Consider the following 72,089-nt stretch of genomic DNA (forward strand, 5'->3'; position numbering starts at 1 on the left):
ACATACACACACAATACCTGGCTGGAGAAGGAAGATGACATCATTTCTCCATAATGAAATGACTCACTGTTCTCCATTTAGCCGTCAACTTCAAACACACACACACAGTAAAAAAAAAAAAAGCAAAACAAAAAATAAGAGAAGTCTTTGTCAGCAGAATGTGAAGATAATTTCAACCTGAAACATAAAGCAGAAGCCAGGAGCCTTCACTGTCAGCACTCAGACGGATATTCAGGCTCCTCACTATCAAAGGCCAGACGCAGCTCATGTAATTGAATCTATGTCTGTATTAGATAAATCAGCTATTTACACGATCAATAAAGTAGGCCTGGCTGGACTTTGCTGCGTGACCTAATAAGGACCCACTTTGATCCCGGCCATTAATTCAGTGTAAGATGTGAGGTTCTTTGTCTGTGAAAAGCAGCTTCTCAGCTCTGTGTTTAAAGACAATGACTGGATGTTCAGCACCACCTGCTGGCAGAAATAAGACACTGCACCTACTGAACTGTTAGTGTACTGAGTAAAGCTATGAGACGTCTGAGAGGTTGAGCATAAAATATGATCAAAGAGCAAAAAAATTACAACAGAAATGTGAAAAAATTCAGATTTTTATACATTAAGACATTTTTTGAAGGGTTGAATTCAATGCGTATAAAAACTTTTCAAATCCTGTTGATGTGCAACAGAGAAACATTTACATTGGAGAAGCTGGAACAAATTCAAGTGGTTTTGCTTGATACGTGACTTAAATGATTCATTGATTATAAAAACTGTCAGCAGTTCTTATTTAGTCGACTACCTCAGCACTGTTTCACACAAAACCGGGACACATTCTTTATGTAAAGGGAGGAGAGTCTCGCCCAAACAAGGAAATACCAATCTACTTATAGTGGACTAATTTAAAATGACTGGAACCATGACAACCAAGAACTACATGCTACAAACATGTTAAGTAAGTGGAATTAATGAATTCCTGAAATACAGCAACAACACCTCGAGGCACTAAGTTAAGCATACAGACAGCAAACATTCTGTCATGTGTCAGCAAACAAACACAGGTATGGATGTTATTGAGTTCACTTGTGTTTGTCCTACTGTCTGAACTCTTTAAGAGACAAAAAATAACTTTTTGAGACAAAAATAAGCACTTTTCTTTCATTTTGTCCCCAAACTGTAGTTATACACCTATACTTTCAGCTGTCTCCATGACAACTGAACAAACTATCTGCTGAGGAAGACAAGAAGGTGTGCTTGAAAGCTCAAGATTAAGTTCAAATTACTTCCTAAAAAGGCAAGTAAGTGGACTCTGAGTTAAGATAAGTTATATAAGTGAGTGAAGTTATTTAAAGTTATGCTGAAAAGTGCTTTTAAGAGTTTCACAACATAAACTTTGCTGAATGCCCACTTTCTAGGTGTTTCTGGATCTTTCAACTCGATCTGGTCGTCCTCATCTGCTAATGGAGATGGCTCAGTTGTCATCATGTGTCATACTGGAACTCATGAGAGCAGAGACAGTGCCCCCTCAAAAATGTTGTCTACTGCCAGATGTGTGTCCTCTATATTTGACTCCTGAGTCTGAACCGTTTTACTCATGTAGGGTTCCCCACAGCTGTCACAAGTGATGTCATGATGATGTCATATGCCACCCCAGTCTTCCTCTCTGGGGAGGTCCTGTCTTTAGGATTGAGTAACTCATGTTACAGCTGAATCAGCTCTGTGACAAGTGATGACTCAATCCACTGATGAAGACCGTGAGATGTGGTTGAAAGCTCTACCACAATGACTCTTATCCAGGGACTTTGTTGTAATAAAGCAGCTTTACAATAAACAAGGGGTGGCTGTGGCTCAGCAGTGGAACGGTTGTCCACTAATCGGAAGATCGGCTGTTTAATTCCCGTCTCCTCCAGTCCGCATGTCCATATGTCCTTGGGCAATATACTTAAGCCCAAATTGCTCCTGATCGCTGTGCCAATGGTGTTTGAATGTGTGTGAATGGTTAGTTTCCTCCTGATGAGCAGGTTGGTACTATGTGTGGTAGCTTCTGCCATCAGTGTATGATTGTGTGTGAATGGATGAATGTGACATGTAGTGTAAAAGCTCTTTGAGTGGTCGAAATCACTAGAAAACATTATATAAGTACGGTCCATTTACAAGACATAACAATACAAATAATTGTATGTCTCTCACAACTTCACTAACTTCACAGGTAAATGATTAATAGACAGCAGACAGTCACACCCTCAGTGTGTGTGACTCATGCTGGTTTTATGTTGCAGTAACAATGTGCACTGGCAGGTCTATCAGGACTCCAGGGACAAATTAAGTTTAATGAATTTTTGACAAACATTGAAAAGAACCGTTTAAATCATCAAAACATGACAGTCAGAAAAGCAATAACGCCATTCCTGAGTAATACAGCATGTACTGACAGTGATGTTCATATTTCTAGAGATTACTGATTTAATTGGTTGGAAATGTGTTTTAGTTGCAGCACAAATGAAGCTGTACTAATAAAACTGAGTGTTTGGTTAGGCAGAAATAAATAATAACACAAAATACTGTCCATGCATCCAATAGAAACACTCACTGCATCTTTTCACTATTCAGTTTATTCATAATGCCTCGCTCACTGCCTTCAACTGTACTTCATTTCCCAACAGCATAGGAAACACTCCAACAGTGTGGTGAGTTTGGTAAATGAATTCTTAGTGAACAGAGAACTCAGGAGAGGAACCGGCTGAACCTTCCCCTCCTGTACAGTAACACGTTTTAAAAGTTGGACTTGTCATGTCTCTCACTTTAAAAAACAAAAAAACAAAAAAACAAACAAAAAAGAATTGCTTAAATGAGAGAGAAAATTTGTACATGACCAGACAAAAACAAAGTGATTGTGCAAAAATACTTGAGGGATATGAGATCAAAAAGAAAACAAAACAAACTAAAAAATAACACCCATCACATCCAATCCTTCTTTTTTTTTGTCGTCATTATTTTGGATGTAAAAGCTTGAGGAGGGGGAAACATTTACATGATCAGCTTACTGACAAACATCCTTCTCACTCCCGACAGGAAAAGAAGAATCTAAATTCATTCAATGTCCGTTACATTAAAAATATCTCTCTTTTTCTTTTTTTTGTCTTTTTTTTGGAAGCTTTTAACCCGGCTAAAATGTCACATAAAACAAAGTCAAGCACTTAAAATGCAGGCAACTTCTAAGGCAACATGTGAACTAAAAACAAACTAGATACTGTATAGAGAGGTATAGGCTCCTCTATTTTATCTGTTACCAGAAAAATTTGTCCTAATGCAAAAATGACACAACAGCTATCATACAGAGTGAACTACTGAATAGAAAAGACAAAAAAAACAAAACAAAAACATCTACACGCAAAAACAATACTGAAGTCGAAATAAAAAGTTTTTTTTCTTTTTAGGGAATCCTCTGCTCCTGCTATTTGCTGTGGAAGCTAGTTGTGTGTATGTGTGTGTATGTGTGTGTATGTGTGTGTGAGGAGCAGATTATTAACCCGCCCCCCCCCGCTAAGCCATTCCTCTGACTGTGATCTGGGGTTCATCCTGCTCTCCACTCAATACATCAAAACACCTTGAGGAAGTAAACAGGTGTGCTCTCACGCCTAGAAAAAAAAGGGAGGGAGTGAGTGTTTGTGTGTGTGGTGGGGGGGTTGGAGATAAATACATGATTTTATAGGTGTGTGCGTGTTTGTGTGTGTGTGTGTGTGTGTTTGTGTGTGTTTTGCATAACAGGGATTCCACACACACTCACTGTAGATCCAAACGTCCTCATCTGCATATGATTCACACTTTTTGCTCAAAAGCCGTCTTTTTTTGTTTCGTTTTTCACATTCTGGAGGCCACTGAGAGGGTGAATCGGTCCGTCAGAGGGGTGTGGGCGGTGTTGCGTGCTGACCGGACAGCCCAGAGGTCCTGAGAGCAACGTGTACAAACACACATAAGCACGACCCACCCTCACCGGCCTGCCGTCATGGCGCTCCGCCCACGCGCACGCCGCTGCTGGAGGTCTGCAGGAGGAGAGGTGTGTCCTGTGAGCACAGCGGCGGGGTCTTTGGGAGGGGGTGGTGGTGGGGGTGTGGGGGCAGTGATTGTTTGGTCTGCGGTCACAGAAAACTCTGTGAAGATGTGCAAATATATGTACAGAGGACGTCATGGAGGAGGGGGGGGGGGGGGGGGGGGGGGGGGGGGGGGTCTACAATGCAACATGCAGGACACAGTAGAATGCAGGTCTCTTTACAAAGCTGGACTCCTTGTGTGTGTGTGTGTGTGTGTGTGTGTGTGTGTGTGTGTGTGTGTGTGGATGGAGCAGAGCATGAGAGTGGGTAGTGTTATGTTATAGTGCAGGTGTGGGGTGGTGGTGGTGGTGGGGGGAGTGGTAGCAGTTCATGTGTCTGTATTGGGGGTGGGGGGACTCTGATCAGGACGTGCCCTGTCTCTTCTGTTGCTGGACCCGGATCAGCTCCAGCTGTTTTTTGCACTTCTGGTAGTACGTGGACAGACTCTTGTTCTCCTCCAGGAGCTTCTTGTGCTCCTGCACCAGACGGGACGTGTTCTGCTGGTCCTTCTCGTCTTGGTCCAGTTCGGCGATGAGCTCCTTCCTGCAGAGCCAGCACATGAAGACCAGGTAAACCCTTTGAGCTCTGGCGATTTTGCTCTTATAAGAGACTGATGTGATGCTGTAGTTCGTGCATGTTAGTTGGTTCTAGACAGTTTCCATTAAAAAAAAATCTATTAAGTTTTGTTTGTTTTGAAATGATTTGGATAGATTTGCTGGTTTTCAGTAGAGCCTGACCCATATATCGGACAGCCGATATTGGCCTATCTCAGATATATTGGTGTTGGTGAATATGTTGTCCGATATATGCTGATGTTTTTATATATATATAGAATTTGATGTATATTATTCTTTCTTAATTCAAGTTTAATATATGCTTGCTTTTTTTTCTGTGTGTTTTTGTATTCATAGCTGATTATAATGATTAAAATCCCAGCAGTGTTTTTATGGTTTCAGAGGACTGATATCATTTTATACAATACATTTTATTGTTAAACTGTATTATATCATAATCCATTACATATCTTTGGATAACTACATTTCAGGGACCATTACAAAAAATGTGTTTATGTATAAATTCTGTATAAGATTATCGGCCAATATATCAATATGGGAATTTTTGGGCTTCCTAATATCTGTATGGGCACAGCAGACGTGTGATTGTGAATGGATTTTGAGGATGGATTTTGAACTTTTGTTTCTCTTCTTTCTCTTTGGGATTTTTTCCTCCACACTTCAGCTGAACTTTAGAATGCAGGTCGACACAGAATGAGGAGATTGGCTTCCTTCACTTCCACTGAAAATGCTTTTTGAGCAGATATTTTAGCAGGAGGAACACTGACACTGTGTCTGCACTGAACAGTACACTTCAGTACAAATCAATACATCTGTCTGCACAGTCTGAGTATTTTTAGGCTTTGAGTCTATTTTTCTCTGTTTCAAAGCACGGGTGACCGACGCTTTAACACTGCACCTGAACGCCTCCTGTGTAGACATGCTGCTCTTTCTGTGTGGACTCTGTGTTACAGCCACCAACAACCCTTCCAGTGTACAGGTGAGCATGTGTGTAGTGTATTACATAACTCACACACCACACCTTTTGACATCCTGTCTTGTATCATTTCCTGTTAGTACAAAATGAAAATGTGTTGATTTTATTTATTTGTATACTAATTGAAAAAGCAATAAACTATATGAGTATTTCTGATGCCAATATTGATATTACAGTTAAAAAAATATATGGTCTATATATTTTCTTCACATATTGCATAGCTGCATAATGTGCTGAGCAGAATGTGTTTAAGTGGTCACTACTCTATTAAGTGTGTAGTTTACACTGTGTAAAATTGCATTAAAAGCCTCAAGTTAAACAGTGTTATATTATGAATATACAGGTAAACAATTAAACTGGATTACTTCAGATACTGATGAAACATGATGATCAGGAACTCCCTCAAGTTCTGAGCAGCATCTGTTCCATTTCAAAGCACATTTGGAACATTTATTCTTCAATCAATTCACTACTTGATTTGTTCTACCTGCGTCTGAGTCTTCAGAGGGATGATGAGACACACAGAAATACATGAGTTCACTGAATTACCTCCACACACAACCAAACCCTCTCTACACATAACATGTCCTCAGCTTGAAGTCAACAGGTGAAACAGTGGTGAGAGGTGCAGCTGGACTTACTTCCTCTGGATCAGCAGGGCGATCTCTGTTTGCACTTTCAGGTATTCTTGGGCCATTTTGCAGTGCTGCTCAAACACGGCCATGGACTCTTTGGAGTTGGGACAAGGAGTGAGAGGCTGGAAATAAACATGCACATAGCTGTTAATCGACTTTAAAAGATGTGACTCACTGATACTGAACTGAATCATGCAGTACTTCTTGTGCTGGCAGCTGATTGGATGGCGTACCTGCAGCTGGTGATCCAGGGTCAGATAAGCCATGGGAATGGAGTTGTCTGAGCCATTGGTGTCTGATGGAAGAGAGAAAGAGCGGGAGATGTTTTATTTTTTCATCATGACTGCACAGGAACTCTGTCAGTTATGTCTTCAGGTTTCAGTGTGAGTTACCACAGGTCCTTTCTTCCATGAACACACCCCTGACCCCCCTCCTCAGCGCCGTAAATCGTCTACAGTGCAGCCGGACAGATTTACAACATGTGGCCACAATGACACTGATGCTTTTACAGCCAGCGTGTTTAAGCTGTGACTGATAGCAGTGGCCCCATTTCAATCAATCATTGCAGCTGTGAAATACTACCTTCACTTCTTTTTCTTAACTACACCAACTATGAGCCTCAGTAACATTAACCTGACTATCATATATGTTCATGCTGGTGCAAACACACTGTGGGTGGCTGCTGCAAGACCTGTCAATCAAGCTCTGCTGCTAACTAAGAGGAGGTCAGTCTGCTTCCATTGTGACCTGTGAGCTTGTTTGTGGTGGATTAAGTACAGAATGTGATACTTTTACAGTAGATGTGAGATTTTAGCAGCTATTTAAATGTGATAGAAGATTAGCTGTTGATTTACTGATCGTTACCTGTCGATGCTGTCAGTAACTGATATAAACTATGCAGTCTTTCTCTGTGGGTCCACGTAGTGCTGATGATACAGGATGACATCACCAAAACTGTCTAATGAATGAGTTAGCTGTCAGTCCATATGACTTTAAGTTTAGAGGGATAAAAGCTAACTAAAGCCAGACCGATATATTCAGTCAATTGATATTATCGGCCGATATTGTCCTATCAGTTATATTGGTATCGGTGTTAATTCCATCCCATGTGTGCCGATATTATAAAAAAAGATATATATACAAGCTGTATTTAATATATATTTAATCCTTTTTCCTAATTCAATTTATATATATATATAAAATTCCTAGTGAAGTTTACTGTTTCAGTGCACTGATGCTGTTTATTCTTAAACTGTTAACTATCATGGCCTCCATTAGTATCTTTTTCACAAGTTTTTGATAAACACATTTAAAAAAGTGGGTTTATGTATATATCCTGTATATATAAAATCATTGGCTAATATATTGATACTGGAATTCTTTTACTCCCTAATATCAGTATCAGCATTGGCCCCAAAAATCCAGCAGCATGGGTCAGGCTCTAGAGCAGTGGTCTCCAACCCTGCTCCTGGAGAGCTACTGCCCTGCATGTTTTAGGTATCTCCTCACCCTAACTCGTTATCAAGCAGCTGAGGCTCGTCAAAGGGCTTGATAACGAGTTGATTATTAGAATCAGGTGTGTTAGAGTGAGGAGATACCTAAAACATGCAGGGCAGTAGCTCTCCAGGAGCAGGGTTGGAGACCACTGCTCTAGAGCTAACTGAACTACAGGAGTGACAGTAATTTCATTCTATTCACACAGCTGTCTACATTCAAACACCTATATGATTTGCATCCTGTCAAAAATGTTAGTGAACTGTAAGTATTCATTCATTACAAATTCATGTAAAGTTACATGACATTTTCTGTTTTACTACTACCACTTCAGTGCTAATGTACTGAGTACCTGAGGGGTCATCAGGGGAGTAGTAGCCTCTGCTGCTCGTCTTATCAGGCATCATCCTCACACTAGGACTGGAGGACCGGCTGCTGTTCCTGCTCCCCTGTGAGAGAAAACAAACACTGTCAATCATGTAGAACTGTATGACTTGGAGAACAGGATTGAAAATGAAAAGTCTGCTTTTACATGTGCCATTCTGCTCCTGAGCCAGTTTAGTACCATGCACAATATCTTCACTTTTTAATCATTTCAGAGGCTACAGTACCACTTTTGTAAAGTAGTATCAACACTCATTAAAAAGGTATCCATTAGAAGACACTATCAATGATTGAAAGTCTGTATTTCTTGTTTCTTTAACATTTATTTCAGAGTGACTGCCTTAATGACGCCATTTATTGGATTAATTACACCACAGCCACTGAGAATGTTCAACTGGCTGAAAGCTTTAACTTCTACTTCTTCTCTCTGCAGGATGATGTACAGTAGCAGTCACATGTTCTTCACTGCTAATGTATGAGCACAGTTCGTTTTCACATTCATCTGCTGAGTTCTCCTTAAATCTCAGTACAGAAGTGTATCTGCAAGTGTGACTAGCCTGGGAACCAATCACGGTCCAGTGCACATACACTGAGAGTGGACTTTTCACTGTGTCCACTGGTTTAAATTATGAGTGTGAAATGAGTTCAACCACTATTTTCATCACAAGCATAGATTCTTGATTTTTTTTTAAACGTTTAAAGGCGTCTTTTTAAGGATTTTAATGAGGTTATTTAACTTGTTTTGTGGAACATATTAGGCACAAATAATCATTTAAAATCTGGTTATAAAAATGTGTTTGTACAAACTAGCAGGATTCATACGTGAAGCTGAGAGTGTGCAGGTTTGATAGACAGCTGTAGAGCAAAGGTAAAGACCAAAATGTGGCAAACCACATCTGTGTCATCTATTACAATATTGGAACATACAGCTAAATTTCAGTGCAGCCAAATATAATACAATGAAACTAAAAGATGCAAGTTAAACGAATGAGAAACCAAATCATGAACAATAGAAATACAACAGGATTATTCAGTATGCAGTTGTATAACAGCACGTGCTCATCAATATGCAGTGTTTCACTGTGTCTGTAGTTTCTGGTATGTGAAGCAAAACTGTGTAAAAAAAAAAAAAAAAAAGACACAAACTGACAGAAAGTAAAAACTCAATGATCAGTCAGCTGTCACACTGCTGAGAATGTAGAGGGCAGCACAGCACAAAGTCTCTTTTAGCAACAGTATTTTTGTACAAAGTCTTTCTGCTGAACTCTGTGTGAACTTTTGACAGCAGAGAGATGAGATGTGGGTTTCCTACTAAACAAATGGAGACAAATGTTTGGGAAGGCGGCAGAAACGCTCTGAGCCAAAGAAGCTTATTTGAAGCTGTGTGTGTGTGTGTGTGTTAGAGGAGGGGGCGGTTTCGCAATTGATGTCTTCATCTTTCCGGAGCTGACACATCAAACACATGTCAATCCATGACATTTTCTCCCCGAGGATTTCTCTCTCTTGACAAAGACTATATCTAATCCTTTTGAAAGATGACATCAGTAAAAACATCCATCATCCTCCGCATGAAAAAAAAGGAATGATGAAAGCGGCAACCAAAAAACATCAAGTAGATTAGGAGAGCAGAAATAAACCCGCCTGGTAGAGTTCAACTTTTTATCTACAGTTATTAAAACATAAAGTGATCTGTAATTGATTAGGTGACGCTAATCTAGATTACAGTTAGCATTTCAGGTAAACAACAGGTAGCTTTAGATCAAAGCTATTTATTAACTTCCATGTTAACTGGAATCAAAAGTCCAACTGACATCATCAGTCAAATACTTCTGCAGTCAAAAATAACTGACAACTGTCATTTTCTCATTTATTTACTTTTTTATTTAAACAATTGAAAGGAAGAATAATGTCTTTGGCTCTGAGGCTCTGAGTGGGCGGGCTGTTTGTGATTGACAGCTGAGCGGGCTGGGTTGAAATTTGCAGTTTCTAGCTAGTTAAAGGACAGGTTCACAGTTTTTCCAATCTTAAATCAACAGTCAGGTGCCCACATGAACATTCAGACAGGTTTTCCTCTCTGTAATCATTCCTCCTGTTCATACTGACTATTAAAATATCTCCTTCAATGGAAGTAATGGTCTGTGCTGCTCCGTGATTTAAATACATTTTTTGCATAGGAGGACGACTGTGGATTTAGTCCCTTACACACCCATCACTTACATTGTAAGTGCATTATGAAGGTTTTTTTAATGGTCAGTATGAACAGGAGGAATTATTACAGCAAGAAAAAACAGGTTTCAGTGTTCATTTGGGCTCTAGACTGCTGTTTTAAGATCCAAAGACCTAAAAAATTGTGACCATATCCTTAAAATTGCTTTGTAACCTGCAACATTATGCTGGCAATGCACCTTTCTCCACACAAGACATGGTTATGCTTGCAGATGATGTACAGACATTAGCTACTATGCAAATATGTGTTGTGAATCAAAGTGTTAAGCTGGATTTATACTTGGCACAAGGGGATAGCAGCAGTCCCACTGTGATACCAACAGTGCAGGTGTTCATTTTAAGTTCAGCGCTGCTTGTTAATAATAAAACAAACACACACAAAAAGCACTTCTATGTGCTCTACTTGAAAAACAGACAACAAAACCAAAAAAGCTCCACACAATGAAATTTCAATTATACTTTAGGATATAAGAGCGGTCCCTGTCCTAACACATTCATATCTTGTCTATGACTGTTTCTTACCTGGCTGGACTCTGTGCCGACGCCTGGCAGATCCTGCACGGACCGACGTCTCTGAGACTCGCATGTGGCTGCGGACAGGATGGAGGGACAAGGAGCAGACAGAAGAAAGAATGAGCCAAAAGAGTTTGCAGTTAGTGATGGTGGTAGTGGTGGTAGAGGTGGTAGAGGTGGTAGAGGGGGTAGTGGTGGTCGAGGGGGTAGAGGGGGTAGGATCAGAGCCCGTGTTCACTTGGCTGGCTTCGGAGGGGGTGATATCCAGACCCAACAGAGCCACGCGGCGACAGCTGCACTGATTGGACCTGTCAGACATTTGCTGTGTAACTTGACCGCTTACAGTGCACAACACAAACATACACACACACACATCACAGCAGACCCAACCTATCCGCATCGACAGCTGAGCCTGCCATGTGACGGGTTGGCGTTGACTGGCCGGTTTGGGTGATAGGCGGGTGAGGGCGCCGGGAAGTGTTTGGGGGGGGGGTCATGGGAGCTGGCAGGTGCTGTACTTCCTAAGTCACTCATTCATCTGCTGCTCAGGTACACAGCAGGTTCAAAATACTGTCTCCTGATCTATCTGCTTTGAGAAGAACTTGAGGAGAGTCACATCAAGTCTTTATTTCCTCCAGTTTTTGCTTTTGACCATTTCCACTAAAGCATATGAATGAGTACCTGTAAGGACTAATACTATCATAATAGGGGAAGTAAAGCAGAATCAATACTGTGTTTCCTGTCTATTAAAATGTTTCAAATGTCATGTGAGCATTTACTAATATGTCCTCACAGGATTTGAAGGATATATTAGTGTTTAACATGAAGAACTCTGATTGTGGTTCATTAATATGACTGCTGACAGCACTGTGTCACTCTCACACACACAACATATCATTGCTGTTGAGTGAAAACCTGGTGATTTGCTGTATTTTCAGTCTGCTGGATAGTTGAACATACAGCCTGTAATTCCCAGGGTTTCACATATCAGCAATATACTAAACTAGTTAATATGTATTGGGACTGAATGAGGTTTATTCCAGTGTTTACACCTACAAAACTCTACACTCTCTTGCTCACACTTCAAATCTAACACACGTCTGGGTTTTACTGTTCTAGATGGACTATAAACTCTGTCTATGGCACACCAGAGACACAACACTCTAACACACACACACACTCCAAAGAGAACACACCTTCACTTTCTGTATGTTATTGTTATACTGAGTAGAATATACTGCTGCAACCATGAACTGAACTTTGAGTTTGCATGTTTAGATGCCAATTCTTTTCTGGCCGCCACCGTTTTTCAGCTGTTTCAATGATGGCATGGATGTAATGATACCTGGATTCATTGTGAACTGTTTAGCACAAGGTGTTTTAAAATTGTTTTTAAAAATACAGCTTTCTTCAGTTTGGTGCACTGAATCTGCATGTTGAACTGCTTTAAGTGCATTCTACTTCACTCTATGTCTAGCATGTGCGAAACCTAAATACTTAAGTGCAAAACCAACCAGGAAAGCTTTGGCAGTGGGACATTGTTTGTCTCTTAGTCTGATAAGCTCATGGATGTAACAGTATACACTCACTATATTCATTTACAGTCAGCGCTGTCTGTATTGAGAGCATCACAGTTTCCAAATAAGTCAAAGTGACACAGGATCAGAAGAAGAAGTAGTGGAACAGACTAAAACTGTGTGCTGGCACTGTTAAATCAAATGTAGCTCTGTCTCTGGTTCATTATGTAGAAGCTGCAGTTCAGGAATTATCCAGTGTCCCTGCAGCTCTCATCACCTGTGGACAGACATGCAGGACTACAGAGAGCTAAGTGACTGTAACCTGAGAGACTAAAATGATATTTGGTTTCAGTTACATACTTAAATTGATATCAGTCATTCATGGAGGTGTAAAGGTGTGAGTTTTGACTGAGAATGAGCACCAACTGTTGAACTGAATGTGAAAAGCTTGAACTGCTGGCTCTAAAGCTCAATTTAAGTTCATTACAGACATGCTGCACTTCTCTTAATGGACTAAATTATTTTATATGTGAGGAAATGCAAATATAAAGACACACTATATGAGTCTTTTCTAATAACGATGGTGCATTAGTGACATATGATATGACCTTTGTTTTTATGGCCAACATTAGAGTGCTGTAATTTTTCCATTTAGGATTCAGGTCAGATGAGCCGAGATGAGATTAATGATATTTATATTTTTCAAAACAAAAGTCAGAAAATGTCACCTTCAGCATTTCTTTCGTTTCACCAGATGTACTGAAGACATATTGTACCAGATGTTTCTATATACTGTTACACCCTGACTCATTGGCCACCAGGGATTTGTGTGCTTGTGGGAAACTATTGATGTGCAGGTGTGCACATGCGATGACGAGCGCCCTACCTTTAATAACATGCAGCAGCTAACTCCCTGAGTCACCGGATTAAATTAGCCACTCGTTCAGCGTGTCTCACAAGGCTCCAAAATAGAAGACCCTTTTAATTCTTTTTTTTCTCCCTTTTTTTTTACTGACATCCAGAGCTGTCCCCATTCCTTTCATCCGTATCTCTGCTTGTAATAATAGCTCTGACCCTCAATGTGAAAGAAATTAATCAAAATGACTTTTTCCAAAGTTAATGGATGTAAAGAGAGCAAGAGAGAGAGGGAGTAAAAAAAAAAAAAAAAAAAAAAAAAAAAAATTAGCCATGCTTTTCCGTCCGTGTCCTCTACGGCGTGAAAGACAAGGACGAGCTGTAATGCAAGAGCGCTGTTGCACTGATTTACTCCTGCTACCCATGATCTGCTGCAGCCAAGCCAGAGAGATGACAGAGACGACAGGCCCATGAGTTAGGAATCTTAGCTCATCTGCATCCACTTGATTGGGTTTCCTCGAGTCAGCAAATATACAAAAAGGTGTTGATGGAAAGACTTCATCAACCTTTGGGATAGATTGATTTATTAGAGCTATTTTTTGGGGGGGTGTAAAATGTGACTGCAGATGAGAAAGAGAAGACGTTAACTCATGTTCTGTTTCTGTCAACTAAACAAAAATCACAGAAGACAAAGGGGGACATGAGGCCACTCTGATGTGTGTCACTCCAAGACCGAATCAATTATTCGATTTTTCTGCCTTTTCAAAAAACTTAACATGTCGTGAATTCTATGTTTGGTATCATACCGGAGTGACACACATGAGAAGGCCAATGTCAGAGCAGAGCAGAGCGGAGCAACCCCACTGCCTCAGCCAAGCCAGCTCTACCCGGTCACCAGGGAAGCCCAGTGGTCCAGTGATACCTGTGACGACGATCTTGGGGACATCCAGAATGGTGCCGAATGATGCGGTTTTACGGTGGCCTCGTTTATACTGCGGGCGTGCTGCGAAAACACACACACACATACAGCTGCGGACACAACAAGCATGCAGACTCAAGACTTGGGGAGGGAAGGGGGGGGCCCACAGCTGGAACTGGATATGTAGGCCACACAACGTGCATACAGAGCATACAGTGGGCTACATGCAAGGGCGACATGCACCCCCCCCTGTCCATTCCAGACGCTGCAGAGTGGTAACCGTAGCTACCGCATGACATTTCTCAGCACAAACAAACAGCAGGCGTTCAACAACAAAGCAATCTAATGACAGAGGGTGCTGATGCAACTCTATATTCATTCACTCTTATATTCATTAACATGAAAATATAAAAAAGTGCAACAAAACATACACCTGACATACAGTCTGTGCTCAAATTTAATTTAATCATACTGAAATTGAAATCTAAACTACATGTGAGAGCTCCTCAGGGTTTAATTTTTGGTGAGTGTGCTCCTTTGTGTCAATCCTTTTGAAGGAGGGGAGATGGTGTGTACATGGTTACGCTCATATATGAAGAATCAATCCACCTAAAAGTGATGAAAGTACATGAAAGAAATCCTGACTCTGGTGGCAGGAGAGCAGCTTCTTGTTGATTCAGAAAAAGGCTTCATTCCACTCCAAAGACTCACCTCAGTAACTGATAATAACGCTGCATGCCTTTTTTCTTGTGTGCAATTATTTTCTCCAAAAATTGAACAAAACAAAAAAAAACCATTAAATTATAAAAATCATGCCAATGTGCTTTATATGCTCTTCTTCCTGCTTTTCCGTGATTGGCTCGATGCTGTGCAGTGTTCTGACATTACCTGAAGGTGCAAACGGCATCTTGGGCTCCAGCTCTGACAGGTCAGCGCTCATTCTTTTGCTGTCTGAGGACGCCAGACACTGTGTCCGTGTCAGACTCTCCACGCTGCCGCCTCTGGACAGAGGCAGAGTTCTTAACGGGTCTCCCTGAAACAACACCAGCAAAAGACTTTCACTACAAACTCTTCTCTAACTTCATTTATATTTATTGTGAGAGGCAACGTTTCAACTGGTCATCAGAACGTTTAAAGTGGGTTTGCCTTTGGCTTGAAGTGAGGTGCAAACTGAGGCGTAATCTTGATAGTGTCATTGCTCCCTTGAGAATCGCTGTGTTCCATGTTTGCGTCGCTTTTGTTGCTTGTGCTGGTGCCAGTGTAGTCCATGTATGAACCTGTTATTCCCCAACACAAAGAACAGGAGACATGTTACATAGTTATACTACTGTAGTCAACTGTAGTGCACGATTTTGCCTTTATTCAAAATCAGATTGTTAAAAAAAAACATTTTATTAAGACACAAATGCTATGGAAAAAAGTGTGTGTCAGCTCTGGACGTTTACTGTTACTGAGAAGTCTGATATTTTTTTTCTGTTCATGAACAGCAGCAGGATTTTCAGTCACTTGGGCAATAAATGAGTTGTAACTAAGGAGTGAACCTTATAAAATATGTCACCTACAGTACGATAAAAAAGATAAAACTCTCCTGAAGTGATTCCTTATCACTGTTAAGTGTTTCTACTCACTGTATGAACAGGTGCATGTGTTTGGTTGAATAATCAGGGCTGATAAGACATTTTACAAACTATTGGCATTGGTGGAATATGGCTCTGATAGTGGCTGATGGCTGTGCAGCAGTCATGTGGGGTCAGTCATCAGCTTTTTGCATTCAGGCTCCATATATGAAGTCAAGGTAATCAGTTTTTTTTCTGTGTCTAAGCTGAATAAAAAGAATAAAAGACTATACTGAGAGTCTCTACCACTGTTTGCTGTCATTATGTTCATGCTGCTTCTCTTTCCTCTGCTCTGTGTTTCACTGGGAGTGGGGCTCCACTTCAACATGACTCGAGTTAAGATAACTTGAAGACTGATGGGTAAAGAGCCAATAAGTACTTTATCAAACCACATGTTCAACAAGCATGAACAGTGATAATCCCACCTGCTCTGTCCACAGTCTATCAGTATTTTTTACAGTGTGCTTGTTAAACTAAAAGTGAATTGTTGCAAGCTGTACGTTCGTAGTCTGTGACTCACTGTTTATTTTAGTTTGTCATCAATCTTAAGAGTTGGCAAATTCTTGTTAACTTAGTTATAGGCTGAGACAGCAGCACCCATAGGCAGTGAATCACAGCATGATGACTGATAGTAACTGATGTCTGTGTTCTTCATTATTCTAAACTTCACTCAGCATTTTAATGTGTGGAATAAATGTGTTCTACTGACATTTTAGATTTGTTTCCAGTGAGACATTACTGAGTTTATATGTGACTTTGCTGTTGTGAACATTACTGTTGCTGCAATAGAAATAATATTTATCTGTACTTAAAATATCTCTTGCAATCTTGTTCTGAACTGGTAAGAGTACTGATAAATAACCAGGCTGATAAGAGCCTGATTGAGATAAAGACATGTACTGTGATTTGTTCATGAGACAGCCTTGTTTAAGTAGTGTTATTCAGTGATTATTATTATTTATGGCACACAGTGAGATCACTCACAAGAACATGAAGGATTACTTCATTTTCCCCCCTCTATTAAAGTGCAACATGAATCATTCATGTAGATTTTTAGGTATTTATGACTTTGAGTTTCGTGTTCAGAGATCCAGATGTGTTCATTTAGGTATTTATTGCTTTGGCTTATGTTCAGTTCAACAGTTATCCAGGGTTATGTGCCCTATTTTTCAGCGGTGGAGGGTTGAGGAGGGTGATCCGTATTAAAGTGGCTTTAAAAAAATGTGTACTATCAGTCGACCTGTAATTGTAACTGAGAATAAAGTGACATGAGGATATCAGTGAAAATAGGATAATATTCACTAACGCTTCATGCTTTCCATCATCTATACCTACACATATAGATGAATACATAAACTAATGAAACATCCTACATCATTCTGTGATGAGCTACAGTCACTATACTGGGACTACTGCTGGTGACCCTTGTACCTGTACTTGTTGCAGAGTTGCTCTGTCCATCATCTGAATACTGGTATGGATATTGTAGCGGTTCATCAGATCCTGGAAAGTACTGGAAACACAAATCAGAAGGAAGGATTAAGCAAGGCTTCATTAGTTTGGTTAATTCCATATGATTACTAAACATATCTTCAATTCAGCATCAGTCATATATCAGTCGTACTAACATATCCTGAACTAAAATACATAAAAGAAAAACATGTGAAACACGCAAGTAGCCTGAAAGAGCAGTCATGACGTCAATCTTCTAAAAGGTCTGTAGATGTTGATAACTGTGTGTAATAGCCTGAGATCATTCAGTTTTTAGAGTGTGTTATTTGGAGTGTTGTAAGTGATGATTTACCCCTGCAGTAATATTACACTACAAAAGATTAGTTTTTTGTACTTCTTCTAGCTGTTCATTATTATTTGAGTCAAATGAGGTCTACTTCTAGTCTGGACAAATAATACTCCATGTAGTGTTGATGATGGAGGATGACAGACAGTCTAATCAATGAGTAAGCTGTCAGTCAGACTCTGTTCCTTCCTCTGTTCACTTCTAATGAAACAATGTGAACAGAAACAAACCAGAAGTGAAAGGCAACAATGAATCTTTTTTTTGAACATGAACAAAGTGTTCTCTGTGTTTCAGCCTGCCATGTCTCAGTCCTTGTTGTAAAGCAAAGTGATGTGGAGTCAGGCTGCTAGTACATCTGTAACATGCGTGTGTGCTGATGCAAGTCGTGTAAGACAAACATTCCTGCGGAGCTGCTCCATCCACGTTACATTGTGCTCTCCATGAGTGAGCTACTTTGTCAGGTTTACTGATTCACTCACTCCGGTTTAATAAAAGCTCTGTAGAGATGGTGAGGCGGCGTGTGAGGATGGATTACCCTCATTAGATGAGTCATGATCTTCACTATCTCCTCCATGGAAGGCCGCTGAGAGGGGTCTTTAGACCAGCAGCGAGTCATCAGGCTCTCAATGGGCTTGGGTAAATTCTTGATTAAAGGCGGCCTTGTGCCTGAACATTAAAAAAAAACAAATAAAAGCGATTGTTCGCATGCAGTCAAAGCAACAAAACTTCTGGCATCGCACCAGACGAGTGAAGAGATACTGCAAATTTATGCTAAACCCCACTTCAGCCAGTAATGACTCAGGCAGGCAGATTCAGGGTTTGAAAAATATGAAATGTGTCTCTGGGTGTTATTAGTAGCACATTGATATTCTCCTCCACCTGCCTCTGAATTAGAATTAACTGCAGGGGGAGTGCTGCACAGGTGGACGCTCCCTTCTTAATTTTCTGGATGTGCAGGAATGTTTTAAAAAAGGACTTGTGTAGTCTGACAGCCAGACATGTTGCATCCCTGAACCCCAACCTCCCCTTTCTGTGACTCACCATTGTGCACGGCCCACATAATGCGGAAAGCTGGTCCTCCAATTTCATCAAAGGGCTTCCTGCGCGTGATCACCTCCCAGAGAATGATCCCCCAGCTGAACACGTCGCACTTCTCGCTGTAATTGCTGCCTGCAAAGTACAGAAGGAAAAACCAGCAGCAACACTTAGGTCCTCTTTCAAACATAAGAAAAAAAAAAAGGCTCCGTTTGACATTGCCGGCTGACTGATAAAAGTAACTCCCTGTGGCACATTTGAGATGAGAGCGAGGAAGTGCATGGGAAAGCACGAGAGCTTTTTTATCTCTTCTCTGCTTGCAGAAGGGAGGCGGATGGAAATAAAAGAGGAGTGATTTTAACTGAGCAACAGCTCCTCTGTTGCTTAATTACCGGACCTATTATCATGGAGTGAAAGTGCACATCACCTATTTTAAAAAGTTGCTGCGCTGAGGCGTTCTGATCGCGTTTCACACTTGATTCTAACGAGTTGCAGAGAGTTCAGTGAGAGGGTGAAAGTGACATAGTCGCCTCCAAAAACAAGATAATGACTAAAGCTTAATCCATCTCTCCTCCTGCCCCCCCCCCGCTAAGAACATGGCTCATCATGTAGAAATATATTAGACTACTGGCTGAATGTGACCACTGGTTCTACAGCAGCATCTCCCGGGGGAAATAAAGCCACCACTTCTCACTAGTGTCATCAATAAAAGCGGGAAAGTGAGGCGGCCCATGATGAATCAGGAATTAAAGCCTCGATGCTCGGGGCGCTGAGCGGATGTAGAAACGGGAGAGAAGTTTTCACTGTGAGAATGTGAAGAAATTGGTTTTAAAAAAGCAGCAACTGGATATATATCACAAAAAAAGTGAGGGGCAAGGTATCCACAGCATTTCAAATAGGAATGCCACAACTCATACTTGCCTTCAAATACCTCTGGGGCCATCCATGCTGCACTTCCTTTGTTGTTGGTCATGTGGGTCTGAATGTCACATGCTGTTCCAAAGTCACATATCTTGAGCACGGTGCCTCCCGCCACTAGAAGAAGACTGAAAGAGAGAAAGCACAAAAACACACGTTAGAAGCCCCACACACACTTTTAACATTAAAGGAAAAAAATTGTTTGTGGAGTAAAAGATGATATTGTTAACAGTTACAGGTGCACCGTGGCTCCTCATGTGATCATTTACTGTGAACAATTCAGCCAAAAAGTGATCATTCTCTTTCAGATTATTTCATAAATTCTGAAGTCAAGAAAAGGTGAAAATATTGAGCATGTCATAAAAAGAAAAGCTATAAAAAAATACCACTACTACTAACAGAGACGTGTAATAAATGTAAGTTGATGATGTATTTATAGCATCACATGATCATCTACGACAGCTTATGTGCTTTAAACTGAACAATATATCAAAAGAAACTCTAGGAAGGAACACTAAATGGAGTTTATAAATACAGTCAAGCTCAATAAACCAGAGTTCACTATATGTCAATATGCATGACCTATTTATTCCTAGAAACTCCACAACGGTTATCTAGGAAACAGACCAGCTGATCATTCCCAGAGAGTCCTGCCAGCAGCTTTCTTTCCATCACAGTCTGGCAAACAACCTCTGGGGTCCAAACATCCAGCAGTGCTACTGTGGAGCTTCACATTGAAATAACAGTAAAAACAAATATGGAACATGTTGCTTTCAGATACTGCTGCAACTGTTAAATAGTATCCAGGAGGGCCAATTTTAGCACCAGATCCATGAGTTTATAATACTGTGTTTATACATTTAGGATATTACATCTAAGGTAAAGTGATGGCAGGAATAACTGCAGTGTAGAAGTACTGCATTCAAGTTGAAAAGTAATCTAACTGAACTTTGGGCTTTTGTGTATTTTACTCTACTTTTTTTAAAAACCAGATAACCCTGTGTTGAAACACTGACTGAATGAAAGGCTTTTCTCTGGTCTGAAACCAGCTTAAAAGCTCATTTGTCAAAATAAACATCAGAAAAATGGGGTATAAAACGGTTTGCGGAACAGGATGGAATCTGCTGATGAATTCTGTGTCTGATCTGCTGAACTTTCACGTAACCTACTTTCCCCAGTCCTTAATGGTTTTGCATGTTCTTTAAGCATGCTACTTATAAATGTATAAATATGATAGTAATTTAAGTAATAGTTTGAATGAAGAAAAAAGCACTACTGGGAGTGGAGGTGCAGAAACACAGTGCTGTGAAATTACATAAAAACAAAACACATAAAAACACAACCCTACAACAAAGGAAAAGTGGTAGCTCCCAGTCTTGAACACATTTGATATTTACATGTAAACATGCTTTTAACGTCAGAAGACACAATTTTAACCTGAGGCAATTACTTGCTGTTCATTTTAACAAACTACACTACATTTTGCAGTACTGTGTTGACTTATAGACCCAGTTTACACCTGACATTAACATGTGTCTCAGGTGATCAGATCACAAGTGGCTAAATACAAGTGTAAATGACCTCTGAGCCACCACCAAACCACTTGCTGAGGTGGTCTTGGTCACATCTGACCAAATATGTTTTGTAGTGTAAACACTAATGTGTCCTGATAAGATAAGATTTTATCCTTTATTAGTCCCACAGTGGGGAAATTTACGGTATTGCAACAGCAAGTGGATAGTAAAAATAGAGAGAATGTCAATAGAAAGAATAAAGAACAATAAATGATAAGTAAGTACGCAAACAATAAAACAAACAATAGTAGGAAAAAATGTAATAAAAAAATAGTAACATTATGTACAAAAGTAATATTGGTGTTGAATGATAATATACCAGAGTTGATGTGTTCCCCAGTCAGGACAAAACAGGAAAATACTTCATCAATGTTTTGGTAAACAGTTGAAGTATATAAGTTCCTGAAACATTTTTAAGCACTAACAGCAAATCTGGTGCTGACTGACGTAATAACTGTGAGTGGGGCCGTCTAACCTCCTCATGGAAGTGATGTAATAATAATAATAATAATAATAATAATAATAATGGATTTTATTTAAAGGCGCCTTTCAAAGCACTCAAGGCACCTTACAAGGCACATAAAACACAACAACAGTACATCAAACAATATAAATCAGGTAACATGTAGACAGCAGCAGAATCTGGACACAAGCTGGAGACGCATCCTAGAGACAGGTGTAAACAGCTGTGTATCTGCTGTCCACACACATGTTAATGCCAGGTGTTAAACAGAGCCATAGCAAGCTGAACATTTCTGGCTCCAAACATCAGATAACCTGGACTAAATTAAGTGTGTTTTTTTATTAAATGATTGGACAAGAATTCAATGAAACAAACTTCTTAAAAAAAGGAAGGCACAAGGCACTTTGGCTCAGTGAGACAGGAGACGAGAGAGTGTGAGAGGTGAGGAGGAGCATACTTGGGTGGCTTGAGGTCCCTGTGAATGAGAGCCTTTGGTTTCATGCCATGGAGATAGGCCACGCCCTGGGAACACTGAAAACACCAGCTCATGGCATGGGAAGCAGTGTAATAGGGGAGGGGTTCAGCACCATGCAGCACTGTGGACAAGAGAACACAGTCACCACCACTGACACAGACAATAAAACCTCCAGAGGAAACACGAGCAGGCGGCTGGGCCCTGTAGTGTTTTAACACATCGTCAAACACACACACAATAACACCCACACACACACACACAGGTTTGATATAGCTCCAATAATAATTTAATTCCAGACGGGAAAGCTGAGAATACACTGCTCTCAACTCAACTGAATAACATCAAAGTTCTGGGAACACACTGGAGCTCCTGAGAGCAAACTTTGATAGAGATTCAGTCTGAAGCACAGCAGGAAGTCCCTCATTACAGGATTCACATCCCAGTAATAATCAAAGCTGTCAGTCATAAAAAAAAAAGTTGGGAATAGGACCTGCTTGAATCAGTGATATGTTGGGAAAACAAAGATTTATTATAACAAAGGGCTTATTAGAAGTTTGAAACATTAAATACCTGCATTGTTTCTTTTAAGAGTTAAAAAAAAGCCTCTAACTGCATGTGAATTTTGATATGAAGGCACAGTGTTGGCCATTATTTCTTTCAGTTTTAAGTTAATATTTTCTAACCATTCTTTCTAATGTGGAGACTAGCTGATCTAACAGTCTGTGTATCAAGACCATTTTATTTACTTACTGTTGCTTTTTTTTTAAGTATGTTTTTTGTTCATCTAATGTATTTATTTTTTAAGAGTTTCAGTCTATAGCATGTCTGATTCTACATGACTTGAAATGGAGCATTGGCTACTGTCCTTATACATCATCCCTTTCATCCTTATCTTCATGTGTTTGAACATGAGTTTGTAGTCAGTGTTTTTTATAGTAACCTCTGTGTTTTATATTCTATGAGCTGCTGCAGTCTTGGCCAGCAGACGTGTGTAAAAGAGATTCTTCATCTCACTGAGTCTCTTCTCCTGGTTAAATAAAGTTATATGTCGTGACTAAAGTAATTGTTGAGATCTGGCAACACGAGCAGTCAGATGATCAGACGGGTTGTAAACAAGCCGGTAGTTTATCCAGATTATCTAAACCACTTTATTTGAAGGTGTGAATCAAATTCAGCACTCCTCAAATGTCACTATGAATTTTTGATTCCAAGAGATGTTATTTCAACTATGTAGCAAGTTTGAGACTATTAGTATATTTCTCATATGGAACCGGCAGAAGAGTCTTCTCACATCAAGTAACTGTCTCTGGGTATCGGAATTCGATATCTTCAAGGTATCGACTGACATAAATTGATACCATGTAGTAATAAAATATCTCCCGTCAAACGATACCTGCAATCCATCCTTTTTGCACCCAGAGCTAGAAAATATGACTATTTGTGTGGACTTGTTAACAGCCAATCAATGCAAGCGTTCTATGATTAATAAATATTAATAATTTGAACACCTTCAAAATGCATTTGTGTAAAAATCATATCATTTAGATGTGGAGGAATAGTGGCATTTTATGCGATATAATGCTTCTATCCACATGATGGGTATCAATGAAGTACTCAGTTGGTATCAGAATCACTTTAAGGGTACTTGGATTGGTGCTGATATCGTAATTTTTTAAATAATACCCAGGCCTAGTTGTGAGGTGATGCTACACTAGCACACTAAATGCAGGTTTTCTGTCAAAACTGGCGCGCATGTTTAATAAGGCATAACAGAATTGCTGCATGTTGTTGTTTCTTACTCCTCAGTGTTTTTCGGGTATGTTTGGATATCAGATGCAGGGAAAAACAGGCTGCACTTCATGTCACTGTGCAGGGTCTTACAGCTCAAATACACCAGACAGGGACACGGAGCATCACATAGGCAGAGAGGAGCAGTTTTCTACCTGCTACACCAACTCTGACTCTATCACTGCATGCATGCTGAGTTTTTAACACGTGACAATGCAGTTGGTTATGCAAGGCTGTATTAACTGGTACTGAATTTATTAACTACATTATTTTAACTACAGTACTGTGCTGCAATGCATTGCCTCTTCTACTATGAGGTATTTATTTAATGTTCTTCTTCCTGTTGTATGGCTGCATATTTGTGAATAGAGAAAAAGAAAAGAAAAAACAAACCACCCGTGCAAAAATACACACGAGCTGCGCCGCGTGTGGTTTCCGTGGTCTGTCTCGCAGCTTTGCTTGATTATAATGGCTACGCTCTGCTGCGACCACGCTGCGACAGACGTGTCGCGCCACGTCGGTGCCTGGTGTATTTCGGCCCTCTGTGTGGGGGGGTTATAAAGGAACCGGACAAATGACTGAACATGCAAACAGTGGGAGGGTGGGGCAACTAAACGGGGCTGCTTCTCATGTCTGTGCAAGGCTGTGTCCTTTTCACAAGTAGCAAAAATGGAACAAATGCCTTATCTGGTCATACTAGTATTATTCTCTCTAGTTCAACATGTTATACTCACCATTGTACAACGATCCTCCTTCAGCATATTCCATCACAAGGCAGACCTGAGGTGGCAAAGAAAAACTTTCAGAAACTCACAGATTCAACCTACTAGTGCATCATCAATGGGGCTGTGAACTTAGTATAGCATATTAAGAGAATTGTTGCAGTGATAACATTATGATTAACTTACTGGATTATTGCAAGAGCCATACAACTTCACAATGTTGGGGTGATTCACACGTGAAAGCTGCCGGAGCTGCAGACAAAGGGGAAATATTACTCACTTCTCCACCCACTCCATTCATGCTGTTCAACACCTTAAAAGTATACACATTTATCATCTAGCCTCTCATTGTGTGTTGTGATATTTATGGCATGGAATACAGGTGAAATAAGTGAATCTGTTATATCAAATCAGGGTTACCACACATTTTTACCAATGAATCTTCAAAACTTTTCTATAACTATTCCATAGTATTTTACCCCATTTCCATGATTTAATTTAAGTAGTTTAACAAAGGTAAGCAGGAAGATTTTGCAGTTACATTTTCAAGTTTTTGGCCCCAGATCACATATTAGAAGATATTAAGAAGCTAAATATAGAAATTGATGATTAGTATATTCATATGAAATAAATCTACTGATTTTTCACATGATAAAAGTGAGGGGTCCATGTTCATCGTCTTATATCGTTATCTTTGATATCAGATCGGGTCATCCCTAATTAAAAACTTTTCCAAAACATTCACCCCATTCCAAACCTTTTCCAGGCCTGGAAAACAGTTTTTCTAATTTCATAACTTTCCGAGGAATTTCATGACCGTGGGAACCCTGTCAAATCTTATCTGAAAATATGTCAACAACAGCAGTAAGATAAACTAACACTCTGTTTATGAAGATGGCAACAATACCTCAACAATAAAGGCTTTCCTTTCTGATTCACTCTCAATGGTCTTGATTGCAACATCTTTGCCTTTCCACTTGGCTTTGCAGACCACCCCAAAAGCTCCTCTCCCCACCACCTGAAAAATGGGACAGTTGACAAGAGGTATCAGCTTCTCAACCTGTTTTGAACTGTGGTCGACAGCATTCAGTGAGACATGTCAGTGCCAGCAGGTATACAAAACAAATACACCTACCTCCTCAACTTCAATATCCTCATAGTTAATTTCTTCAAATGGATATCCAGGAGGTGTTTCAAGCATTTCGGCAGATGGTAACGTCAGAGACATTACTGGCCCAAGTCAGCTAGTAACTTACTGAAGGCATAACATGCAAATGAAAAAAAGAGAGTGTTAAATACTGCTTCACGACAGCTATCACACTCTATAACTAACATGTCGTTAACCGGTAACATCGCTAAGCAACGTAAGTAATACGTTGGCTGCTTAATAAATAGCAACACAAGCTGTCAAACACAGCAGAATGACATAACGTTAGCCTCCAGTCGGCTACCTGTGATGCGCTGGTAAACCGCGTAGCTTAACTAGCAGAGCTAACCGTAGCTGCTCATGAAACTGTCACAGAAAGTCAAGAGTATTTAAAGGTAGCTTGCGGCATACGAAAAGCAAGGTTACACACTTACAGTAACATAACCATATCACAGCCGCAAGTTAAAAAAACAAGCTATTCGTGGCCTACAGTAGGCTATATTAGCTGGCCTGGGTGCTAACGCTAGCTACCGGGGACTTATTAGCTTCAACAACTCAACCCCTTCGCAGTTGACTTGTCACCAGCGCCGGCTCTCTGGACATGGGGATACCTTCTGTTATTCATGTGCGAAGAAATCGAAGAATAAAGTCCATTATTCAAACTAGTCTTTCTCTATCCACCCGACAGACCAAACATAACTTTTTTCACAACTCGTCTAGCAGGCTTTGCTAGGAGTGTATTTTTATTCTTCGCAGGAGCAGCTCCATCAGGAAGTGTGTGCGCACTGCAATTGTGTCCGCTACACACCGAGCAGCAGCTTTCCTAATATTTTCAGGAGGAGAAAAAAAGGCTCATTAAAGTAACTGTGTTAGAGATGAACCGAGTAGTTGATTAATCAGTAGGTCGATCGACAGAATAATAATCTGCATATGTTTAGATCATTAATTAATGTTTTGTGATAATAAATATAATGTTACTTAATGAGTGAATTTGATTTTTTTTTTAAATGTGATTGAAGAATAATTGTCACATCCATCTATAATGAAAATAATTCTCAACTACCGAAGCCCATTTTCACTAATAATAATAATTTAAAAAAAGTCAATCAATATAATGAGAATTAAGTCATTACTTTAAGATACTAAGTCATTATTGAGTTATTAAGTCATTACTTTAAGATACTTAGTCATTATTTTGAGTTACTAAGTCATTACTTTAAGATACTTAGTCATTATTTTAAGATAGTTTCTCATCATAAAGACTTCCATCTTTTTTTTTTCATTGGCAGAAATAGGCTTCCATTGTCAGCTCTTGCAACTATATCTTGTATATGGGAACTCAACTTTTCCTTTCTCGTTCATACCAGGGGACGTGAGTTGTAGGGAAGAAAAAACCACTCTCCTTCTTATATTAATATTACAAATTCTTCTTTTCTTTACCTTTTTTCTTGTCTTTTTGTTTATTTTTGGTAATTGCCATCTTACTGCTCCTAGGATTGAGATATTTGTTATAAAGTTGCCATGATTTTTAAGAGGAGGATGTCTTGGAGACATCAGGCTGACTCATAAGGAATTGTTGCATGTGCTATGCATCAATAACCTTCACTTTGTGTTTAATACAACTTGTTGATGGGATCGTTTTTGCCAGCGTCTCTCTACAGACTTCTGTGTTCAGTGGAAGTTCTGCTGACCTTTCGGGTATCAATTTAGCCTTGGGAGCAAGACCCTCCTTGATCAGCCAAGAAATACTCATGTTATGTCAAAATTACTTTTGTGAGGAGGGATGTTCTACAAACACAGTACTTGATGAATGCTAATTACCTGCTCCACTCACAGGGAGTAATAAAGTAAATTCCCAGTGGATGCTTTCCAAACCACGAGGCAAGCACAACTCATACTAATGAGTATGAACTAATTTGTTGTGATATTGAACAGAGGGTTGTTAATAGCAGGAGCCATCCCTCTCCCCTGAAATAATTATTCTAATCGCTCATTTCAAAGGTGATTAAAATACTCTCACCTAGCAGTTTTTAGTTGGAACTACCTGCGCCGGCATATGGTTTGGGACCTGCGGTCAAGAGGAAGTTGCATGTTTGTTTACTCTCTCTGCTGCCTGAATCTTTGAAGAGTCAGACCTGGTGAACTACTCTCCTTCTGGATAGGTGACTTTAGGTATCCTTGCAGCTGTGTGACATCACCATTGCAGCAATGTTACAGAAGTGATGAAGATGAGTAATATCCTACAATACTAAAGTGACATTTAACAGCTGGAAGTGGAATTGTGATCTTAGAGAGGACAGAATCCAGCTGTCATCAGGGCTTTACGATTGCATACAGGAGATCCTGACACTGAATGCACAAGAAGTCCACTTTATAGGCCTATCTCCAAACTGCTTTCCATTGAGACAGAATAGAGTCAAAAGTAGCGTAGCTATCTAAATGTAAAAACATTTTGTATGAATACTTTAAATGTGTAAATAGTTTTATCAAAATGATTCAAATGTTTGAATGTGTAAAAATAGATGAATAAATATATTTAATGTTTAAATCCATACAGAGATCTGTAGCTATGCATGAGGTTTTATGAACAAATGAAAAAAGTAATTTACATTGTTTTAGTGCATAAAGAAGGTTTTTACAAAGGTTTGCATCAGTTTGTTATGGGTTAAAAAAGTTCACACAGAGCTCAATAGTATGTATGAATCCCAAGTTTACAGTTACAAATCAAATCAAATCTATAAGTACATGTACATGTCTCACATTTGTTGTTTCCTCCTGAATAGCCATTAGGGATGCTCAGAGCTTTTAACAAATGTTATGTTAATATGAGCATCACCATTGGTTATTCATAGCCACCACTCAAATGAGATCATTAATCAATCAATTCAGATAAACTCTTGATAATAGACTAATGTTAACTGGAATAACTCTGGAGGTCAAACACTGAAATAAGAATCTACAGGAGGTGTAAAATTAAGTTTAGCTCCTGCATCTTATGTTTGAAGGTGAGTGGCTGACTTCTTGTTTTTACTTAATTACGTTAATATTGTTCAGCTGGCTATGAAGAGAACATTCTTCCCCATGATGATTTTAAGAAATGGCTAGATTGGTGAGATTACCTTACCAGCTGATAATGAAAGATTTAAATTAAATTCCAGTGTAGTGTTATCTAGATACATAATGGGACATGTGGTGTGATGTTTGATAACTGTTACTTGCATCTATTATGTGATTTACAAACGTGATGAACATGGTCTCCTTGACTTCTCGCATTGCGCCTCCCCTGTGTTCACTACATCTTTCTACCATGTCTCCAGGCACCCCTCTAAACATCTGAAGCAGGCTGGATTGATCATCCTCTGCTGACACTCCTGTTCAGCTTTGGCAAATGAGACATCATAAATCCACTTGAGGAAGAGGAATATCTTGAGGTGACGTAGAGATGAACTTTTCTGTTGCTTGGAAATTTGTATTATTCTCTTCCTTTCACAGAAACTTGTAAATGAACCAAGCCCTCTTTCCACCCTTATTTCTAAGGCCTTACAGACCCAGATGTTTACCGGGAGGGTACAGTGATGTCACCTAACTCTTCAGACAGTGATGAGTCACTGCTGTCTGATGAAGAGATGACAGCACTTCGGTCTGTGGTTGGCTCTCAATCACCTTCAGATTCACTTGGTCACGAAATGTACTTGCAGATGCTGGAACACCATATGAACTGTTTTCTATATGCATGGAAAGAGAAATGTTCTATAGTACCACTCATGGTAAAAGTTGTGCTGAAATTTCCGAAATGTCAAAAATAAATAACAATAAGTAACAAAGATGACATAAATATAACAATAATCTAGGTAGTGGATATATTTTGGTTATGGGTGTTCTACCCACAGATAGAATGATACTGCAAAAATGTCTAAAAATGTTAACCCAGCAGCTACCCTATCCTTCTCTTTTAGTAAGTCTAAAAGAAATTATTATTCATCCCCCCCCTAGAAATGAGGATTTACATTGCTCACAGTCGTTTTGACATGTGGGTTCCAAGTAATTCTTAATTAAGTAATTCCCAGGAGATTTAACAACCAGTCACATTTGGCCTCATGTGACAACTCTAACAACTGTACACTTTACACTTGGCCTGAAGTGACTCAGGAACAACAGCCAGGAACACTAACAAACTAAGTGGTACAGGTATCAATGAGCAAGATGACAACCCTACAGAGGTTAAATACCTGGTACTCCCCACCAGGCAGTTAGAACTGAAGAAGCCCCTAGATGAGAAACAGACTGCTTTCAAGTATCTACAACCAACTTCTGTTGTCCTCGATTCAACCCTTCTTAGACTTAATGCAGGAGTTCCAAAATCGTTCAGGCATGTGTCACCATACGGAATTCAGAAACTTTCAGTGAACCAAGTTTTTTAAAAAATGCATAGAGATTGCTTTCATGTTGTAAGCAAATGAACATTTTTGCTTCCTTGGGATCAAGCTGCCTGTATACTGTTTTAAATGGCCATGGTCTGCATGTAGTTAGTCAACAGAAGTTATCTCAGGGCACTTTTCCCACAGAGTCTAGACTGTACTCTTTAATTTACAGAGACCCAACATTCCCCCACAAGCATGAAAAAAAACTATCCTTGTAAAGGCCAATGCATGTTAGCTTACCAATCTCCAGTTACCCTCATCACCCACAGTATAATGTTTAACTCGGGGTTGACATTTAACTTTTTGCACAAACATGAATTCATTATTTTTGCACATCTGCTATGTAGATTTTACTTTTTTTTTTACACAGTGTAGACTATAAGTGTAATGTCACTCTACATACTGTAGCTACATAACTGTATCATGTACACACATGCTGTCTTTATATTTACTTTTTTAATATAATCACACACCTTGCTTTTTTTTTACCGTATCAATGTTAAGCTTTTCTTTTTTCCCTAAATATGTTGTAATGTGACAAAGTAACATTCCCAGTGTGACATAATAGTCTGGCATTAAACATCTTTACATATACCCTGTTTTCCTTCTGCATTTAATCCATTCTAACTATTTAGGAGGAGTGGGCAACCACAATCTGGCACCCTAGAACCAACTGTAGTTTTAATGCCAGCGCCTTAGTAAAGGGTAATGGCAGGCAAGTTAACAAGATCTTCACCACAGCATCTTTATGATACACAATAAAAACTGTTGCCATATCTGAAAACCCCTGCACCATAGTCTTTTCGAGTAGTCTTACCTTTTTGTTGGTTCAAGTAGGCATTTTTTGGGAACCTCTTCAGTAATCTTCAAAATCGCAGAATGTCTGCTGTCTTCCGAGTTTTATTGTGTTTAGTTAGCATGATTTTTTCAATGAGTGTATTTATACTTTAGTCCCCAAAATGTCAGTAAAACGTACTCAAATAACCAAAACAATCATGGAGGCGTTCAGTTTAAACCCCCAATTTTGTCTGTTTATCACAAATGCTGGAATGCATACCCAAAGTAGATGCTGCATATTGTTACAGTTGACACTAATAATATGCAATGTTATTTTGTATTCCATGAAATGTAACATAACCTCCCTACTGCACAGTAGGAGCTTATTTCTTTGACCTATGGGTGAAGCCACTGAACAACAGGTTTTAAAAGCACAGAGGGTGGGAAGTACAATTAGTAGCTACCGTCTGAAGATTCAGCAGAGAGACATGGTGGATGAAAACAATGTGCAACCCCCAAGGGAGTACTTTGACATCACCAAATGGGATAAGCAGTGTGTGCAACATGGTGGAAATATCGCTATGGCAGCAAAATGGCCACGTGTTTAATTATTCTTTAAGAAACAGTAAAAAAACTTTAATTTTTATAAACTTTGATGAACTTTGAAACTTGCAAACACTCTTGTTTGTGGTTCTGCCTGTTTTAAAATGAATTAAATAAGTCCAAATCCCATTTCATTGATGCTGATGGAAATTTGGAGGGCATCTTCAAACTCCTGGTATGTGGAGAAATGACCAGGCAGCTGTGGACACTGGAAGCCCATTAAGGAGCGAAGTCCAACTCACATCCCATCCAAGTCCTTTTTCACCACAATCCATGCAGTTCCTCTAATCTAATACTCATTAGCCACAAACCAAAGCAAAGTCAATGTGGTTGAGATACTGTCTTGTAGTCTATTTGTGATAATTAATCCAAATTTAATTCTCTATTAGTTACAATCACTAACCTATGAAAATGTGATGCCTGGCCCACTCTCTCTCTCTCCCTCTGTCTCTATGTGTGTCCTCTCTTTGTCTCTCCCTCCTGGGGTAGGGAGAATATAAAGCTTTAATTATGGACTTTGTGGTAATCAAGCTCTGTACGTAGCCTACTATATTCTTTTATTTCTATAGTTTATGGACTTTACTACAGTTGTTTTTGGCTTTACTACATCAATGGACTTTGGGCTAATGGGCTGTCTGTAACCTAGGCTACTACAGGGAATTGAGGGAATTGCCAGGGGAAACCATTCATAACAGTAATTACACACTGCTCGCAATTTTATATATCAATAGTTAAGGTTGCCATGGTAATGCTAATACATATCAGTACATGATAATGATTTTTCAATTGCTTGTAAATTGCCTATTTAATATGAATTAATTTGGTAAAGGAATGGGGTGTTTATGTAATGCAGTTCTTGTCAATTTGTCAATTCTGGTCAATTTGGCTCCTGACTTGGTGAAGTCTGAGTACCACTGGTGCATTTTAAATAGCCTGCTTTATAACTTATGAGCCAACCCTCCAATGCTCTGGCCCCCAACGTATAATAGATTTTTAAATGTGGCCCATGAATGACATTTGATAAAAGGTGGGGAAACATAAATCAGGGTACTTACTTCACTACTGAAGTGACCAGATTAACAGATTAACAGAGGGTTGAAGGTGCCCTGTAGTGAACCTACATCACTTATGGATTGGACCAACACTTTTCAATGGACATTCTCTCAAGGGCAAGGGGCTAAGGTGAAGGCCAAGGGGACAAAAATGCTTGGATGGCATCCATGCATGGTGTTATAGATGTGAAGCATCACGTATGAGACCTGGTTACATCACAGGACTTGTGTAGTGCAACAGTATATATTACAGTAGGAGTAATGGCAACAACTGTCAAAGAATGTCAGTAAAATATACTTTTACTGGAGCTTTCATATTGTTGTCTTGAGATGGTTAACTCAGGATGCTCTGCAAGAGTTGCACATGTACTGTGACTATGATTGTTGTTGTTGTGATGCCAAAGTTCTTTTTATGGATGCCACTAGGGGGCAGAACAGCTAAACGTCAGTGGATTACTGACTGGAGGAATTAGCGTGACATGGGCCTCCATGGATAAACAAGTGTCCCATCATCCTCCCAGACATTAGATATAGGTCGCTGTCCAAGAGCTGCTGGGATGGACAAGGGATGAGGTGTTCCCTCTGGCCCTCAAACTGTCAAGTGACCTCACCATTTCCTGCATTAAGTGTGAGGAAACACATAAGATGAAACCAATGCAATAATGTATAGAACTATGAGAAATGCTTATTTTGTGGCAATGAGGACTTTTGCACCTTTGACTTGGAATAAAGATAATAACCACCAAAATAACCAACATTTATTGACTTGCATGCACAAGCTCCCATTTTTCCCCATGAAAAAGTTTTTAATTTAGTGTACCATAGTGACACAAGCTGTCTGGCTCTGTGAGGTCTGGCTTTCTATGGGGGACATATGTTGCGGAATTAGATTTAGACAATCCGGCAAACGAGAGTGAACATAAAACTTCTCAGTAACTGTACAGTCACCTCCAAAACATTGAGAATGGACATGGACAAAGCTGTAAGTCTAATATTGGCATGTATGACGCCAACACATGGCATCCAAATCTACCAATCTGCTGTCATGATAAACATAACATAACTGATGTGGAATCCATTGTGTAAGGTTTGACAAACTTATGAAGTGCCTGTAATTGTTAATATATGCATTGTTTTTATTAATGTCACCTCTCCTTAAGGTCTTATCATATTATGTTATCATATCCATGGTGTATAAAATGGTGAAAACTTCAATAGGCCAGCCCTCCTGATAGGCCTGGGTGTGGCTCAAGCTGTTCTCCCATTAAATATCAAGAGAATATATAGATAAATAGATTCACAATTAAGTAAACCGGAGATGGTCATTAGATAAGATCAGCTAATGACCCTTGACCCGAATTGTCAGTATACCATCACATGTACTGTGTCACCTTAACTCTTCTACTGTCTTCATGTCTGTATTTCATGCTTTTATGCTTTATGTCCACCACTGTTTTGTCACAGGACCATTCACCAATAAAAAAGGTGTCTATAATGTACAACATGCGATGTCACATAGAAAGGTGAAAGGCATAGAGAGTGGAAAGGTAAATTTACAAATGTACTTTGGACAGCCTCTCCTCAAAGGCATTGAGTAGCACTTAGTTGTTCACATGAAAAGTGACAGCCGTAGTTGTGTAACTAATGAAACATAGGGACCTTGAGACAGAACAGAAGAAAACAGGGTCATCTAACAAGCACTTCTGTTGGACTATATTGGTGCTTTTAGGCTTATATGTGGATATCTCTGGGTCAGCCCTGGCATGATTTGCCTGTGCTGTTAATAACTATGCCTCCTCATTTGAAAGTCTGTCTTATGGTGTGCCCCAAAGTTGTGTCCCGTGTCCTAATTTTCTTTTTTTGCCTCATAGATATTCCCCCTCGGCAGATAATAAGTCATTTTAAAGGTATCTGTCATCACAAAACTGTTAAGCTTTGCATACAGTAACTTCATAAAACTTTATGGCAGATAATTTCCTTAACCTTAAAGGACGAGTTCTCAGTTTTTCAAGTCTGTCTCATACACACAAGTGCATATATGAACACTAAATTAGGTTTTTCTTCCTCCTGTTCATACTGGCCATTAGAAGATCCCTTCATAATGCACTTACAATGGAAGAGATGAAGGGCAAAATCCACAGTCCTCCTTCTGTGCAAAAATGTATTTAAAAGTTGATTTAAAGTTGATATGAAGCTTCAGCCATCCAAATGAGTCAAATCAAGTCTTCTATGTTTCAACGTTAGTCTTTTTAGTGCCAAAGTCCCTTTTTTTGTTACTATACTTCCACCACAGCTCAACAGGGAAACACAAAGAGGGAATTTGATGCTAAAAAGACTGACTGATATGACTAACTCAGACTCCTGAAGACTCATATAAGCTTCACATTTACTTTTAAATGACTATGTAGACACACTATGGATGTTGCCCTCCATCACTTCCATTGAAGGCACATTTGAAGGAGATCTTTTAATAGTCAGTATGAACAGGAGGAATTATTCGTACATCTGACTGTTTTTTTAACAGTCAGGTGACCATAACACTTGAGATATTTTGAACTTTTACCTTTACCTTTTCCTCTCACGTTAAGATAGTTTGGTCTTCAGATGATGGAAAGTCTTGGCTCTCTGTCCTCTTCTGTTCCGAAATCTGGGTGTTGACTCTTGACCGGTATATGAGGTGTTTGACTTGTTCCAATTTTTTCCATTTGAGGAATATTGCTCAATCTAAGTCCCATTGAGCCACTGTGCCACTGGAGATGAACATCAACGCTTTTATCTTGTGCCATCTAGACTATTTTCACCTGCTGTGACATCTCAAGGCATCTCTAGATTGCTTGCAAGTGGTCCAAAATACAGCTGCAGAGCTTTTGACCAAGTCCACGAAAAGGTCTCTTGTGACACTAATCTCTGTGTCCTTTCACTGGTTTCACATCAAATTCAGAATTCACACACAGGAGACACATTCCTATATTAAAAACCAACTGCAGTCAGCAGTGAGTCTCTCTTAACATCTAATGCACAGTATTTGACAGTGTGCTATGTGCTCTCATGGCCACAGGGTGTTGCTGTTGCACTTCCGACAGCTGGCTTCCCTCTCAGATGAGCCTGATAGTGATCAGTCACAGTTCCCTCTTTTTCTTCACTTATATAAGGCCAGTATATTTCATCTGTTTGTGTACCACTATACACAGAAATTTCTCACGATTAGAATGCATTCATTTATATTCTTATGTCAGCCTCAGCACTCTCCTACACGGGAAATAATGTGTTTCCTCTGCTAAGTCGTATGATTGATTATGGTTCACTCGTGCAGCTGATGAACATTTGTCTTGTGTTTATGGCTTTTAAGTGCCACAAGCGCTCCAGGTTGGCGTTATGGATATCCCTGTCCCCGATAAGACTTACATTGTTTAATTAGAGTGGAGGGAAAAAAGACCACTGTTTGCAAATATTCACCCGAATCATTTTCTATAAGTGGAGCAACTCCCACCACTGCACCTCCACCACAAGTAAACACTGTAGACACTTGGGACTGCTGCAAAGTCATTTTGTAAATTATTTTAACTTTATCTAAATGCTCCATTCACTTACGTTGAATTTTATTTGACAGATGAAATACATCACCTGAAAAATAATCCCACAGGCTAATTAGTATTAGTCTGAGCAACTGTTTCTTCAGTGTGCACACGGCTGAATGCCCAATGGAGTCGCAGTGTGAATCAAAGAGCTACACCTGAAAGAGTGGCTTAAATCCTATAGAAGGTTCTGTAAAGAGTGTTGCAAAGGGACTATTATAGCCAAGGCATGTTCAAAGATAGGTAGAAATGAATGCATTATTTGCCTTCTCTCTGTTCTGACTTGAGGAGGTGATTTGAATCAGATTGCCACCACCAACCCCCCTCCACCTCCTCTCCAGCCAAGCACAGCTGGTGGTGGCTGTACCACTGTACAGGCTGCTGGGCACGGGGGGGGGCACCAGCTGAGAGTGACCTTTCTGCATTGTTCCACCAAAGGCTCAGATTCATCACATTTGATAAGTGGCCCTGAGAGAGCCTCTACATGCAGCCTTCTCCTCCCCATCCTAACCCTCCCATCCACCCACCCAGACACTCATGTGATGAGCCCTCCATTATTTCTTGTGTGGAATCAGTTATCCACTCGAGCTCATCTTGGAGGGAGTGGCTGACCTTTTCATTTTTTAACAGTAATGCTACCTTTTTGGGTGATTTTTAGATGGGTGGTGAGTCGGTGTTGGGTGGATAATCATCTGACAAGTTGGGTGTTCCATATTTTTACCTCATATTTAATGAGGTGAAAATATCGCCCTCCACTTTCATGACTTTTTATATGGATTTCACTTTTATTAAAACGAGGTAAATGTCTTGAGGAAAACTACGCTCATCTTTTATGTCACAGGCATTGGAGTAATGTTTCATGTGTGTGTGTTTTTTGAACGCTACACTGCACTGAAGCCTTTTAAAAGGGAATGAAGCTGAATTTTATGCCCTTCAGAGATTGTGTTATGATTCTGTTTTTGACTTTTAGAGGTTTAGTTTAGCTTAGCTGGAATTATAAGAAGGGGAGACATTATATCACACACATCTAAAGGATGAAACAACAATCCAAGACTTATTTCAATTGATTTAAAGAGACTTCAGATGACTTGGTAAAATTATACTATCAATAAACTAATTAAATACATAAATCATCTTTAATAAAAGTCACTTCCAGTAAAACAACAAACATAAATTATGGTTAAAATAAAATAACCCACATATTGTAAGAAGTGGTGTGCACATTTCTTAAGCAAACCTTCTTTAAAACATTTTAGTGGTTACTGATTATTTTTTTATGGGTGAAAGTAACTCATCCAAATTTGTGGCACCACAGAACTTAAAGTACCCATGTTGGTATTAAACCTCAGCAAGCACAAGTTAACTCAATGAAAGTGGCCTCTGAGATACTCTGGGGCTATGCTGTTATAAATATTAGGTGAGTTGTGTAGTTTTATAGCTCTTGCCTTAGGTAGGTAACCACCCTCTTGGGCTCTTCCTCTTTAAAAAAAAGAGGTTCAGTGAATGAGAACTAACATGTAATTTAATCAGAATAATTTAAAAGCAACCACCCATCCTAAACATGTAAAACTGACGTGGTCTGGTTTATTCACTGTGCCTCTGCTACCTCACTGACTGACAAGCCACCAGGGGATGTCAGATTTGTTGTCATGGTAACATTAATGTAAAATAGTTGCCTTTTACAGTGTCACCAAACAACCACGACTTTTTCTATATGACAAATCTAAAATGTGTACACACTTTATAGATGATTTGATGCCATGATTATCCGCTCAGCGCTGCCAATTAGTTGTCTCATCAGGGTAACAGGACATGCAATAGACCCTGACAGCCAACCACTGAAACTGTTTGATTTGCTGTTTGTGATTTACTAATGAAGGAAGAAGTGCATCCTTCATACAGCCCTTACCCTTAACTATGTGTTTGCAAAACCCTACCCATACCTTAAAGGAACTGTCTTGGTTGCGGCTGAAGACAACAAGTTTATCCCTTTATAGAGCACTCGTTGAAATACTTGGAAATTCGAAATTTCAACTCTAGAGAGTTATTGGGGGATATTAAATGACTTTTTTTCTTTTCTGACTTTTTTTCCAAAATGTTTTATTATTATGTTTAAAATCAAGGTCAATGAAGTTACCATATATGGTTCCTCGCCATTCTGAGGTCAAATATTTTCAAAAAAGTCTATATATAAAAAATCCACATGATTTTACAACCTCACAGAAAGGCATGGGGAGGCTATTTTGGTTGTTTACGCAAGTTAACAAATACAGCTATTCACTCGATTAAGGGTTAAAAAATAAAACTTTAAAAATTTGTGTAAAAAATATGATATATCTGGTTCTGTAGCATTGATTTTGTGCCTTTCTAGTGGACTGTTGAGCATGAGTCTGACAATGCTATGAGACTGCAACATTAAATCAATGGAGCACTCTTTAAAGCATGTTATAATTGGTGTAATGCACCCCATCTTTACTTAACTTAAACACACTGTAGTTGACGTGTGAAGATAATGTAGAAAGTGTAAATATTAAAAAGGTTGGACTTAGACAGACATTAAAGTGACTATAAGTCTTCAAATCTTACTAATGGAGCAATCATTTCCAAAATGACCACAGACTCACTTATTAGATGGCCTGAATTTAGATATTGAGACAATGATAAAAAAAACAGTGATTAACTCGATGATGTTGATACTTTTTGATTGGGAATAACAACTCCAAAAATTGGAGCCTAGGGACTTATTTTGGAGCCAGCATCTAGCTGCTGTTGGTGGTTTTGCAGAATCATTCAATATTGATGAGTTTGTCTGGTAATAGGGTTGGTTCAAATCCAACATAGCCCCGCCTATCTTATTCTAGGAGACCTGTGATTTATCTTTTAAGGCTTTTCCCTCCTGAGACCATCAGACCATAAACAATTTAGCAAAATAAATAGAGATAAATAAAAATTAACTCAAGTCCAGAAATCTTAAGCACCCCTTATTAATTATATAGTCTCAGACTCCTATCTAACAAACATTCTAGAGATCTAACAAAGAGTAATACTAGTTGAGCTTAACTGGAATGTCTAACATTCAGCTTTAAAAAAAAGGGACCACATTGAGCTTAACCAGTATCATCCTGTTCTTCATTGAAAGGTTTTGTTTGTTTTTCTTTCTTATATATTTTGCATTAAGCTCAGTGCACCCGTATATGTTTTCCAGGGGAATCAATCATATTTAAACAAATTGCAAAACTGTTGGATAGTATCAAGAGTTGTAGATTAGTTCTCCAAAGAGCTCCCATGGGATCCATCTCGGTAAACACCACATTTCATCCGGAGCCACCAGCCTGACAGGCCTGTCTGCGGATTTGTTTTGGCTTTGGAGTATATGATTATGGAAACAAATCACTGGTACACAGTGGTTCAAAGCTGAAGCGGTTTTACACTCATTTAAAAGCTCGGTGTTTTTATTGGAAACATAAGAGGTTATCACAGGGCTCATATAGCCGATGACATCATCCCAAAGAATGTCTGGTAGCCAGGTCTTGAAATAAAGTTACGACTTCTCCCACAGAGTTCCTGATAAAGACTCATTTATCAAACCTATTTTACCTGGCTGTGTCCTCGACACTGCATCCTAAAGGGCGTTCTTGAAAGATAAGACTTTTTTTTTTTTTGTGGTTTGCAGACTTTACACATACAGCTGCTTTCCACATCAGAGACAAGTTAATACGATCAGTTATTCCTGGCATCTTCTCCTTTGGTGCTCTGACCGCTCACCCAGTCAAGAGTCTGCAGCTGTGATAAAGACAAAGGCCTTTTCCTAAGCAAGCGGCCGGTGCTGCGGCAACATCAGCGCCGTGCATCAAAAACGCCTGGAGGAGTGGGATAAGGTAATGTCCGTACCCTTGAGCAGACGGACAGTATCAAGGCGAGAACACAGAGGAGCAGAGTGTGGCGGTCTCCAGAGGGGGGTCAGACAGGGATCAAGGGCATTCTTGTTATTTGTGATTATTCCTCCGAGTATCTGCAGGACTCCTTTTGGGAGGTGATAAGAAACAGCAAGAAAAAGAGGAGAGACTTTTAGAGCCGCTGCCTCTCAACTCAAACCCCCCCCCCCCCCCCCCCCCCCCCCCCCCCCCCCCCCCATAAGAAATCGTTACAGTGCAAGGAACTAATTTCTTTTCAGTGCCACCGGGTCAGGTGAACAACCTTTCAGGGATTTAGGGGATTATGGCCACCCTTTAGCATCATCTCTTTGCCTGACCATAGACTTTCAGTCAGCCGTCTGTGCAGCATAGAGCACCGGGGGAGCGTTCATGTGACAAGCAAGCAGGAGACAACCGACCAAGCAGGAGTGACACTGATAGTGAGAGGAGTTATTTTGGGTGTCCAGAGTTCCTGAAGTAAAAGCGTTGTAAAAGTGCATTTTCTGCACAGACGATTGTTAAGGGAGTAACAGTTGGAGCACTTCCAAGGCTTAGATGGTCATGAAACTGTCCTGGTGGAATTAGTGCATCACTACAAAAGATGAACAACTGTGTCTGGTTCTTTGATAAAAAAAAAAGTCAGGTCCAAGACTGTGTGCATAAAACTGGAAGGAGGAAATGGACAGTGTTGGGGAATAACACAATAAATGTAAGTGTAATCTGTTACAGTTACTGAGAAAAAATGTGTCATTAAATTACAGTTACTGATGAAAGTAATTAGTAGTATCCATGAAAAACAGCTGAACTTAGATTTTGGTGCTTAATGGGTAGACTTACATTAACAGCTGAAAACATTTGTTAGAAAATTAAAATTCTGCTGCGTGCCCAAAACAAACAGAAGCATATGTTTACAGTTTGTAGAAATCTGATAACATATTATACAGTTACAATCAATTCACTTGGATTCTAGATCTATGTTGGATGCTTTCTGCAAAGTGTTGTTTCTTTGAATTTTTCTGAAATTGCTACATCTCTCACACATCATAAAGGTGGCTAAGGCTCATTGGTATGAGAGTATTTAAAACCAGCTGCCATGCCAAACTAAGGAAAAAAAAACATGATTTCGCAGAGAGGAAGTTGAAATAATAAAAAACACACACACACACACACAAAAAAAGCTGGGTCAAATAATTACCCTTTCCATGTGTAAAATGCCACCACTTGATGCTTGTGTATGTACAGTATGAATACAGATCACAGTGACTTCTTTTCATAGCCCACTGGTTAATTCTATGTAATAAATATCATTATAAACAGCTGCAGAAACACATGCACACTTTATTTTTTTTATGTACTATATGTGGATTGAAAGAGAGTAAAATACATAAAGAGCAGCCCCCCCCCCCCAAAAGAAAAAAAAATCCTGTGTTAACCCCGACACATATTTATTACATATTAAACCCTTTAAAGGTCCCAGTCCCAAAATTTTAATAGGAATAGACACACACACACACACACACACACACACACACACACACACACACACACACACACACACACACACACACACACACACACACACACACACACACACACACACACACACACACACACACACACACACACACACACACAGTGGTAGTATCTTGGTTAACTCTTGTTAATCGTTTTTACTGAATAGTCCAAATGACACTACACACACTTTGTAATTTGGGTGAAGCGGTCCTTTAACTTTGCCAGCATGGTGCACAGATTCTGTCACAGCATCCACAAGTCTGATGTCAAACATTTGGAAATATACAGAAAAGAGAGGAATATGCACATTGTTGTGTTGTGCATATGATCATGCAGTCCAAACATCAATATCAATTCACTTATACATACATAGTCATATTGTTTGTCCTTCATCTCCATACAGCTAAATTCATAAATGACATATGAAGCGGTAATGATGACCTATGAGAGGAATCAAAGTCTAATGAAATCATTAATTGTTGCTCTTTATCCTAGTCAAACACATTCAAACTGAACAACCATTCAAACATTTATAATCTGTACACATGACTTTTTCAGGCTTTTGTTGAGCCATTGTATGAAAACCTGGCATTCTTAAAATGGGACTCGCTTCCCACTTGACCCAAATCATACAGGTCACACCATCTATTTTCCTCCTGTGTGGAAGAATGTGAAAATATGAAAAATGAATATGAAAAAAAGACATAGCAGCAGAAAAATGTGGTTTAAAGGTCCTCTCCAGACAAGTATTAATACATATAAAAAAAATACTCTGCTTGGAATAATAATGTGAGTCTAATATTTTTTTCCCACAATAATAAAGTATGATGTTAAAATCCTAACATCTACTCCTTCTTCCTCATTAAAAATGTCAGAATCTATGAATATGCAAATATCCCTAATTTTAAAAGTTCAACTACTAGACACAACATGTCTCCTTCTTATCACTGAAGTTCATTCACCATCACTGGAGGCTTCAAGTTTCCCCATCACACTTGTATAAGTTGAATATTGGACCAGGATTGGCTTCCAAACTAGTTGTGATGTCGCAAATCCTGCTCAGAGGCCCAACCTTTAAAATCTGATTCTCAGTGAGCTTGGAGAAGCTTTCCACTGATGAATGTGAAAACAGTCTTCTAGTGTCAAACTCTGCACATACATCATTCAACGCGGTACGGCTCAGACTTCCAACAAGGTTCAAGAAAAACGTTTTTTTTTTTGAGTTGAGGGGCGACTTTAAGTTTCAATTTAACCGCTGAAACATTGTCTTCAAACAATGTTTTCAATCTGCATTTATGATTAAAGAGTTTTCATCATTTCACATTTCTTCACTCTCATATGTTTTTAGTTTTTCACAAGAATCAAATTTCCTAAAGAGAAACAGACTCAGAATGCAGATGATTCTATAAATATACATTGCATGAATGGATACACAGTGTAAGAACAGTCCATTTATATATTAACACAATGCACTTTATGTTCTTTCGACTTCCTAAATAACAATTTGAGTCCAATTTGCTGACATGAATTCGAATGAAATATGGGGTTACATTGCACAGACGTCAGAGTGACTGAGGGTCTGGAGTGTTTCCAGAACTCTGCGGCCTGGCATTTATCTCCACATGGCTCCTTTTGCAGCAGAGGAGACTCCTGGCAGCTGCTTATTTTGCCCCTTACCTGGCATGGCTGATGAACCATGACAGCTGATGTCTGAACAACCAGTCAAAGAAACTGCCTGTAATGAGGAGTCTGCTTCTTGAGAGACAGATGCCATCATATCTCAGATAAAGTTATTCCCCGTCTCTGTCGGGCCTGTACCGGCTGTGGCGGGGCTCGATGTGCTGCCGGCTGTCACGTGACACGGTGGGTTATTCTGAGATCTGTTTGTTTTCTGATCACGGGGGGGGGGAAGCAAATATCGTGGCCCTGCCTACACGTGTTAAAATGTGGCTCTACAGTTACAGCTTCATAGAAAATGCAGAATCTGGCTTCCAGTCTCTCTTTGGCCAGCTGCCTGAGGATGAAGCGAGGTATAAGACTGGAAAAAACCACCTACTAGCCGCTGTTGTAATTATGACCTGGGGAAGTGACACAGTTCAGATGATATCAATATGAGTAGACTTAATTAGAAAGATGATTTTGCCTTATTAGGAGCAGTTGGGTTGGGTGGATGGCTAAATAGATACTGGGCTTGGACTTTATGCAGAAGACTGCTGTTTGCTTCTTTTTCCAACTGTAGGTCAGAACACTTCTTTAAAAACTATACTGTCATGGTGTTGTCTGTTTGGAAGGCTGGAGTGCATTACTAGATGGATGGCAGATGGCTAGATGGCATAAATGTAACTATAGATGTGTTGGATATAGACAACAATAGGAATCTGTGCTGGCTGGAGTTTTACCTCTAATTGAAACGCTACATTTTCCACAGGTTGTCAAAGCTAGAATTCCTAATGTTTTTAATTAATACATTATTAATTTATTCATCTGTATGAAACTCATTAATGAGCACATTTACCATAGTTGGAAATCCTCTCTGTATTCATGCCAGGTTGGATTTTTAAGCACCGAAATATAAGCATATGGCCCAGTAGTATCATATGTACTGTAGCTATGTGTTCCAAAACATGCAGATAGTTTTAGTTTAAAAAAGCACGTTTTAGCCTTCAGACAGGTTTTAAGACAAATCAAAATATTTAGCTTGGAACAATAATGTGTGAGGGGGATTTTAAAGGGACACTCACATTGTGAAATATTGCACTTTTAAAAAATTGAGGCATTCATGAAAGGTACATTTTTAAAAGAATGGTCAAAATCAAAGCACTAGAGCACTAATTTATCCTGAACTCTACTCCAGAGTATGATTTAACCTCCAAAAACACTGGATTCTACACTTCTATAGCTATATAGTATCTCTAGTTAGACCTCTAGTCAAACTCCACATCCTCCAGATTATAAAACTGACTTCCTGTTAAAAAATAAAGTCAAGCCACACTTACTCAGGTAATATTGCAGGATGTTTTTTTTAGTAATACAAAGTTATTTTAATATTCCATTGTAGTAAGACATTGTTGATGTAAAGCACTTTTAGCTGCATTGTGCATACGAAAGGTGCTGCAAATAAAAATGATTATTATGTATGACTTACATAAGCAGACATTTTTGTAGCAGTGTCTGCAGTACAGTGAGGACAGCTGAGTCACAAGAGTGCACACATTCAAACAACAGGTTCAGCGCATTGCACAGGGATGATGTAAAAGGCATCCAGCATCAACTGTCATAGTTTGTTGTGCATGTTGTGATGTTCCGCTGGTATCTTGCTAACTAGGCTCAGTCTGACGGCTTTTTCTGCAGTAGAGTCATATCAGCGTGTGAGCAGGGACTAGGAGGTGACAGTCTGGAGACAGATAGGGAGCTACTAGTAGTAATTACGCCCCTACAGGGTTTCCTCCTGAAAATGTTCAGCTGAGGTTGTATACGCTCCTCAAATCCTCACACGTCTGGTCTCATGATCAATTTTGTTAGTTGATGATGAACAATAGTGAAATGAAGTAATATAATCTATGGCAGTTGGCTGTTTTGTTCTGTAAAAGACATTTATTGTCTCTATAGCCAATTTCCTCATTCATGCCAACACCTACGGGAGGGGAATTTTTATATAATATATAAGAGTCAGTGACAAATAAAGGTTGGGCCACAGGAGCAATTGTTTTAAAAGCATGCATCAGACTAATTAATATGTACATATTGTATTTTTATAGGTTTTATGTCATTTGAAATGACATTTGAACCATTTAAAAAAACAAACAAAAGTAAGACTGAATGCAAAAAATGTCAAATGGTGTAACCACAAACCAATGATTAATATTACATATTTTATCCAGCTACAGTGTATTTAAGTGTACTATTAAAAAAAACGACTTCATTTTGAAACATCAAATGAAGAGAAACATTTTTGGAGTATTTCTACATTTAAATTTTAAAGCATTTTCTCAATATTGAGCAGGATATATCCCTAAAAACAACCATTTTTACAAAACATAGTGTTGCATTGCAAAAGTGGATTATATGTATTCCACATTTTAGTTCACATCTATTTTCCTGTATATAATCAGATTTGTATGAAAAAATACTGCTTACACCAACTGGACACTGGGTTGCATCACGTCATTGACCCATAGCTCACGTATTTAAATGTGATTAAGGCTTATGGATAATTGAGGGTGTGGCCACTTTGAGTGACAATTGCTGCCACTGACAAGTCATTACCATGACAACAATGTTGGTTAGGTAACAAAACCATGATGTCACCCAGATTCAGTTGTAGCTATAACCATCGCTATTTCACTGTGTTTTCAGTTCATGAAAGTTAATTTTATTAGTTTTGGCAGTCCTCTGCTGTTTCCCAGATCTGGATTACAAGCAAGCCAAGCAATGCTTCATGTCAACCCAAGAAAAAACAGATAAATCAGAACTGGCCCACACACTGTATCTTTACCAAAAAAGGCTCACATTTGATTTGGGAAATTTGGACCATATTTGCTATTTACATGTGGGTCATTTCAGTCTCATATCCATCTTATCTTGACCAGAAGAAGGCCAGCCGTGCCTGAAGTAGCCCACTTCTGCATGCTATCTGGGTACTGATGAGAAACATCATATCAATATTTTAATGCTACTGATTCCACTTATTAGATATTACACACAAGCCTCCAAGCTCACTGCAAAGTCACTAAACATACCAGATATGATCTAACTGCTCATAGGGATATTAAAGGAATATTATACAGAGCCAGTTCATGAAAGTTAATTTTATTATTTTGGTGGCCTAAACATGTTCTTGTTCAGCAATAGGTTGTATTAAAAGATCTGCTAAGAAGTCAGATGTTCAGTTTTTTTTACATTTGACATAAGTGCATTTTGTCTTAATGGTTTTAAAGCCTTTTCCCCTGCTAAAAGTAGCATTAGCATCATGAGAGTTAACAATAGATTGCAAATACACCGTGCTAACCAAGATAGCAGCTATAGCATTAGGGTGGGCTCCACTGTCTTATCTAAATTTGGTCACTTCTGACTCCATAAATTAAAGGCTTCAAAACAAGAATCCACCAACCAATGACTGACATCCATTTTTATTTACATTCTATGGTGACCCATCTTCCAGCTATGCAACTCTGACTATGTTACTTTACAAAAAAACATTCATAAGATACTGACTTTGGAGTTACAGTTTTGCAAAGAAAAAGGTTATGTATATGGACATTTAAGAAATGCTAAAGTGTGCACATGTTATTTAATCAACCCACTTTAATCATATGGAGGGAAATATCTTCTCCCCCCAATACCATCCCTTTATTATCATAATATCATGACTTTTGGCCCTATTACTTCATCATAGAACCTACCTGGGAGCTACCCAGACCTCTCAGGTCATGTAGCACTGGTCTTGCTGTCAAAGGTACTGTCCATACATCCCATGTCATGTGTCAAGTCTTGTGTGTATGTGAATGTGATAAGAGTCACCTCCTCCTGTGTGGTAGTGAGCTGAAACGTTGGGTCAGGTCCACTTAGAGGCAAATTTATAGTGACGTTTGAAATTAATAAAGGAAATTGAGATTCATTTACACATGCCGCCCTCAGCATGCACATCAGCAAAACTGTCAAGCAGAGGTCACATATATTCATGCTTCCTTTGCATGAGGCCCTAAGCCAAGTAGAAAATTGCTTATTTTCCCGCTCCAACAGGATGTAGTATTCTCTGCAGCCAGCAGCAGACATCTATTCCCATGTAAAAGCAATAGATCAGCGCTTTTAACAGAGCTTGTCAGGAGCTTTTGTGGAGTTTAGAGAAAGAGCCGATCTGCAACAGCCAAACATGGAAACATCACCGTGATAGTGCACAAGACATCAATCAAACACTGTTTGGCTATGCAAGTAGAAAAAGTTGTTTTTCACTCAAATCTACTGTTGGGGTTGAATTAATTACATTTAATTCAACTGATCAGATGAAGATGATTTCACACTTTAAAAATACACAATGTTCCACACTCTGATAGCTTGTGTTATAGAAGAGTATTGGTAAGTGTTTGTTTTACTGACATCATTATTTTACAAATTTCACTACTAGTTTACTATCCCTGTATGTCATTTTTTGTTTTTATAATGCAATGTAGCTTTGCACCTTGTTCTTTATCACTGTTAATTCACACCTTGGCCAGAACATAACACACTTAATCGCCACATTTGTTACTATGGTTACTATGGCAAATAACATGGTTTAGTTAGTCAAAATAATTTCCCAGATAGCAAAATTGCTGTGGTCCAGATCCGGCCCACACTCGACACTTTTGGCACCTTCATCCAGCCCACATACCGCATGGAATGATGGCACTTTGGCGGTCCGCTCCTGTTTCCTAGATCTGGACCACAAGCAAAAGCCATAGCAGTGCCGTATGTCAACCCAAGAAAAAACAGATAAACCAGAACTGAACCACATCCAGAATACACATATCCAACAGCACTGTATCTTTACCAAAAAAGGCTCACATTTGATTTGGGAAATTTGGGCCAAATTTGCTATTTAACATGTAGGTCATTTCAGTCTCATATCCATCTTATCTTGACCAGAAGAAGGCCAGCCGTGCCTGAAGTAGCCCACTTCTGCATGCTATCTGGGTACTGATGAGAAACATCATATCAATATTTTAATGCTACTGATGCCACTTATTAGATATTACACACAAGACTCCAAGCTCACTGCAAAGTCACAAAACATACCAGATATGACCTAAGTGGTTATAGGGACATTAAAGGAATATTACACAGAGCCTGAGATGGTAACATAAGTAGTGTTTTGTTGTTACCTATTGATAGTTTTTTGATTTTTTATTCAGTTCTGCTAAAAATTAAACCATCTTCTGCTGCTTTCGTGAAGTATGTCATGATCAATAGCTATAAAATGTTTAGCGTTGTTGTTTTATATGTATAGAATTGGATAATAAGCCTGGAGGCTGGCAGAATTCAGTGTAGGACTGAAATCTTACAGATAAACATCATTATATACCTACCACTCACAGCTCATTATCTTTACGTTACTCCACTTTTTTCTTAGTCTCATTAGCACCAGCTTTGGACACACTGCCCATCCACTGTCCATCATACACAGTACTTTGTATCAGCAACAACACTGAGCATTGTATGCATGTATGTAATATCAAGGAAACAGCAGTTAAAGTATGGTTAAGCAAAACAATCTAACCATTAAGATCCATAAGCTGCTCTGGAGCTTTCATTGTATCTCATGCTGGCATTCAAATTTTTAAAAAATGATTCTTTAGTATTCTACTGCTTTACATAGTTTATAGCCTAACATTATGGGAGGATAATGATGAACTTTTTGATACCTACATATCTTTGTCAGTGTGCTGTTCACTGTTGTGGCCTGAAAGATACACAGCAGCCGATACTCAAAAACTTGAAATACTCAAATAGTTCAATATGCAGCATTTAGAAGCACAGACCTAGGTGTAATTGTACTAATTGTATCACAACATAGTTCACACAGTCTTTAAAGGTGCAGTGTGTATAATTTAGTGGCATCTTGCAGAGCAGACTTGGCTGAAATGGAATATAATATATCATAAGTATGTTTTAATTAGTGTATAGTCCCATGAAAAAAAGAATAATTGTGTTTTTGTTAACTTAGAATGAGCATTTTATACCTACTTAGGGAGTGGGTCCTCTTACACAGAGCACTGCCATGTTTCTACAGTAGCCCAGGATGGACAAACCAACACTGGCTCTAGAGAGTACCTTTTTTACCACATTTTTCACGAGTTTTGCAGCCATCGTAGCATCTCCTACATGCTTGGACAGGAAGGGGGAGCATTCACTTGGTTGCAATCTGCAACCTCACCACTAGATGTCACTAAATCCCCCACACTGCAAATTTAGAGTGCTCAAAAATAGATTGATATAGATTATTATAACATTTACAACTGTGTGACATTTGGGCAAGCTCCATCTGCTTAAAAAGGATTGTGTGCCATGATTTAGAGCTCCACAACAGCTACTAATGGACCTTGTGGTGAGTCGAAAATAAACTTTTAGTCTCAAACTTATTGTGGTTAGCAACGTTTTTTGTCATCAAGCTTAGTTTAAAAAAACAGTGCAGGAGGGTTTACTTTTAGTTCCTTTTGTTTGTTATTTTGCTGTACTCCCACCCTGAAGTCAAAAAACTTTTACTTTAATACCCAACTCATGTTACGCCCCAGTCTAGGGGAAACCCTGGTACAATATGAAAAAAGTGATTCCCCTCTTCCCAGCTCCCAAGTACCACCAGCAATTACCCAGCTCACTCGCAACCCCTCCACAAAGACTCCACAGCAGGATCATCCTATAGGCAGAAAGGAAAGATATACATACATAGCATACACAGTTAAAGCACATTAAAACACACTGACATACTCATACCACCTCTGCACCATCATACAGCCAGTGTCAGAGTCTATACTATATCCAGTTATAAAATGACTGAGTAGTTACCAAGTATGAGAGATGCAAACCAGCTTCCATGGCAAATATGGTTTGATTTCTTTGCTGGTTAAACCTGCTTGTCATTTCCAAAATGACAGAATCTCCCCCAACACCAACAATCCATCCTCGTCCCCCTGATGAGCTGAAAGAGGCTTAATTTCCTCTTCAGAGTGGCTCCCTCATGGGTCATTGGACACAATCATTGTTTCTTATCCACATCTCAGTTTGGGGCCATAGCCGGGCCTCATATGATTGCATGGATTAAACATGGGACTCCTTCAGTCTGAGTCAATGTATATTTTATACTCCGTGGGCAGAACATAACCGAGTTACAGTTTTCCTTTGTATTCGCCCTCCGATGTTGGAGTCAGCGTTTTTCCATTCTCCCTTTTTCATTTCCTGCATGTCTCGCTGCAGTATGAAAAATGAAATGAAAACTTTAGCCTTACTTTTCCTGAATTCAGCACAGCTTTAATTTAATTTTTCATTTCATCAGATTCGATCACGTAACTAAAGCCGGTGAGCAACTTTGAATTGATTTGGAGAACGTGGTCGACCGCATATATCAAATATATATATATATATATAAAACTTGTTTTCATAAGTTGAATATGTTGCTGTTACTGCTACAGTATTTTTAAAATTATTACTCTACTCTGCAGCAGCAGCAGTTGCAGAGCTCTGTGCAAAAAAAAAACAAACAGCCTGGTGTGCATTGAGAACATTATGGTGCTGACCGTGCATTCTGCAACGTTGCTCCTCACATGTACGGTCTGACTTCAACCTCTCTGTCACACTCATCTTTACTTCTTTACACTGAGAGAGAATCATCGCTATGTGAAGTGAAGTGGAGCAACATGGCTCACAGAGATTTGTAGCCTGCTCTTTCCTCACTCGGTTTATCTTCCTGTTGAAACTGCTCCACATGTCACCGGAGCTGATGGTATCACAGCTTTGAATGATAAATGTCAGTGAGGTCTTTTTTTTTCTTCAAAGGGACATTTCACTTCAGACCAACACTGTAACCTCTGAAGTATTTTGATCATAAGGATGAAAGCCAGTCTCCTTTAATTTTGTTAATTAAAAAATGACAAAAAATAATTTGTTGATGGCGTTCTTTTGAATGAGAGGAGACCTGAATAAAAAGCAACCACTGAATGACAACTCAATGATATGCAAGAAGTACAAATGGACGAATACAGTAATGACCTTTCCCTTGACCTGCATCTGCACAATCAATTAACTGTTAAAATCAGAAATCGGTTGCTTATCTAAACTAGAAAAAACTGGTTTAAGGACTAACTTCATCTACAAATGGAAAATTGGACAAGAAGTCGCCGGAAGAGCTGAGACAAACCATTAAAGCTCTCCAGCAGACCATAGTTTATAAAGAGCTAAACTATCGTGACGGCAGCTGAATTATGTTAACTTTTACATTGTGTCACAGAAAGTGATTCAGTAGCATTTTTTCCGTCGTTTTCTCATCATGCGTATCTGAAAGAACACTGCTTACAGTCTCATGCTTCACTCATGCTGTATAAAAGTAAACATGTCCCAAAAGCATTATTCCATATTACTCATTTACATTTCAGACAGTGATTGTGTGTTGGGCTTATGGGAAGCCAAAGAGGCCAAAAAAAATCACAAAACTGCCATCTGAAGCCACACATTGTTTGCGCATGAACTCGCTGTTTGTGCGTTCTCAGTGTGTCGTTGGCTCATTGTTTACACTTCAAATTTTCTGGACTCTTTGGCTTTCTATACAGCTCTAAATGTTTACGAAACATGGATAACCTACACTTAAACTGTGCCTAAATGAATCCAGCTTAGACACACAAACTGAGCACTGGCAGGATGAATGTAAGCATAATGTAAGCATTCTAACTCTTGTGCTATTTGCTAACAGAATGTTCATACATCAGTGTTTTCCAGTGCTTTGACAGCATATCTTGAGCTAAACTCAGGAAGTGAAAAAGTATGAACAGAATAGACCCCTTTTCACCTTTGACATTTGTCACATTAGGAAAAGCACAGGTGTACATAACTTAATGATAGCTGAATAATAATGTTATTAGTAACATCTGTGCAATCTCTTACTGTCTGCTGTGAAAAAAGGGCTTATTCATGAAAAAAAAGATGGAGCACAAGCAGTTACAATGTTGAATACTTAAAAGATGAAAATACATAAATATATTACATGCATAACAAAATTAGACTAAAACATCTCAAAGAATTCTCCAAGCTAACTATACCCTGAATCTCAGACACAGATCTGTACGAGACAATGATGGAAAGAAACTATATACATGTAACTCAAGTACTGTACTTAAATTCAATTTGAGATTTCCAACCACAACATTAGAGTGATGTACACATTAACTACAGAAATGCATCAATGGTTATAATCCAATTTAAAAAGTATTATAAAATGATGATTCATTATTCTGGAATGGGACATTTTGCATAATGAGTATTTTTACTTTTGGCATAAGCATAAGTATTATGTATTTATTGCACATAAAGACAAAAAAATACATAATACAAAAAAGTAACACATGCAGATTTTTTTGAGATTAAGAAAAGAAAAGAAAAATGTGCAGAAGGAGCCGATAACACCCATAAGGGCTTGTTGGGTGACCTTACTATATTTTTATTTTGATGCTAATATTTTTTATATGTTTGTTCAAGTAAATGTTTGAATTGCTACTTTTACTTAATATCTGACTACTTCTTCCACCACTAGAGAAAGAAAGGCACTGGTCAAGCAGGACAAACAGCATTTGGTCATTTCTTGCTGACACAGCAGGAATTCTCTTTATCTACAAGATGACAGAGACTGGACCTGCACACCAGCACCCTAAAACTCCTCTGCGGCATCTCGCTATATTGTGGTGAACCATATCTACTGGAGCCTGACACGCTATATAGAATGTATTCAAGGCCCCCGAGGCACCCACTATATCTATCGCCAGTCACTCAAAATTCAACACATTTGCACATAGTTTGCCAGGGCCCCAATTCACAGCTAGCTGCTTCCAATTATTCCCTCCCGCGGGTGCATTTGCAGGGGTGCGGCAGGAGGATAGCTCTCTCAGGCCGCTTGTGTTTTTATAGACTCCTGCACTGTCACTGGGGCCGGAGACGCACAACAGAGCGGAGAGCGTGGGCGTGCACAGGAAATATTTCCTCTAATTATTCCTGGGCTTGTGTTGAGGAACAAGGGGAAAAGGAGGGGGGGGGGTTAACATAAATCAGTGTTGGGCAATTTCCTGAATGCCACATATGTGTAAGCTGACATGCACTTGCCTCGCTGTCTGTGTTTTTCATGGAGCTCATGGAGAGGTTTCCATTTGTCTATTTAAACGACGGGTCTCGACGGGCGTTCCGTCGCCGGGGCCGAGAATGGAAGTTAGCATATCGCTTCGGCGTGTGCATTGACTTGATAACATGATCATGAGTGCAGGCAGGTATGACCAACAAGTGCTTATCTCTATGCGAGACATGCCCATACCCACAGCCAGTCATATCTCTGCTGTGTATGACTGTAATGAATACCACATTGCTGGAAAAAAGAATTGTGATTCCTTCCATTGATAAGCAGTAGCAGAGAAATCTCCCACTGGTGCTTTTGCATGCTCGCAAACCTGAGCGAAGGCTTTGAACCTCCGATTCACTTCATTTATCTGTAGGCTTCACACTGTGAATGTATTACTCGCCGGTTAAACTAAATCAAGCTCTCCTCGTGATTTCCCACGTTCTCAGATTGTGTTTAACTGCGCGGTCCCACGCGGATAATGCGCCGAGCGTGTAACAAACACTGACTGGTTCATACGGGAAGCGATCGCCATTGAAGACACCCATGCTAAATATGTTAGCATTTCTCTGCGCCCCGCCAAATGACATGTGCTCTTAGTAGGATTTCAACCATTTCTGACATTCTATCAAAAAGCTAAAAAGCGCGGCCTGCTTTAGAACAGGAAAGAATGCATTAGCGGGAAGCAGGATGAGCCAGGAGGAGAGATACAAATCTGAACATTTGTCTCGTCGGTGTGAAAAGAATTGCTTTCTCCTGGCCCCCGAGATGGAAACTCAAACGCCGGATTAGATAAAATAACTGAGTACCGCTGTTTAAATTGTTAAAAAAAAAGAAAAGGTAATCCACGCTTTGTTTTTGCCTTTCAGCCGGTAGAAACGGTACCAAGGAAAAGAAGACGGGGCGACTTTGTTTGTAACTGTTTCAGATGTCAAAGTGTGAAGAGACTTCTCATTATGCAGCTATAAAAGGAGCTGAAAGGAGAGCAGCGGAGATGGAGACGGAGTGTATCCTATCCACTCCTGTGGTATCAGGAACATGAAAAGAACACAAACATGACCTCAGACTCACTTAGAAAAGGCCTTAAGATGTGACCTGCGTACAATGTCACGCTCCAAAAAAACAAAAAGTCCATTTTCATTTCAATTACAGCATCAGTCCAGAGGAAAACCCTGCTGTAGCTCAGAGTTGACTGATAATCTTTTAGCTGTTTTGTAGAGGACAATCAAGAGCTAGCGTGTCTTTCTGCTCATAAATGATGAGTGAAAATGATATCACAGGAAAGCAAATCCTCATGAATAATATCATATTTAGTTCTTATCAGTCCCTGATTCCACTGATATTGAATTCTTTAAAAAGATAGATGATGTTTTATGAAGGCAGCTCAGCAGATTTTTGATTCCTGATACTGAATCCAGTTAAGCTAATTGTTCACACTTTATTTTGGATTCTGAGCTTTAAGGCTGCAACTAACCATTATTCTCATTATCGATGAATCTGTCTTGATGAATCTAGTACAGGGGTGGGCCTACAAGAGCCACATACAGCCCAATTTGATCTCAATTTGAACCATTAAAACCATTGCATAATAACTTATGATAATATTTCAATCAGCAGAGAAAACATATTTAAAAAGACAGCTGCAATATGATAGGCTGACAATGAAGGTGTGTCACAGTGCTATTGGTTAGATGTGACCAGCTTACCTCTTAATTAAAGCTCCAGAAATGACAGCAAGGAAATGATGAGCTGTGAGAGGGATCAGAATGACAGAGAGATGAGAAATAAAACTATAGACATAAGCAAGCAAACTTTCACTAAGCTTCATATAATATATATGTTATAACTTTGCTATAATAAACAATCTATTTACAAAACAGACGAACAGCCTGTGATGTCTTAAGAAAAATAAGTGTGATTTCAACAATCTCTGCCTTCACAAGTGCATCAATATTAGGTGTCAAATCCTGAGCAGCTGTCAGTTTCAGGTGCTTGTGTGTGTACCTGTACCTGGAATGTTTTATTGATGCTCATCACAGTAAAAGCTTGTTCACAAAAGAGAAGTCGTCCCAAACATGCACAAACATTTTACAGGCAGTACTGTCAATGTGTGGTTACCCTGGTAAGAGATACTGATAAAATGTGTGTAAGCCCACCGAGGTGAATTTGTCTTTCAAATCTGAATCATATTACAAGTCCGTTATCACAAGCTGCATCTTAATGAAAAATTTGAATTACTTTTCTGTAATATTCATACTTTGCAAAGTTATCCAGTTGGCTGGCCCACAGGCCATATGTTTGACACCCCTGTAGCAGCCGATAATGTAATAATGTAATAATAATTGTGCCCGTTTTTTAATGTAATAAAGCCAATAACGTAATAACTTGCCAATAATGTAATTCAATTTCTAAACCAATGATGTAATAACTTTTTGCCAATAATTATTAAGTTATTACGTATTTTACACATAATACCATATGTGTAAAAAAATCCTTTACACATATAATAACTGGAGCCGACATAATAATATACTAATATCACTTTATTTAAGTTTTATTTATTGCATATAAAGTTTCACACTTCCATGGCACTCTGTCTCTCTCTCTTTCTTTCTGTCTGTCTCTCTCTCTCTGTCCCCTCTGTGTCTCTCTTTTGGGCAAAATGATTACGTTATCAGCCATTATTATTGTTATTGGTTGCTACAACCCCAGATCTAGTAGATGTTTGGTCTATAAAATGTCAAAAAATGATAAAAATGTTCATGACTGCTTCCCTAACCCCGGGATAACGTGTTCAGCAGCTCGTCTTAGTTTAAAATCCAATTTTAAAAAAAACACGGTATTAAAAAGTCTCCCGTGCTTCAGGTGTGTTGGAAAGCGACAGAAAGATGACGTCATGCGGCTGCGGTCGTAGCAGATGAGTCGTGTCTTCTCCCTGCAGTAATGATGATGATGGCGGCGTATACAGTATGCAGACTTGTAATTAAGGAGGAGCGTCTTCTGGGTCGAGCCAGACTGTGGCAGAGCACCGCACTGAACTGAGCATCATTAACAGCTCGCTCATCCCCCTGCTCCCGCCAAATGGTGAACGAGAGCAGCGGGCATATGTGGTAATTAGGTGATTTCTAACACGCATATTAGGGATTAATTACCATTTGATATGTAAGGGTAGAGTGTTAAGAAGGAGGGATGTTCCTGTGATGAATTAAGTTGATTACCATGGTGATTTAATTGATGGGAAATGGCTCAACCTCTGTCTCCACACCCTTTTATAGAGTGCAGTTTGATTATAGTGATGTTTTTATGGAAGTTAAAGTGAAACAAAACAAAACAGTTTGTCAGATCCATTCTTAGAAAGCATTCACGGTGGTTTGCTCTTCCACACACACACACACACACACACACACACACACACACACACACACACACACACACACACACACACACACACACACACACACACACACACACACACACACACACACACACACACACACACACACACACCAGAAGCTGCCTCAAAAGGTCTTTTTCCATGTTTGGGTTCTCATCCAAACTGCTGCGTATGCCCAAGTTTGTATTCCAGGAAATGTGTGATGTGTTAATTTTATCTTCTCTCTCATAGCCTTTTACAAGCCGGCGTGAATCACCTCGCACCTGCTTCGTTTTCACACTTTGCCCACACCAGACAACCAGCCGCTTCTTTGTGCCAGCGATGACCACAGAAGTTTGAAGAGAAAGTTCACTCGTTTTTCTACTCTAAAAGTAGAGCCTACAGTTTCAGATTTGACAGATTTAGCTTTTTTTTTTTTTTCTTCCCCTTGTTGGTGGTCAGCTTGAGAGGACCACGAAAAGCAGTGAAATCTAGCTCATCCTGATACGAAGAACTCATTTGAGGAGGCATGTTGTTCGGGTCCCGCTGTGTTTAAGTATTCCCGCTAAGCCCTTTGACACAGCCATCGAGCTGAAAAGTGGTAGACTTCCACTTCTTCAGTTGTAAAAAAGGCAGCTGTCTCACTCCGCAAGGGTCTTGCGTCGAGGATATGAGGAGGCGAGAGTAGAGAAAGAAATGTTTAGTCTCAGCTTGCTAGTTCACCCAATGTGGATCAAGCAAGGCAATTTTGGAGTAAATAATACCATTTCCTCCCCCCCCAGGCAATCAAAACACTATCTCTGTGAAAAATAACATGGGCACACGCCAGATGATTGCCCACTTTTTTTTCTTCTGGCGGAAATCTACTCAACCAACTCGGCTGGTAGTGGCAGACAAAGTTTCTCCCTCCATCCATTTTTCGACAAACAACTGAAAAGAACTTCTTCAATTCTCTAATGTATTTTTATTACGCTGCTAATAAATCATGTGTGCACAGACCAGGACCGTGCGGTAATGTCCAGGTCATTTATAAGGTTTGCTCTCATCCAGGACATAAAATGTTATGCGGAGTGGTGTAAAGTACTATAAATAAACACATTTACTCAAGTACTGTATTACTGCAATTACAATCTACTTCGTACTTCATCATCGCTACATTTATTTGACAGTTATAATGACCAGTTGGTGTGCAGACAAATGTTAAATAATCTATAATCAACATAATCCAAATTTTCAACTCTGATTTGCTTATTTGAGCTGATGCATGAAGTATTTGGTGGGCATCATTCAACATGATATTTATGTTGGTCAGTTAATGAGTTGACCATTAGAGTCCAGACTAAATCATCACAGCACCTGTTGGATGGATTGACTTGAAATTGTACATCTGTGGTCCCCAAAGGATGAATGATCATGACTTTGATGATTTGTGAACTCTTCCATTATGATTTTAAATTTGGATTTGCCCAGTACTTTGGTTTATAGCCAAATACATAAGAAACTAATGATATCCTCATCCGAACTCAGCTTTACATTGTGTTATAATAAGCAAATGTTAAGATTCCCACCCGGCTCTCCCTGTGCCTGCGTGGGATCTCTCCAAGTTCTCTCCGGCCCCTCTGCGATCCTCTAGAACAGGGGTGTCAAACATATGGCCCGCGAGCCAGAACCAGCCTGCCATGGGGTCCAATCCGGCCCACACGATAACTTTGCATAGTATGAAAATTGCAGTAAAGTAATTCCAATTTTTCTGGTGTTTCATGGTTTGGTCTGTGTTTATACAGAATAGACCAGTACGGACACACAGGAAGACAAAATGATAGATAAATTGATTACATATATGATCAGGAGCATGTAGAGGAACTTTCAGGTGCTGCTAAACTAGGTGCCACTTTGCTTTCATAGAAGAATGAAGACCTTCAAATGATCAAATTGGTGGCTCCTCGACTGATGACCAGGGGTGGAGCTAGGTGGTGGCTTCTGGGGCTGCAGCACCAAAGTTACTTTTTCTGAATAGTGACTTCAACTAGCTGCCGACTGTTTTTTTGTGACGCTGTCGGCTTTGTTTTATAATGACACTTCGACATGATTGGCCTGTTTCTGATGCAATGCATTTGATTGGTGTCTGGTCTGAGGCAGGGTTTTTTTTTAAGCTTTCAATATCCATCCATCAATTTAAAGCACAAATAAAACATTTGCTCTGTAACGGATGAATGTACAAACATAACTTATATATAATGCTTTACTTCATTTAAACCATACTAAATAAAAGTAAAATGACTGACTTTGAAAAATACTCAAAAAACTACAAATAAAGAAAATAGCTACTCAATTACAATAACATGATTACTTGTAGTTTGTTACTTCCACCTCTGCTTTTTGTTATTTATTTATTTCTATGTGCATTCTTTTTGGAAAATTATTAATAAGGACCAAAATAAATCACTACTAGTACTAATGTTTGCAATAGTCATACAATGCAATAGCACTGGCTCTGGGTGCTTTGGGCTTAGCCCCGGATCTTGTTAACTCCTAGATCCGCCCCTGCTGATAACTCACATCATCTGCATTTAGGGGGTGGTCCTGTAAAATACACTGCATCGAACAGTAAATTATCCAACAGGTCTCCACTTTGACCTGCTTCTACATTAAAATACTAATGTACACATTTTGAATGCAGAATTGAAATGGAATGGAGTATTTTTGCATGACTACATATACATCAGTGACAGTGACAGATCCAATACTTCATCTGCTGCTTGTGCAGAGAAGCACACACGGCTTTCTTCTTTATACATCATTTATTTTAATCTCGTGTTAAATATCAGACAAAGACCTGCAAAAAATGGACTTGAGCCTTCAACATTCAACCCATTTCCTCAAGGTTTAGTCTTGTGTACTTTCAAGCATCATTTAAAGGATTATTTATGGTGGTAATTCAGGAGTTTTATAAGGCATTATCAGAGCAGCTGGGACTTGAAAGACAGAAATAAACACGGGCCTCTTGTCTACAATTGGAACTTTCAACATAATTGCACAGTGTTTTCACAGGAACAAGAGGAAGAGAGTGCACGGATAGCATTCGCCGAGTGCCACGCTTCATGCAGCTGGAGCAGATGCCGCTGCTGTGAATAGAACAGGATCCACGGGTGATCCTGCGAGACTAGACTTCCTACGAGATTCCTTCCATCCTTTTTTTGCGTGATTAGACTTCCTCCATCTCGCCCCAAATTAATTCACAGTGATTGAGAATGAGGCGACAGCACCTCCTCTCCTTGTCGCTGTCACTCCTTATTGCTCTACCTTGCACCATGCCTGCTCTGTCTGGGAGACTTCCACTGCAAACACTCATTGCAGGGTAGAGAGTTGAACTGTTTCACCTTGTTCAGTATTTTATCACAACGTCACATATGAGGTTGCACTTTATATTCCATTTTTATAACAAGTAGTGAATGGTAGTTAACATTAAGCTACAACTTCAAACAGGTAGTTCCCTGTCTCCAGATGAATCCCATATGAAGTTAAAACACACTCCAAAAAAAGTTTTAACATTTTATAGCATCAATTTTCAATCAGACTCTCTCATTTTTCTACCAACAAACAATAATATAACAACATAAAAAAATGATAAACAACGGGGGTTTAAAGCTGCATTCATTGTTTTTTGATGGCCACTTGGGGGCATCAAAGCAACATAGGACTTGTCAACTTGTTAGGTTTCTTAATGTGTTAGCAAACAGTTCCCCATTTACACATTCCCAAGCAGCGGAGCAGAAGGAAAAAGTAATATAAAACTAATATCCACATTTAAAGTTTAATTTTCTTTTTCCTGCTACTTGGGGATTGAATTCTACTAAAAACTGAAACACACAGTTTTTTGTTAATATGTTACCAAACGACTGGTGTTACATTTAACCCAACTTGTTGACACAGAGCCACAATGGCTTAATGCCATCTAACCCTTACATACTGTTGATATTCTGACTCATGATTAGTCTCTACACCAATTCGCATTCATGACTTCCCCATCAGTTATTAATACATGTTTGATTAATCTTATGTAAAAAAATAAATTAATAAAAAGAATATTTCATAGAATATGATGAATACATGTTTGAATGTTGATTTAAAAAATAAATAAATAAATACAGCTCACATTTATACATTTGCATATATAAAAATGTGTATCAGCTACACAAACATTTTAAAATTGCGCATTTTATTTTTAGTATACTGTGGGTCACATTTACGGAAAATATGGCTTAAAAGAAACGTTTTATGGTGTTTTTACAGCTCTCAAATGTGAAAATGGGTCAAATTTGACCCTGAACAGTATGTAAAGGGTCATAGGTGTGTCTCTGGCCACTTGATGAACAAATAGTCCAATTTTCACTCTACTTAGAGAGTTGGAATTTTGGTTTCCACCAACTCTTGGGAAAATGTCTGACTTTTTAGCTACTAAATTCTCCACTTTGTTCACCAGCTAGTCTCTAACTGTGTCTGTCTGCTGTTTTGTATTAGACTGGTACTTTACAGTGGGTTTATCAGACCCTTTTTCACATTTGTTTGGTGGAAAAGAACATTTCTCATTTGGTCATAGTTCTCTGTTAAGTTCTGTGTTTGTATGAGCAGCAGCTTTTACATTAGAAATCACCACTGAATTAATTTGTAAAATAATTATATTTGCCAAGTTGCTCCCATGGCTTAAGGTTGAAATCACTGACCATTTTCTATTTTTTTTTTTCATTTATTTTGTGTATTTATGGGGGCAGTATACATTAATCAACACTGACACTGACCATGAACTTCAGTGTTCTGAATACAAATATAGTTGGGGGTCTTTGCTGCCTTCTCTTTCTATCTCGTTACCTTTGTACTATCACTATCTAATAAAGGTATAAAATTACCAAATAAAAAAATAAAGTAAAAATATTGATTGGGTGAGCTTAAAGTGCATTTTCCAGTGAAACATAGCACACTGGGCTAACAACAACTGGTCTGACTTCATCTTGTGCTGTAGTTCTTAGTAGGGGACATGGGAAATCATTGATAGGAAACACATCATTGTTGCATTTGAGCTGTCAGCATGGGAAAACATGTTTCTCTGTGTGTTTACAGCAAGGTCTAACCAACTACTACTGTTTTGTCTTGTCACAGGTAGCACAGGTAGTACTGGATAATGATTTGTTTTTCCATCTAGGGGATTTAATTACCACTAACCCTTATGTCTATACCAACTAGTAATTAGACCACAACATATGAATGCTTCAGATGCTGACCTGCCTCTAGATGCTGAGAGAGAACGTGGGTCCTGCCTGAAGACTGCAGACTAAAGATTGACCGCTCACTGCTCTGCGTTGATTTCAGTTCATTTAGATTAGCCCATAGTAAGAAAAGGTGCTATATGTATGAATTGACCACCTGTTAAATTCATACTCCACATTCCAAACAAATAGGAGGCAGTAGATCACCAGAAAGTTGGGGTGTCCATTCATATCGTAAGAAACAAGGAAATGCATAGTGCCTTCCATAGATCTTTAGACCCTTCTCACCTTTGCCTCCTTTCCCTCAAATCACCACTATCACCACCACTCTAATATAATTATCACTCACTGAATATAGCATAAAGCTGACTATTTACAGTGAATCTGTTCTATGGTGTGTTGCGAAAATATCACAATGTTAGAGACATTAGAGCCGGTGGTAAATTACCAAAGACTAGCACAAATCAGTTCAACTCAGATTAGTATGACTGAGCGAAAAGTGACACAGGTGAATGGAAGCTGGAGCCGGCAACCAGAGAGTGGAGAAGGACCCGCCCACGCCAGCAGCCTGACATAGATGACAACACTGGGACTGACAGGGAATGAGACAGGAACATTGGGGAAGGGGAAACACAAGGAAACACTAGGAAGCATTGACATGGAGGGAGCATCCATGACAGGTATAACAACAAACGCTGACTGGCTGTTCATCTCAGGAGTCAGGTTGCTAGTGGCCAAGATGCCGGTCTCACCTGGTCAGCAGCCCTTATTAGCAGGCATTATTTGGACAAACTGATCACATATTGGGAATCTAAATGGTTACTTTCTTGCCTGAAAAAATATTAAAACTTCATGAAGTGACATAATGTTTCTAGATCAAAAATTACAACAGTTTTTTATCCTGGCTGAAAATCTCATTGCTGCTGGTTGGTGTGATGAGAGGTATGCCCTCGGGCATCCAATATGCCCTTGGGGCAACATTACTCTTCTCATGTTAGACTGAGGGCAGACTGGATGCTAGTTGGTTAGCATGCTAACTTCAGTAGATATCTCTGCATCACAGTACATAGATATTTTCTGAGATAATGTTGAATCAATTAGTTCGTCACATTCTAATGATGATTTTATTTAATTTTTGAAAGTTTTAGATTAAAATTCTTACATATGGCATCTTTAATGTTCTCCTTTATGCTCCAATAGGCTCCAGATGAAGCCCCTGATGCTACTTTATATAAAACTGATCTGATACTGAGGGAGAGTTTGTTCCACAGCACTGGCGCTAAAACAGTAAAAGCTTGATCCCTCTTTTGTTTTAAGCCTGGACTGAACAGTTTGAAACATTTGATTGTCTGATCTGAGAGGTCTTGATGCAGAATAAGGGGTTAAGATTTCTGAAATGTAAAGTGGAGCCAGGCCATGTAGGGATTTAAAAGTAATCAATGGAATCTTAAATTGCATTCTATACAGAATGGGAAGCCAGTGTAATTCGGCCAGTACTGGAGTGTTCTGTGCCTTACGTTGACTGTTTGTGAGAAGCCTTACTGCTGCATTTTGCACCAACTGTAGACTGGCAATTGCTGTTTCCTTTAGCAAGTAAATAATGAATGGCAGTAGTCTAGGTGGGTGAAAATGAGGGTGTGGATAAGTTTGTTCAGTTGTGATTTTTGAGGAGCGTCGGTTTGACTTTGGCAATATTTCTGATCCGTAATTATCAGGATTGAACAATACTCTTAATGTGCTGATTAAAGTAGAGGTATTGATATAACACAATTCCCCAGTTCCAACTCCCAATTTTCTAGTGTTAGTTGTTAGTGGTCCAAAGTGGGTTGTGACATTGTTTGAAATATGATCAGCACCAATAACAAGAACTTCAGTCTTTTCTGTATTCAATTATGGGAAGTTGGAAGCCATCTAGTCCTTAATGGAAATAATATTTTAAAAAAGTGGCTGAGGGCCACGGATACAAACTGAACAGTACATGAATCGAGCTGCTAGAGAGGTTACTTCAAAGTCATACACGTGTCACGTCTCAAACGTGACACCAACGTGGTATCGTCTAGTGCAGTGGTCTCCAACCCTGCTCCTGGAGAGTTACTGCCCTGCATGTTTTAGGTATCTCCTCACTCTAACTCGTTATCAAGCAGCTGAGGCTCGTCAAAGGGCTTGATAACGAGTTGATTATTAGAATCAGGTGTGTTAGAGTGAGGAGATACCTAAAACATGCAGGGCAGTAGCTCTCCAGGAGCAGGGTTGGAGACCACTGGTCTAGTGGATGGTGGGTGTATTACATGCTGGACTGGTTGTACCCTGACAACTAGATACAGCACTCCACCATCAACCTTTCTCTTTCTTTGCCCTTTTAGACAAGGTCCCTTTATTTTTCTGTATGTACATGAATACTTGTCCATTTTAAGGCTATCATATAGCTTTGTTAGTGTAAGGTTTTGCACAAGCTAAATGACAGTCATGCAGCGCCTCTAAAATCTGAGTGTTTAGACTTGCTTGTGTGGACATACAATTTATGAAAGTTTTAATGCCTAGCCAGAACATAACAAAATAGATAGATATTAAGTTTTAATTAAATAGCTGCCACATGAATGTTTATTTCATGATGAAGTTTCAAAGCAACTGAAAATCAGAAAATATTCAGTATGTGTATTTCTGTTAAGAGCAAGTGTTTCAGAGACCATACAATACTGTAGACAGCCAACATCATAGTGAAGCCACAATGAATCACTGGGGGAATCAGCAAATGAGGACAGGCTGGAGTAATTTGATGGTAAGTGTTGTACAAGATGTAGGCGCTGGATTGATGAAATCCACTGAGGCCTACGGTTTTATTAAGTCTCATTGTAGAGATGATGATGGTGATAATGAACTAATATCCTCACATCTCTCTCCGCTTGGACATATATATATTTCTGAATTTCATGGAGCAAAATAATTTATTATAACATGACTGAGTGGTTACAGTATAGGGGCTAAAACCAGCCGGAGCACCCCTTTTTAGTGTGATCAAACGTTTGTGTCAAAGGGTAAATCATTTGGATCATTTGGATAAATGTGTTTTGAGAACATACTTAACACATTTGAAATGTCTTCTTTTTTCATTAAGCATTTATTTCTATCCTGAACAAGAGCTGTTAAAGTTAAAGTCACTAGTCAGTCAAATTCATGTTAAGTCTAAAGTTTCAAGTCAATCCAGATATGATATACCAAGTCATGTGTCAAGTTAGAAAAATCAGTACATAAGTCATTTCTGAATTCCTTTAAAGAAGGCCAAGTCCCACTTTGAAAGTCTTTCTTTTAGGACTCTAAATGCTGACAAGTCCTTATCAGGTCAGTGGGGACAAGGATAAGTCAAGTCTTGGTCTCAGTCAGTGGAGGCAAGTGTCAAGACGATGGAGACAAGTTCCAATTATTCTCAAATCAGTGCAGACAAGGTCAAGTCTTGCATGTGAGACGAGTATAAATCAAGTCTCAAGTCTATCAAGAGAATTTCCACTTAAGACTCAAGTCATAGTATGTCTACGTCGAGTTGAGTCTCATGTCTGAAATCAATTAAGACAAGTTTAAGTCAAGTCTAAAGTCATTTGAAGAAAGTCAAAGCCTCATGTCTAAAGTCAGTTAAGATCAGTTAAGATCAAGACCAAAGTCAATTGAGCCATCAAAGTCAACAGAGACAAGTCCAAGACAAGTCCAACTCTTGTCAAAGCAACTTTCAAGTCAAAAGACTTGGTCCTCTAAAAAGAAGAACATACACAGCTCTGTCATGCACAAACAGGAGCCAGTTGCGTCTTTGCTTTTAACTCCTCCTTTGTAAGCTAAATATAGTTAATTAACTATAATTTTTGTATAGAAATGTAAATCAGCTCCCCGGAACGTGTTTGAACACTCCTGTGCCAGCACTGACTCATCCAGGGCCTATTATTCTAACACCTGGGTGCAGAATCACTCATTATACTGCTTGGGTTGCTTTGTTTGACTTTAACCAAACTTCAGTGATGAGTTAACCTAAATAGACACGGCTGAGAGAGTAAAATACATACATTTATACAGTTAGAGTACTACAAGCAGTACTAATAAAGAATCTCAAATATTGTAATAAAATAAAGGATAAGAACATTTCTATTTAATCAATCACCTGCTTTCTACTTGGTTTCTTAAGTATTTTCAGTTTATTTCATCTGATGTTTTACTTATCAAAAAGCAGATTTACATAATAACATATTTAACAATTGTACTAAGTACCCACCTTTCATCTAATTCTGCTGATCATACTGCAGATATATAGAAGTGTTAGTATTATGTCCCAAAAGTCTCTCAGCTAAGCTATTTAATGTTAGGCCAAGGCCTTGCTTATTCCATTATGTTTATTTTTTGTCACAAAGCTCTGTTTCCATCCAATTGTGAATGCTGCTTTGCTGATATTAACTTTATTTACATGCTGCCTTCTTATCAGTGTGACACAGACACATTTTTAAAGTGCTTGATGCCACATGAGTCCACCGACTTATCTTGACTGTTGGACAGTGTAATAAAAATATCTTCCATGTTGAGAGGAAGCTTCTACTTAAGGTGAAGTGTGCCCACAGGCGTGTAACAGTCTTTAGTCACTTATGTCCTCTATGCTAATTTTAGTCAATAATACTAAAGATGTGAAGACTGTACTGTGTATTTCTGTTAAGAGCAAGTGTTTCAGAGACCAATGGATAGAGTGAAAATCGACCCCTATTCTGTTCATTGCTAGATTTAATTTGCAATGAAGTGTGATTTGCTTCTTAAAGATCCGCTAAAAGATTTTATTTGGCCACTGGGGGGCAGAAAAACTCCAAAACAATCTAAAGAATATATCAACGTTGTTTCGTGTTAGCCAGTTTATACCAACATTATAACCAACATTATTCAGTTGTAGTCTCACCTCTGGCCACTAGAGGGATTATCAGAGTTCGTGAACTAGCAGAAAAAAGGAATAAAAAAAGCTAAAAAGCTGCATAGAGCTGAGGTAAACTGCATGATTGTGTGATTTCTGTGACACTATTCATAACAAATACATACACAAGGTTTGTCACTGTAATTCAGTTGTTTATATATTTATGACTGCAGCTTTGGAGATACCATTTTTCCTTTAGCCTTTCTTGTCTAATTGAACCACAATAAAAGATTTCCTATGTTTGCCCCAAACAAGGAAACAGTCCACAAGTCACAATCAAGTCTCAATGGGAAACTCTTGGCTAGAGAAATCAACTAAGGACAGATCAAGTTAATTGAGTCCTAATCAAGTCTAAAGTCAGTTGAGACTAGCGTTGTATTGTGTTACTAGGGGTGTGACGAGATCTCGTTTCCCACGAGTCGAAACGCGACGATATTTCTCGTCGACGTGAATTTTGTCTTGCAAAGCTGGATTGGATTCTTTATTTAACTTATATTTATATATTAGAATTGTTTCTACTCTTTACGGTTTACTTTTTAGTATTTGTGATTGTATCTAACTTTTGTATTTATGGTTGTTATTTCCATAAATACCAAAATGATCCATCTATAAAATATCTATATGGGGAAACCTTTTACAGTGCTGCAAACTGCATATGATAATTATATATTTAGAAAGTAGAAAAAAGTGATTCATTACAAGATGATTAGTTCAAACATTTCAATTCAATTTCCATTTTGTGAATTTTAAATAAAAGAACAGTCATGTATTTCCTCATTGAAGTTTTCTTAAAAATATAGTTAAAATCTCGTCTCGTCTCGATCTCGTGAACCCAATATCTCGTCTTGTCTCGTCTAGTGAGCTGAGGGTATCGTCACACCCCTATGTGTTACAGTAATGTAATGAACACTGTGTGAGAGATTACAATGTGAAATTCAGGAATTATATTTGTGACAACTGACTCGAGCAGGGACTCAAATGCAGACTTGTACTCAGTGGTGAGACACAAACGATCCTTTAATGAAGTAATAGTCGGTACACAGGTGATTGGTTCAGTGAAGGCAAAGGTACAGAATTGGCAGGCAAAAAGGCAGGGTCAAAGGCAAAAACCGGTCAAAAAACACAAAAATGCTCACAAGGAATACATTAAGGAATGCTGGAACGCTGTCACAGGGGAAGAAGACAAACTGGCACAGAGGGGAGAAAACAAACTACAGACTATACACTCTTCACAGGGTGGGGAGATAGTGAGACACAGGTGTCTTCCTGGTATTAATGATGGAGGGTGGGAGAGTTTTAGTTTGGTATCTGCCATCAGCTGACAGTAAATTCTAGAAGTTAACTTATTCCCATGTTGTGTTTTCTTAGCCGGCTTGCTGACACCTGATGCTAGTTGGAAGGTGTGTGAATCGTGCTATTGATAATTACATCAAGATTATAAACGATACTGCACCTCCACCCCCTTAAGAGCTCTGAACAACTGACCTCCGAGCAGATGAGCAGAACTACGAGGTCAACCTCGATGTGGCAGTGTATTCCCAACTGCTCCTGCTCAATCCGCTTTCTCATATAAAGTTATTGAGTAGTGGAACAAGCTCCCCACAGATTTGAAAACCTGCACAAATTTCAAAATCTTCTCTCTACAAGCAAATAAATGGATACTAAGGAACCAAACATGCCAGTATCAAACCTAATAAATTGTGTTTTCTCATGTTATTTGAATTGTTGTTGTTACCGTACTGTTTTGTGTCTACTAATCTATGTTTTTCCTACCCTTCCTGATGTATATTGTGCTTGTGTCTATCTACACACCCTGCCCTACATGTTGCACTCTGTCTACCCTTTTCTGGTGTTTGTAGTTCTTGTGTCTGACTATCACAGTGACTGCAGATGGAAACTAGCCAGTGGCATTACTCTGGTGCAATGCATCTTTTCTCTGTGAGATTAATGTCAATTGTACATGGTCCCGCCACATTGGGAAATATGCACGAGTGCACGACACTATGCAGAAACATGAGCACTTCTCTGAAGTTGGGGGGGGGGCAAAACTCATCTTGCTGCCTTGAATCTAAATCAACATCATAGTCATTATCATCACAAGTCAACACTCATATCAGACTGATGTGCAGAGCCACACACACACACACACACACACACACACACACACACACACACACACACACACACACACCCACACACACACACACACACACACACACACACACACACACACACACACACACACAGGTTGAGGTTGATTAGGCTTTGTGAGATCCCCCCTGCAGCACTCACTTGTACAGTTGCTCTCGGTAGCTTGGCTTGGCAGGTCATCGGAGTCCGTGGCGGAGATGGAGGCTTCCGGGTCTGTTGTTGAGGCCACAGTGGAAGCTGGAGTAGTTTGCTCATTTTGTTTTGCCTGTTTATTTGTAAAAAAAATCGGATATTGACCTCTGTCTCTTCATTTTCGCAGATAATGCAGCCAGCGGTTTGGCAGGTGCCCGCCGTTAGCTCGCGACGCTCACACATGACGTAGATGATAAACAGTGCACATTAATTTCAAATCAAAATGCAGCAGTCAGTGGGAGTTTTTTTATCAGCAGAAGTTGGTGAGAGTGTTGGTGAATGTGTGATGATCGACCCTTAATCACATCACGATTAAAGGTAGGGTTGGTAATCTTGTTCAGAAGCACTTTTTGTTATACTGGGTGAAATGGTCCTTCTATTATCAGAGGTATCAATACATTATGACTTTAGAAAAAGGAACGGAAAAAATCAGACCTCTGTGGCAGCCACAGGACTGATAAAACTCCGACCAATCCATGCTCTTCGCACCAAAAAGCAAAAACCAATCAGGCGCCTTCATGTCTAGATCTGCATCCGCCCCCCTCTCTCCCTGCCTACTTAACGCGTGCACAGTCTTCACCTGTCGCTGTTGCTGGTTTGTGGGGGCGTGGCTTGGACGGACTCACTGACGGGAGGGGGAGCAGTGGGGTGGAGGAGGTGCTATTTTCAAATCTTGCTAGCTCTCTTGCTAGCTTTCCAACATTACCAACCCTACCTTTAATGGTTTATTGCTGACAGCAGTAATTAGTAATACGTAGCCTAATCGTAGATGTAATCATAATTCTTATGTAACTTGTCCAACACTGGTCACAGGTCAATGCTACTAAGTCCAGTCTGAAGTCATAGTAGACAAATCCAAGTCACGTCTCAAGAAAAAATCAAGAAAAACACGAATAAAGTCTCAAGTCAACAGAAACAAGTTCAAGTAACATCTCCAGTCAATCTAGAAAAGTCCAAGTCGATAATGATGGATGATCCTCATCCTCTGATGACCATGAATGGTAAACTGACTGTAATTATAAAGCATTTTTCTTTTTGACCACTCAAAGTGCTTTTACACTACATGACACATTCACCCATTCACACACACATTCATACACTGATGGCAGGTACAAATTAAGTCTCCAGTCAATCTAGAAAAGTCCAAGTCAAGTCCCAAGTCAATAAAGATGGTTGGTCCTCATCCTCTGATGACCATGACTGAACAGCTATCTTCCCTGAAGCTGTTGTGATAGCTCTGGAGCAAAATGTTACGCATAAAGACTGACCAACATCTCCATCCTCACAGGGGGGGAAAAACAACCTTGCAGCCTTGATATGTTCACTGGTGTTTACAGTAGCTGTAGACAGCCCAGGGGGGTTAGTCCTGCTGGATGTTCTGGCCACACTCTAGTCTATAGGTTCCTTTTCTGAATTTAATCATATTGGAGGGGAGGCTTAAAGATTAAATATGAAGTCATGCCCTGCCCAAAGTCCTTATGTGTTTATACAAGATAAGCACTTTCACCGCAGGACATCTCAGGCATCCTTACTGTCCTCACAAATATGTACACACACACACACACATACACAAACCCACTCTCACACACATTCAAAGAAGCTCTTGAAACCGCTCTGTGGGCTTGTGAGCAGCATGCTAACGCTTTAGTGTCTCTCATGGCTCGCACCCAGGGGTTTGTGAGAATAATTGCTGAATATTTCTTCGGCGGGAGCTCGTAAAAAGTGAAAGTGTTCCGTGTTGCAAAGACGAGCATCAAAGCCAGACTAACAGCAGCCAACGTGAACCGTTTGAGGTGAACCAAATGTTCTGACAGGGATCTGAAGGGTTTGCTGTTTGTTATTGAGACTGAATGGGGAGGTTAACAACAAGAGAGGGAAGTGTAGAAGAAGAAGAGGAGGAGGAGGAGCGAAAAAAAAAAAGAGAAGCTATTCACCTCGTGTTATTTCAAGATTCGCCCAGGCAATTACAAAAAGTCATTTAAATGCTAAGAAGTTAGATGGGCATGACGAAACAGGACTTAAAAGACTAAACCTCCAAATAATCCCTGTGATCAAACAGGAGAAAGGACACACTCCAGTCACACTAAACAAAAAGGCACACACACACGAAAAAAAAAAAAAGAATCACATGACTATAGATTTCTTTAAAAAGCTTTTGATACCGGTGAGTTCAGCTCTTGGAAGATAAAAAAATATCTTAGGAATGATTCAGTTTGATGTAGGGACAGACAGGTGTCCTGATGGAGAAATAAAAAAGAGCAGAGATACTGTTGATTGCCTCTGACTGCAGTCTTTCACTAGTAATAGGAAAACAGTGATATTCCTTCTTTCAAAACTTGCTTTGAAATATGGGAGAATTAAGAATAAGCCTTTTTCCCTGCAGGCATTTTGACTTGAGCACATGTGTAACTGATTAATGATCGCTCCATTCCATTTAAGTCTTCTAGTCAGATATTTATCATTATGGTTCATCCCTGCTTCTTTTTCCCATCTCACCAAAATGTATGCTGAGAAAAAGGCAGTGTTGTGCTGCCTTCATGTCATGTAGGAAATTCCAGAATTCCCTTAAACAAGCAAACAAAGCAAAAAACTTTGAAGGCAGATAACATTTCAAGCCAACCTTGTTTTAGTAAAGTAGATGCTGGTTTGGGAAGGTTACTTTGGTATTGTAATAGGTTACAGATTACTAGTTACTCTATTTAAAATATAATAAGTAATGTAACCATTTCAATGACTTCATCAAAGTAATGTAACTT

The 72,089-nt window shown here is 39.3% G+C and overlaps 1 protein-coding gene across 4 annotated transcripts; it reads right to left on the minus strand.

Annotated features, from left to right (window-relative positions):
• Positions 1 to 2,312: 2,312 nt before the first annotated feature.
• On the minus strand, positions 2,313 to 26,491 carry map3k7 (mitogen-activated protein kinase kinase kinase 7). Of its 4 annotated transcripts, none has more exons than XM_062437842.1 (18): positions 26,330 to 26,491; positions 25,707 to 25,826; positions 25,479 to 25,589; positions 24,758 to 24,823; positions 24,584 to 24,629; positions 22,044 to 22,182; positions 19,549 to 19,677; positions 18,638 to 18,762; positions 18,132 to 18,262; positions 17,230 to 17,311; positions 15,329 to 15,459; positions 15,071 to 15,215; positions 14,186 to 14,266; positions 10,901 to 10,968; positions 8,121 to 8,217; positions 6,508 to 6,569; positions 6,281 to 6,396; positions 2,313 to 4,631 (listed from the first exon to the last, which is right to left on the minus strand). In XM_062437842.1, exons 2-18 carry the CDS (start codon positions 25,797 to 25,799, stop codon positions 4,451 to 4,453), a joined length of 1,803 nt encoding a protein of 600 aa, XP_062293826.1. In that variant the 5' UTR covers positions 25,800 to 25,826; positions 26,330 to 26,491; the 3' UTR covers positions 2,313 to 4,450. The 4 variants fall into 4 exon arrangements, with proteins under 4 accessions (XP_062293826.1, XP_062293827.1, XP_062293829.1 ...); XM_062437843.1 differs by having other exon boundaries at positions 26,279 to 26,491; XM_062437845.1 differs by lacking the exon at positions 14,186 to 14,266.
• Between the last annotated feature and the right edge of the window lie 45,598 nt (positions 26,492 to 72,089).

This window comes from Scomber scombrus, chromosome 17, assembly GCF_963691925.1.
Source record: "Scomber scombrus chromosome 17, fScoSco1.1, whole genome shotgun sequence".
Taxonomy (NCBI): Eukaryota; Metazoa; Chordata; class Actinopteri; order Scombriformes; family Scombridae; genus Scomber; species Scomber scombrus.

Coding starts and splice junctions, on each gene's coding strand:
- map3k7 (XM_062437842.1), bottom strand. CDS start 25,799: ATGTCTCTGACGTTACCATCTGCCGAAATGCTTGAAACACCTCCTGGA. Junction 18,763..19,548: donor CCAGAGGTATTTGAAGGCAA/GTATGAGTTGTG, acceptor CTTTGCAGGCAG/CAATTACAGCGAGAAGTGCG. Junction 14,267..15,070: donor GATGCCGTTTGCACCTTCAG/GTAATGTCAGAA, acceptor GTGTTTTCGCAG/CACGCCCGCAGTATAAACGA.